Source organism: Saccostrea echinata, unplaced genomic scaffold (genome assembly GCF_033153115.1).
Source record: "Saccostrea echinata isolate AGI-Se365-2 ecotype Australia unplaced genomic scaffold, CSIRO_AGI_Sech_v1 ptg000002l, whole genome shotgun sequence".
In the NCBI taxonomy this organism is placed as follows: Eukaryota; Metazoa; Mollusca; class Bivalvia; order Ostreida; family Ostreidae; genus Saccostrea; species Saccostrea echinata.
This window is the reverse complement of record NW_026889751.1, coordinates 12448097-12520185: the sequence shown is the minus strand read 5'-3', so window position 1 is coordinate 12520185 and position 72089 is coordinate 12448097. Positions and strand designations below refer to the sequence as shown.

General features: G+C 33.4%; 2 protein-coding genes across 5 annotated transcripts; one reads left to right on the top strand and one right to left on the bottom strand.

Moving 5' to 3' along the window:
* Positions 1-36401: 36401 nt before the first annotated feature.
* LOC133173039 (myotubularin-related protein 10-A-like) lies at positions 36402-65006 on the bottom strand. 4 transcript variants are annotated; one of them, XM_061307948.1, is made up of 16 exons: positions 59546-59666; positions 56140-56181; positions 54918-54981; positions 52253-52392; positions 51183-51258; positions 50878-50960; positions 50666-50722; positions 50295-50382; positions 47854-47980; positions 45776-45866; positions 45589-45677; positions 42961-42999; positions 42022-42152; positions 41626-41769; positions 39532-39713; positions 36402-37650 (listed from the first exon to the last, which is right to left on the bottom strand). In XM_061307948.1, exons 1-16 carry the CDS (start codon positions 59606-59608, stop codon positions 36808-36810), a joined length of 2259 nt encoding a protein of 752 aa, XP_061163932.1. In that variant the 5' UTR covers positions 59609-59666; the 3' UTR covers positions 36402-36807. The 4 variants fall into 4 exon arrangements, with proteins under 4 accessions (XP_061163932.1, XP_061163941.1, XP_061163957.1 ...); XM_061307957.1 differs by lacking the exon at positions 59546-59666 and adding an exon at positions 64872-65006 and having other exon boundaries at positions 36564-37650; XM_061307965.1 differs by lacking the exon at positions 59546-59666 and adding an exon at positions 56332-56432 and having other exon boundaries at positions 36565-37650.
* A 3522-nt stretch (positions 65007-68528) lies between these two features.
* On the top strand, positions 68529-69308 carry LOC133200565 (histone H1-delta-like). The gene has a single exon (XM_061336348.1). It carries the CDS (start codon positions 68587-68589, stop codon positions 69160-69162), a length of 576 nt encoding a protein of 191 aa, XP_061192332.1. The 5' UTR covers positions 68529-68586; the 3' UTR covers positions 69163-69308.
* The last annotated feature ends 2781 nt before the right edge of the window (positions 69309-72089 follow it).

The window sequence follows — 72089 nt, the reverse complement described above, 5'->3', positions numbered from 1 at the left end:
AAAAACCAGTGCATACAATCGGAAAGGTCTTGAAACAGGTAATGTCATGTCAAAAGTAAATGCAATATCTTCTCCTAATCAAAAGTTATTAGCAATGTTAAATCTTTTAAAAATAAGGGAAAAATTCAAGGTGAAGGTCCTGTAACTAAAAATCCTAGTTCATTTGGAAAAGATTGTCACAGGTAATGCACGAGTCAAATATGAATGCCCTTTCTTCCTTCCTTCAAAAGTTAGCAACACTGATGAAATGTTTGAAAATTAGGTCAAACTTGAAGGTCAAGGTCACGGGGTCAAATAACATAGCACATTCGAAAAGTTTTTGACACAGATAATGCACTTGTAACATATGAACGCCCTATCATATGTCATTCAAAAGTAATCACCAAAGTTAATTTTTTTTTAAAATTAGGTCTAACATAAAGGTGAAGGTCAAGGGGGCAAAAATCATAGCATGCTCGAAAACATCTTGTCACAGGTAATGCAAAGGTCAAATATGAAAGCCCTATCTTATCTTAATCAAAAGTTATTACCAATTTAAAGTAATGCTAAGAATTTTGAAAAGTGGGTACAGCTTTAAGGGCAAGGGTCCAAAAATCATAGTATGATAGTATTTTTTTTTATTAATTTCCGGTTCTTGTCGTGTCTCCCAAATTGTACACACTTTTCAAAATTCGTATAAACCAACTTCAAATCAATGAACATACATTCCAATAATTTTATTGTTTGAATATGACGTCGTTTCAACCTTATTAAAACATATATTGAATTTATATTCGTACGAACATAGTGAGGGAGAATATAATGTGTACGAAACATGACCACAGCTGGACAGACTTTACAAAGTTACGCACATGCAGACAAAGGAAATTGTAACATTTAGTTTGAAATGTCAAATTGTAAATAAATATTTATGTCCGTTTATTTAATGGTTACGATAGCATAGTAACACTCCACATAAAAAATAAACATCAATAAAATAATAGGGTATAGTTAAATGTTATTACATTTATATTAAAGTTTCAGTAGGATGGAAGAATTGGAAAGCTGTTAAAAATGTCCAGTATGATTTTATGCATTAGAATTTTATCTTTTTTGCCTTGGTAGACCTCATAAGTTTGAAATGTTGCTAAGTACATATTGCAACTATATATTGCATCAAAGAAAATATATTTTGTTGTTTTAATTTTATAAAAACCATAGTCTTCTTCTCATTTGAAGCACAGGCCTTTAGATCGACCTTTAGATTTTGGTAGTAATGAAGTTTGTTTATTTGTTAAGAATTAGAATAGTTAAGAATAAAAAGTATAATTTTAAATGAATTGATTTATTAGCATTTTGTTGGCAAAATTCGGCACCCTATCTGAGGAGTTTATTTATTTTTTAACTCTTAGTTTTGCCAGTCCAATCAATGCGATCTAAATCCCTGTGATTCGAAGATGTCGCAGTAGGTGCTGGCACAAAAAGACCCCTTACTGCTCGAAGACAGTAAGCGCCTAGTACAAGTCTAAATTTGCAGCTCTCGACCGGCAAGTGGTGGCATCTCAATTTGAGTGGAAAATTCCCGAAGGGACGTTAAACAACAATCAAACAAAGCAGACTTAGATTGCAAAGTTCATTATGACTGTCCAAGCCATCAATTCCTGCGGACAAAATTATAGGTGGAGCAATCACAATATGTCAACCACTTTTATGGGGGTGACGTAACAACAGTTTTTAACAAACAACTCGACAAGACAAACGGGGTCAATAAGCATTTCTAAAAATGAGAAAAGGTAAAATTAAAATTAAAAGATCAACATGTAGTTCTCTATAAAATTCGTAGATGATCCCTTCATTACTCAGCATGACGTAAGATGGTGTTAGATTTCAAAATAAAATTTGCAAAAAAATCGGGGTTTTATTTTAATTTATCTTGTAAAGACGATGAATAGCGTTTATCGCTTTTTAATAATAAACGAGGTAAAGCACGCAAATTGTAAAAAAAGAGATTTAAAATGTCTAATTGAACATAAACACGCTGACATTTAAGCAATAATCCAAAATATCTCCTAAAATTCTGTACTTTTTGGCTCCTCCTTCTGATCTATGCTAATTACATAACGTATTTACTCAGTTTGTAACATTTTGCTTTTTACGTGGGAGGGTAAACTTTAATAATCCGAAAAATGTTGTTTTCCCTATTTTAGAGGTGATTTAAAGTAACATGGGATTTTCCTTTCAATTTTGATATCAACACATTAAATTTTTCTATTTACTTATAATTTAGTTAATTGATTGACATTTCATGACTCATTTTGTTTTTACCATACGTGTATAAGTGTTTGTCAATTTAAATGTTTCATTCTTAAGATAATTACCCCCTTTATTTTATGTAAAAGTACATTTTCAGAACTTCAATGGAACGACTGATTGATTGTATGTTGTTTATTGTCCCATTCGAGAATTTTTCATTCATATAGAGACGTGAAGGGCTTCAAATTTAGACCTTTACTCGGCACTCAGGGCCATTGAGCATTGAGGGTTCTTTATCGTGCCAGCGCCTACCGTGACACGGGACCTCGGTTTTTAAGGTCTCATCCGAAAGACCCCCGACTTGGCGAAGGAACAGTCCTATGTTTACATCTTAGGTTTGATGCGGCGCGGCGAACGAGAATCGAACCCGGGCCTCCCGATCACGAAGCGAGCGCCCTACCACTAGGCTACCGTGACCGGTTTCAATGGAACGAAGCGGTTCTAAATCTGTGGGATAGAAACAAATTACTTTACAATGATTAGCTTTCGTTTCTACACTGTAAATTTTTTTTATCATTTCAAAGGAATATAAAAGCAATGTCTCCTCTATTTACAATTTTAAAAATGCAAACATTATATGTCCTTTATCATGCGCGGATCGGGGGGGGGGGGGGGGTTCGGTGGGTCCCTCCCCCCTAGAAAATGCGGACTCCTTCGAAAACGCGGATCAGTGTAATGTTGGTATGAAAAGTCATAGATATGAAACTTCAGAAGTCAACGACTACCGACCCCCACCCCATCCCCCAAAATAGGTTTTTCACGTTTGGGGAAGGTGTCTAGGTTGTTTTTTTTGTTTGTTTGTTTTTGTTTTTGTTTTTGTTTTTTTTGCTTGTAAAGAATTTTCTAGGTTGGAATTTTTTTTTGGCTGGGTCGGACCCCCCCCCCCCCTGTAAAAATGGAAAAAAAAATCCTGGATCCGGGCCTGTTTATTACATGACTTGAATTTGAGATCATCAGAAACAATCAAGTTTAAGTGTGACAAATTACACGGACAAGGTTTTACTATGTCACTGCCAAATTTACTTGAAATTTTAAAAAATATAATATCGAGTCTAAAAATATGGACCATGACATACCCCTGGGTCATCAGCAACAGATTTGAATATATTCCGATCATGAGATTTAAAATTGTAGGCCAGTGGTTAAATTGAAATTGTGGGCAAATATCCCATACACCTTTCACATTTGATATTTATTCTACATATGACACTCCTACAGTAAATTTAATTAACAACAATACACTCAATTTATAATATTGAAATTAAGAGTTTAAGGTTACAACGTGGACACATTTCAACATTAATTCTCCCAGTGACAATTTCTAATGAGATCGATGTTACATTACATTACATACATGTAACTGTAATCAAGATCTTCCTTCTTTTAGTCGTATGCAGCACAATATTTAAGTCTGAACCAAATCCATTCCTGTATTACTCAAGTATGAATTCATTCCATTCCTGGATTACTAAGATGTAACTCAATTCTATTTCTGGTTTATTAAAGTATAAACACTGGTTTGTTAAAGTCCAAACACATTCCATTTCTGGATTACTAAAGTATTTACCCATTCCATTTTTGGATTACTAAAGTATGGACCCATTCCATTTTTGGATAACTAAAGTATAGACCATTCCAATTCTGGATTATTTAATATAAACCCATTCCATTTCTGTATTAATTAGGTAAGAACCTTTTCCATATCTGGATCACTTAAGTCTGAAACCATTCCATTTCAGGATTTCTTAAGTATGAACCCATTCCATCTGCGAATTAATGAAGTATGATCCCATTCCATCTCTGGATTACTAAAGTTTGAACCCATGCCATTTCTGGATTATTTAAGTTTGAACCCTTTCCATTTCTGGATTACTAAAATCAAATAAATTCGAATTATAGATTACAAAACATTGTGTAGTATAAATTCATTCATCTTCCATTTCTGGATTATTAGAACCAAAACACATTCCGTTCTTGGATTACTAAAGTATGAATACATCCCATTTCTGGATTAATTAAGTATAAACCAATTCCGATTCTGGATTACTAAACTATGAATCCATTTAATTTCTGGACTACTAAAGTATGAACACCTTCCAATCAGGATTCATAAGTTATGGTCTGGACACGATTTAATTATTAAAAAAATAGCTTGCCAGATGGACAGACAGACAGGCAGACAGACAGACAGACAGATCGACAGGTAAACAGATATAAGGACGCAAGCAATGGACAAACAGAAAGAGAGTAATCGAGCAAGAACCAGTATGCATCAACTTATTAAATTTAAGGAAAAAATCAGTTGTCATATTGTGGTTTTGACAATTGTAACAACTGCCATTTTCGTCATTTTAAAGATGATTTAAATCACAGAAAATCTTAATTTTAAAGATTCAAAATATTCGACAAATTACAATACATATTTATCCTAAAATATTATACAATTATAGCCTTTTGTTGAGGTCAATCCCTAGATATATAGACCTTAGAGAAAGCATATCGGCCGAGCACGTAGTGCGAGGTCGATATGCTTTTTCTAAGGTCTATATATCTAGGGATTGTACCGAATCAAAAGGCTACAATTGTTTTTATTATTTTATCAGTTAATAAGAAATGTCTTAAATTTTATGTTTCTAATGCTCAATACTATCCCATATAAGGTATTCCATATGAGTGAAAAATTCTCGAGAGGGACGTTAAACAACAAACAAACAAACAAAACATATAAGGCATTATTATGTCATTCACATTATGACGTCACAATTAAGAGCAACTACAGTATCTGTTTTTAGAAACATCCCGTCTATAAAGACTATTGTAATGTTAGCGCCATTGTTGCTTCGCAGAAAAACGTTTCCAATTTTAGAAACAGCAGGTTTATAATTTTTTTAGAAGCTTAAAATAGAAACACCTAGATTATAAGATTTTTTTTTATACTTGACCACGTGATCTAGTTTGAGCCAATCAGATAGCTGGCAACAATAGAGTAAAATAATAATACGTTATATGTATCAGTTTGCAAAATAATTATTCATAATTATTAATTAACGCTTCATTAGAATAATAAGCAAATGACTATACGAAATGCATGTTCCATCAATTGATGAAATTTATGATTTATTTTGTTCTAAGAACAATAAAAATGTTAGCCTACTTGTATTTTGGCATAATGAAAAATAATTTTAAAACATATTACCAAAGTGTCACGTAAATGTTGAATACGTTTAATGTATGGATAGATACTTGGCCAGTTAGCGTAGAACAAGTACATGTTTGTATGCATAAAGGAGTTGAAAAATTCACTATATAAGGATAACCACTTCCGCCCAACCTTCGTGTTTAATTCTAGACGCATCTGCGCAACCTGTCTTACTCGGGTAATCTGAATGAAAAAATAAGAATGAAAATATATTTCTTTCTTCAATCATCGTGTTACAATTTTTTGATTCATGTATCTTAAAATTTAAAATTAGTGTTTTAATTACTACACAAAAACAAACACCCATGAGCCGCATTATCTTCCAGATATACATGATATCTAGTCAAAGTGTATTCTAAATTTGTTTGATATTTGAAAATTGTCCTCTTTCTTTTTTCTAAGAAAATTTGTTAACAATGAGAAAACAGCTTACTTTAAAGTATCTTATCTTATCCTAAAAAACATTTTTTTTTTCATTTATCTGTTTTTCTATATAAAACGTTGCATCAGCTGTATTGAAAATTTCATAAATATCATGTAAAATTTTAAATTAGTTTGGAACAATTCAAACAACAGCTTCACAAACAGAGGCTAAAATCCGGTTACCTAATATAACTCAATATACATGCATTACATTACATTTTGTCGTTATTTTTAGAAATCTATGCACAGATTTCATCCATTTTAAACAACTTCTCAACAAATAAATAAAGGATATGGAATTGAGATACAATTATTTGGACATTAGTTTTATTAGAGTATCAAATTAATTAATTAATTAAAGGAAACGTTGATAAAAGCACCGATAAAACATTGTCTAATTAAACTTAATCAAAAAATTTGATTTTAGGGGGGAAGTATAGGTATCCAGGTATTTCTTGATTTTTATGCATTTGTGGTATTAATGTTCTTCTATTTACTTTATTTCAAATACATAGTGAAAAAAAGCATGTGATTTTATTGGAAGATCCAATTTCATTCAATGCTTATAAACATTTGCAGCTAAGACAAGATGAAAGAAAATTCGATTCTCTTAAAATAATTTTTGGGCACTTTTATGGGGTGCAAATAATTACCTTTTACAAGATCGTTTCTAAGACTTCAAAGAACTTTGAATCAGGTTAAGATGCATGAAATGAAAATTGCTGGGCAAGAAAATTCCGTTTATTCTTCGATTAAATAATGATTTTAAGAGTTATGTTTTTCCTGGTTCCTTAAACATAGTTTAAATATTGACAGATTTATAATAATCGTATTATGTTCCCTTAGAAATGTACTACAGATTTTAATATAATTTTGAATGCTTTTAAAAAAATTTCTTCAAAAAATATATACTAGTATTGGTTATTAATTTGTTTCTTTTTGAATATACGAATTTTGCGGTATCCTTCTGTCAAAGAATCTAATCAGACATTAACCTTTGCATTTGTTGTGTGTTGTATTATGTAAACTTTTGACTTCTTTCACCTCAGACAGCCTTCCGTCACATCTTGTAAAACACCGGTTATCGATTTGGAAAATGTCGTTTTCTCTGTTTCAGAAATGTAATTGATACATATATTATTTGATCGTAAATTACCTTCTTTGATATCTAGAGGGTTCATCAATAATAAGATCTTGGTGAGTCAGTCCATGAATAAATACCAGTACCTCTCCCACAGGAATATTAATCAAAATGGACACGTTACAAAAACGGTAGATAAAAAAATCAATTCTAGTAGCGTTTAGAAAGAGAAAGGGGGTGGGAGTGGGGGTGAAAATATACAAGTGTTAATAAAAGATTTGTAAGGCCATTTTGTTTGGTTGCCCTCTCCCGACCGACTGGCTAAAAATGGCCCAACTCAGGAGACATTTTTTTTAAATCATTCCGGAAATAAGATTTTGAAAATTCTGCTTTGATGTTGAAAGGGGAAGTTTCGATAAGGCCGCTCAGCGGCCCACTTTTTTCCATAAAAATAAATTTCAAATTATTTTTTCAAAATTAGTTTAGAATTCAAGATAAATATGTTAACTTTTGTTATTTATATTTCAAAAGTTAATATGAGATGAATTCACACCGTAGCTGATACATGTACATACTTAGATGTACCCTCAGATCCGTTAACATTAGGCTTATGGGAAAATATAAGAGGGTGGCATTTATAAATCGATGTTTAGAATATGAAGTGCATGAGGAACACTCACCTAAATTTGTTCAGTAATTAGATATACTCTGCACACTAATTTCTTGAAATATGATGAGTGTCGCGTGTGCACTTCATATCCAAAAGTTGAAAATTGCATAAAATTTGCATATCTAAAATAAGAAGCTCCTGGTTTCTTGATCTGACTCTGTGTTAAAATACTAAGCCAAAAGTAGCATTTTTTTAAAATCGAAGAAGATTCTCGGTTATATGAACAGTAGAAAACATTATCATATCCTATTTTCATTTATATATTTTTTTTTTGTCGTCAACGTATAACGTTAACGTCACATTTTTAGCTCACCTCCTCGAAGTTGGGGGAGCTTTTGTAATATCGTCGGCATCGGTGTTCCAGGTAAAAGTTTTGAAGCAGATCTTTTTTTTCAAGTATATCTATGCCCTATAGTAATCAGAGTCACCTGATCTAGCGTGTTTCCTTGTCACCAGTCAGGTTTCAGATGCTGGATTTTTAGCCAAAGAATGTCCAGGTAAATGTTTTAAAAGCAGGTTTAAGTTTTTGGAGCAGAGCAGCTGTAAGCACTTGTTGACCAGGCTTGCTTCATGATGCATCTACGGATGCACACTACTAGATTGCTTCAGATGCTGGATATGACCTACATTTCCTTAATGAGTGAGCAGGTTAAAGATTTTGAACCCGGTCTCATTCTTATGTAACTATAAGCCCTATCGTGACCAAACTTGCACTGATGATGCATCTAGGATTGTACTACATGTACCAGACATGGTTCAGATGCTGGATCTTTCTTACATTTTCCGACTGACTGAACAAAAAATAAGTTTTAGAGCAAGTCCATTTCTTAACGTTATTTATCATGCATAGTTATATTGTATTTCCGTGTGGTTGATATGGGGAACGTGAATGGTGGATGTCTAGGCGCATATATCTGCCTGATTAAGGATTAAATATATATCTTTGGCGTTTACACATGTAGTTCGAACTGCGCTCTGGTCTAGCAAATCATATATAATGAATTCTAAAACTCTCTAAATGAGAAGAAAATAGAGTTGGAGAAGCAACCAACTGGAGAGTTGGGAAGCGAGAGGAAATTAGTCCTGGCTGATTCTCACAGTTATGCTGAAAAACATAATGCAGATCTATGTGGGCAAATACTTGTAAGTTTCATAATGAAAAGGAAACACTCAATGTATTATAGATTTTTCTATCATTAGGCTATTCACATATTACGTATCACGATAAAATATTTTGACTGTAATTAATATTATTCATATTATCAAATACATTGCAATATACTGAAGCCGGTAGGTGCTAGGTAAAAAAAATATATCATCTGGCGGTCGCCAGATAAGTTTCTTGCGATCTGGCGGCCGCCAGATAAAATTGTAGTGTTTTTGCCAGTCAAGTTGTACATGTAGCACCCAATGATGTACCTTAATGCACTTGATTGACAGAGGTACACAGACCAGGCATTTTTGAAGGCGGTGCTTAAAATCTTTGCCTTTAACGACATCTACAACTTTTGTTTGTAGTCAAATCTGGAAGTTTCATGCCTTATTAGCAAAGATCAAATCTACACTTTATACAAAAATTCACTTCATAAGGTCTTCACCTCATAACTTTAAATTTATGTTTTATTAGATTACATGTCTTCACCGCAAAAAAACTTATTTGTCGGCTTCTAGTTATTTATGTGGCGGCCGCAAGATAAGTTTCTGGTCGCCGCCAGTTTCTTATGTGGTGGCCGCAGGAAAACTATTTGGCAGCCGCCAGATATTTTTTTCTAGCGGCCGCCGAATAATTAATTGGCGGCCGCCAAATAAAATATTTTTCTTACTTTGCACCTACAGTGTACCGGCTTACGTAGCAATATGATGCTTTTAAATAAACTTTTTATTTATGTATGTACATAAAGTTGCATTTATTTTTTTTTTTTAAATCTTTTTATTTCAAAACATTTTATTTAATTTCAATTTTATGATATTAAGGTATATTTTTATAAAACATGTAGTTGTTAAACCTCATTGATGAAAAATTTTTGCATACACCTGTATTTGACGCTTTTACGTTTACCTATCTCATGTCTACATATCTATTCATTTGCATTTTTCGTATAGGAAAATGTTAAATATTGATTATAAAGTTTATGTATTATCTGCCGATTAATTATGATATTAAAACTTTCTATATATGTTTACGTTTTATAAGTTAAATTCATCCTCTTTTTAAAAAAATAACACTTAACACGTACACCAGAAAAATATCGCACCTAAAACATTCGCATAAGATAAATACCATTTTCCTTTTTAAAAAAAATATGTTGAAATTGGTTAATTTATGTCCCAATTCATATTTATCATATTTCATTTACGATTTTGACGGTTAAAAAAGTCTACTTTCCCTCTATAAAAATATACGAAAGGGGGTATACTTAAATTTTCAATTATCACGTGACCGGAAAATACGTAACATAAAATATTTTCATATTTTAAGGAAGATAAGGAGTTTTCCTATAAAATATCAAAATTTCATAAAATTTCGTGAGGGGCCGAAAAACGGCCTTATTGAAACTCCCCCTTTTCTGAGGAAGGGGGAATATTTCCCACCTACTCACCGACCCAATTGTTTCATCCTGAGTCGAGAGAAATCAAACAAACATTATTTTAAAGTTGACCTTACCTATCTTTACGTCCTGGATTGACGCGGCGCAGCGAACAAGAATCGAACCCGAACCTCCCAATCACGAAGCGAGCGTCCTACCACAAGCCAACCGTAACTAGTTGCAAATATAATTGAAATTAATTTTTGTAAAAAGTGGCCTGTCATAAATGTACCCGGAATGCTAAACAGAAGGTTTCTCTTGGGGAAAGGGGGAAATCACACTATATAGCTAGCTTTCCGTGGGGGAAGATCTTCTAAATTGTCATATTTTCGCGGGGGGGGGGGGGGGGAGAGAGTGACTATATAGTCAATTTTCCGGGGGAGATGGCTAGCTATAGGGGAAAGGCTACTATAAAAACGATCTGGACACGATTTGGTGACTTCAAGACAGCTAGCCTGATAACTAGACAGAGAGACCGATAGATAGACAGATAGACCGACAACAAGCAATGGACTGAAAGGCAGCAACCAGCATTCAAGCCAAAACCAGGATGTATTTGGAAGATATAAATATGAATATATTATACTATTTTATTAAATATACTTTGATATTGTCTTTTGGGTGTTTGTAAGTGGGGATCCGTTTTTGTCATCAAGTCTTTGTTGAGAACACTAGATATTTCTTAAAATTTAGGGAAAAAAATATTCATCATGTTTTCGTCATTTTCAAAATAATATTAAACATAACAAGTTCTTAATTTTAAAGAAGATGGGTGAAGAAGTTGCGCAGAATGCCTTCAGATATATAAAAAATTCATATTCAATTTGTGGATTTAGCATTTTAGAGTAGAGTTCTCGTTATTAAATTTTATGAAATTATAATTAACAAAACTTTTCTGAGGAAAAATTTCTCGGCAAAAATTATAATTCTGTTATTAAAAATTAATTTGGTATTCGTGGGGCTCGAACCCCTAGCAATAAAAATCCTGAGTACATGTATCATTTGCCTTTGAGACTAACACGCGTACCACTACGCTACACAACTTTTGCTGAATAGTGGCATTTAAATCATGTTTGTGATTTGAACATTAACTAAATGGACTTCAAGTATTTCTCGGAAAGATGCGAATGTTGAGTCATAAAAGTATGTTTTTAAGGTGTAATGGGTTATTGCTCCATGTTGTGTCAACCAAAAAATATATAATAATATTTTTACGCAAACTCATCCTCACAATGTCAAGGTTCTGTGATTTCAGAACTCCACACAAACCCTTGACATGAGTCGCTATTTAAAAGTGAGCTTGTGGTTACACATGACGTAATGGATAATTATAAACTAACCAATGAGAATATATTTTTTTCAAATTAGTTGTTTTCAAATTGCCCAACTCCAGAGCATATCTTTTGAGATCTTTTGTGAGTGTAAAGAGGACGATCTTCAAAAAAAAAAAATTAATCCCCGATGCTTCATTTAAAGTAACTAGTCACAAATATTACAATATTGACACTTTCCATTGTTTAAAGCCGAGTCCTATTTGTTTACAAAACCTACCTACAATAAAAGCTGTTTTCTTATCGGTTCCAATCCTAGTCCAGGAACAAATGAAATAATAGCTTTCTAGTCCAAATTTTTAAATAGCTACTTATGTCAAGGAGTTCCGAAATCACAAAACCCTGACATTGTGAGGATGACGCAAACTTTGAGGTTAAACTTTCTAAAGAAAGCTTTAACCTTGGCTATAACTTTTGAACTGTTGGTGCTAGGGCTTTCATACTTCACATGTGTATTCCTCGTGACAAGACCTTCCTTCGGATACCAACAATTACACCCCATTGACCTTCATCTTGGAGTTTCACCGACATTTTGAAAACTTTAACCTTGGCCTTTTCTTTTGAACATTGGTGCTAGGGCTTTCGTACTTCACATGTGTAATCATTGTGTTCAGTCCTTACTTTGGATACCAACAACTATTACCCTTCGACCTTGGAGTTTGACCTACTTTTGAAAAACTTTATCCTTGGTCATAACTTTTAAATGATTTGAATGGACTTTCATATTTCACATGTCTATTTCTTGTGAGAAGGACGTTCCTTGGGCACCATTACTTTTGACCATTTGACCTTGATGATTGACCTACTTTTGAAAAACTTTTACCTTATCCATATCTTTTCAATGATGGCTACTAGGGCTTTCATATTTTACAGGTATATTCCTCGAGACAAGACCTGCCTTTGGATACCTACATATTTGATTTGCTTTTGAGAAAGTTTAACCTTTGCTATAAATTGCCATGTCGGGGCATTAGTGTTTCACAAACACATCTTGTTCACCTTTATGTTTGTCGCACTATAGGGATTTCGCTCGCCCTGTTCGCCCATCTTCTTTCAACATATCTTGATATACATTCATCTTAAACTATTGCGCTATATGTGTCAGTTTGCAAAACATTTATATTTGTATAGCTTAAAGTATAATAAAGACTCCATTGGAATAACCATGCTTTCTAACATTTATTATCATGTGGAATGAAACCAAATTCCGCGTGATTATATCATTTATTTTATTTAAAGTACAATGACGTGTCAAATGTTAGTCTACTTATGGCATACTGAAATTTAAGTAAAAGAACATTACCAAATGTCACGTAAATGGTAAATGCATAATTATACTGTATGGATAAATACTTAGCCAGTAAATTTAGATCATGGACATGTACAAATATGCATATGTACAAAAGTAGAGACATTCAGGTATGCCAACTTTTGCCCAAACTTGGTGTTTAAATCTCAATGATAACCATATATCGATATTTAGTTTGCATCAAAACTAGTTCACATGTATGTGAAACGAAATAAATCAATAAATTGTTCGGATTTTTTACATGAAAGAAATTTCAAAATTCATGCACATACATTTAACATACATTTTATTATATCTTAAATAATCTTTTTTTTTTTAGTGGTGAGAAATAATATGTATGGTTTTCATTACCTTCAATTTTCATAAAATATTTCATGCACGTTTATATTGATACGTTAGCATACAGAATTGCATTTCACACTATGACGTTTTTAACAACATCGTCCCATAACGTCATTATTTTGACTTGTCCAGATCATGTTGATTAGATGTTTTGAATTCAATGTTAATAAGCCCTTGTCATTAAGATATTTCTACATTTCGTCGGTAAGTCGTTTACACTAACAGTTTCCTGAAGTATTGAATCCATACTATTCATTTCTTTCTTGGAGTTATTGATAGCATCATTATTTTGTTTTCTAGAACAAAATATTGTTAGTATCTTGTAGTTTGGAGAAACGGCACGTCAACCTATGTTGAAATAGGGTCAAGGATTCATATGCACTGATCATAAGATGCCTAAAAGTGCAACAAGAGGCTCAGGGGCCTTAATGGTCACCTTAATATAATACAATCCTGTAAAGGATCCATATTAGTAATATAAAATAAACTGCAAAAAAGGATGATCTGGGCTCAACAAGTCTGGTAAATAGCAACAACATAGAAATGTTTATGTATAAGTCAGTGCTATCTTTAGTTCATCACTATCTCTAAACGATACAAAAGTGCCATGGCATCGAACACAATGTTTACAGAGTTCCTATATCCAAAAAATAGCCTTTCTTGGTCGTTGAATAATATTTACCGTACATATATTTATTAAATCTTCAGTTATAAACTTGCGGATGGTTGTCAAATTCCTAAAGAAATCGAACTACTGCAAATCAATTTTTATTCCCGAGAATTTTATTTTTGCGTAATTACGCGAGACAATGTGCTCGCAAAAATATCATTCTCGTGTATATGAATATAAAAAGGATTATATAGACCAGTAACCACAATTCTTGAAAATTCTATCTCGCTAATAATGAGTAAGTGTCTATCTCGCTAAAATTTAGTGACCTACACTAATCTTGAGAAAATACTTCGTCGCAAAAAAAAAATAAATTGACTATTCCAATATCTCTACTAGTAATAAAAGAAAAACAATGCAAAAAGAGTAGCAAGGTATATTTAGTACATGTACAATCTGCCCAAAAGTTTTGAATTATCTCTTCGGGAAAAAGTTTGGAATTATCTCTTCACAGGACTTTACAGTTGAATTAGACAACTCCTTTGCAAACCAGCAATCAACCACCATTATTAATATTTTGATTATAGTGTTCGTTGCTTATATGATTTTGATTAACTGGCAAAGCAATGCTGAATTCATTTTAAACTTGAGAGATCAATTTATTTCTTTGCACTGCTTTGCAGTTGTCACTTTTGTCGAAAACTCGTTTGCAAAAGTTTGATGAAAAATCAAGACAACATTATCATTGTATATAAAGTGAATAACTGATTGCAAGAAATTTGAATTCTATTACAAATAGATAAGAACATTGAAATACATTGCATGGCAATACAAGACGGAAGATTTGCAATTTATTGCTTTCTGTTAAAGAAGTACAAGATATCTACTTGTACAGTTAAGGGATGAATCCTACAATTATCCTTTATACATATATTCCCCATCCCCAAACATTAAAAAGTTTGGTAAAATTGTGGTTTTGGGTGAAATTTCTCTATGATTGAAGAAAATTTTCCAGAAATTTGTATAAATTTTCTTATGCATCGGCTACTTTCCGACGCATGGATAATCACTTCTCTTTTCATACAGAACCCAACTGACAGCTGGTGGTTTTTTTTTTTTTTTTTTTTTTTGGACATAGAAAAATGAAAGCTCTAATAAATATTTAGTGAAAATACAAGTTATTAATATATGACAACTAGAAGTGGGTTCAATTTACTTCTACAAACTAGAAGATGATAACCCACGAGACAAAGGCGCAAGTTGCCATATAACTAGGCATTGCAAGGCCTTTCTAGGGTGATGTGATGCAACTAAAGCTCCACATCGATATAGTAAATCAAATTTAACCAGAAAGTAAACTGTTCAATAAAACATAAATAAAATATTTTCATGTCACTATTAGGTGTTTTAATGGTCACCGAGATAAAGGTACCTGTTCAAATACCCTTTGTCCGATACATGGTGAATAATGTCCGATCCATGATGAATTCTGACTTATTACAACGAATTCGTTTTTAGCTCACCTGAGCAGAAAAATCAAGTGAGCTTATCTGATCACATTTTGTCTGTAGTCCGTCTGTCTGTTTGTCTGTCTGTCAGTCTGTAAACTTTTCACATTTTCGACTTTTCTAGAACCTCCGGGCCAATTTCAACCAAACTTGCCACAAAGCATCCTTGGGTGAAGAGGATTCAAGTTTGTTCATATGAAGGTCCATGCCCTCATTCAAGGGGAGGTGATTTAGAAATAGAGAAAAATTGGTGACATGTTTTAAAAATCTTCTCAAGAACCACTAAGCCAAAAAAATCTTCTTTACATTATGTAAATTCAAGTTTGTTCAAATGATGACCCTCGGGGGAATGGTGGGGCCACAATGGGGGAACCAAAGTTTAACATAGGAATAGAAGCATTCTCAGGTAGTGTAGAATCAAGTTTGTTCAAATCATGACCCCTCCCCCCCCCCGGGGGGGATAGGGCTAGGCAACAATGGGGGATCAAAGTTTTACAAAGGAATATATAGGGAAAAAATCTTCTATAAAAGAACAGAAAAGCCATGATAAGTCATGTTTATATGGAAGCATCCTTAGGTAGTGTAGATAAAAGTTTATTCAAATGATGACCCCCGGGGGTAGGGTGGAGCCTCAATGGGGGATCAAAGTTTTACATAGAAATACTTAGGAAAAAATCTTCTGCCCAAGAACAGCAGAGTTATGTTTAGTCATATTGATATGGAAGCATCCTCGGGTAGTTTAAATTTCAAGTACCCCCACCCCAATGTAAACATTTCAATATTGAACTGATTTGTGATTTTTCCTAGCCAATGTGCTCAGGTGAGCGATGTGGCCGAAGGGCCCCTTGTTTCATTATATTTTCTTAATAAATAGCATAAAATTGTGTCAAAAGTATATATTTTAATCACATAAAACATTGATAATATTCGGTCCTTAGCGATATCGCTAAAACATTGCGATGTCTGGTGAACCCGTCCTACAGTGCTGGGCTATAAATAACCTCAGCAGTATTCAATCATCGACAGATCTATCTTTTTCATATATCTGCATTCCTTTTGGTATAAATAACGTACATATGCACGTACATATATACATGTAGATTAAATTCGATAAATAATAATTAAATTCAAACTTTAAACAAGCTCTGGAATTAATGAAAGGGACTTAAGCTTTAATTTTCATGTCTCCAATAATATGTTGTTGTTTTTCTGAAAAGATAATTTTAGTAGACGTTTTATTATTGGATTATATGTCATTGATTTCTTTTAGCGCAATATCATATTCTTATTAGTACAATATACAACCTGAGGCGAAATCATCATTCTATTTTCAGGTTGTTCTTTTTAAGGAAATAACAGAAATGGCATGTCTTATACTTAACCCAAACTAAAAGCAGTAATTACATGTCAAAGGAGAACTGATTAATCAATCACAATTCTGCAAAACTTTCATCTTGACTTCAGATCAGGTAGGAGCTGATACAAAGTCGGTAAAACCGGAGGGGACTTATGTTTCCTCCTCCTCGTCTGTTCGTCCGTCTGGCTGTTACGCTTGGGAGTATCCATCTCTTATCGGCAACTGCTCGTACACCACTGAATAAAATTTGATGAGACGTTCACCGAATCTTTATAATTAATTATATGGTAGCATTGTTCACATCTATTTCAGTGTTTTGATCGGACAGGCATAGCAAAATATGGACTTTGGTATTAATATAATCATATGGGAGCTGGGGTGTCATTTTTGTGTCGCCTGCAGAGCAGAGCGACACTTAGGATCACCTTACCCGGCGTCTGTCTGTTTCTCTGTCTGTCTATCCGTCTGTCACACCTTATATCTCGAGAACTGTAACAGGTATATTTGTAAATTACCATGGTTACCGACCTCGTGACCTTTTTTTTAATAAATACTTCACAGTGCCGATATACAAATCTAAAATTAAGACTAAAAAATCTGCTCCACCATCATACTTTGATTACGGTAACAGACGACTAAATGTTCTGCAAACCAGACTACGGCATAATTGCGTATTGAATAGCGACCTTTATAGATGCAATTTAATATCAAGTCCTTTATGCTCCTGTGGTAAAGTTGAGGATACATATCATTATTTTTTTGTATGTCCAAAGTATGAGAAAGCCAGAAAAGAATTCTTAAATAATTTTTTACAATTTGACAAGATCCACATTCTAGATACTCATGTCTTATTATGGGGGGTAGATTCATTGAATGCTGCAGAAAATGAACGTCTCTTTTCTTTTGTTCAATTATTTATTAAACATTCTGGTAGATTTCCTTGTTAGCATTAACTAATGTGTCAGTATATGCATTGGTACAAAATTAAGTGTATCTATATATCAGCAAAATGCATCGTTTTGTAAACTTTTGCAATTATTGTATACTTTAAAACTTCATGTTTAACTGTGACGATTTAAATGTGTAATTTACCTGTAGGGAGAGGGCGTAATAAGTTTTCAGAACTTGTGCCCAATCCCTTTGTATTTATTAATTACAATAAAATATGTTCAAACTATACAAAATATGTTTGATATCTAAGAGGTACGTTTATGCTATTTGACATATGCATTGTTTGAAATAAAACATTATGAAAAATACCAGCGTTGAAATCCACTTTACCTTGACCTTTGACCTACTTTGCAAAAAGTTACCCCGGACAGTTTTAATTAAACTTATGTCTTTTGAATTTTGGGAGGCAGGGTTTTGATAATTAGCATTTAAACGTGTTTATGAGCGCATGATTCCGTACTTTGAAACTATATGATATTCAGTTACCACACAAACTTATATTTAAATACTATAGAAATACAGGATCGGTATTTTACAATGGATCATGTAGACTGACAATTGCAGAAAAGACAGACTGAAAACTCTTTTGGAAGATTGCTGGAAACACGTATTAAAAATAATTATTTCTAATAATTTCAATTTAATTTTTTCATTTGAGGGTTTGGAATCATATTTTCTTTGCTTGTCAGATTCTATCTTATACTATCGGTGGATGTCTTTTTTCTTTGCAGGCAATGCATGAACTATCATGCTAATAGTAAATACATTGTAAATTGCTGATCACTCTAAGACTTATTTACATCTTTAATGAAGCTACAAAGCAGGCGACAAATGCGTTCCTTGGAACACTCTAGTTTGATCTCTGCTCGCTATTTCTCTAGTTTCATAATATTTTCGCTGAAATATTCAGGAAATGCTCTATTTGCTGTCTATTTCTTAAAGTATTGCTTCTTCGAGCTTACTTTATAAATTAAATATCAAGGACGCTGACATTTATTGAATGTCTTACTTTCATTTCTTATGAAAATTTCATGTCAAAACAACTGCAACGGAATGCACAGAAATATGATACCTAACAAGTATTCTCTGCTCCATGGCTTTCCCAAAGATCTCCAGTAGGAAAAGGGGGCAAAGTTTAAAACAAATCATATGCATAGCAATACTTTTTACCTATATCTTTTTGTATCGCCTGCAGAGCAGAGCGACACTTAGGGATACCTTTATCCGGCTTCTGTCTGTCTGTCTATCTGTCTGTCCATCTGTCCGTCTGTCACACCTTATATCTCGAGAACTGTAAGAGATATAGATTTGATATTTCAAGTTATACAGGCATTGCTTGGCACTATGACTTTTGTAAATTACCGACCTTTTGACCTTGACCTTTGACCTATTTTTCAAAATATTTCATAGTGCCGATAAACAGCGTATTCTTGACATTTGGACTGTTTAATTTAACTAATGTTTTTTTGATTTTAAGAGGTAGGGTTTTGAAAAATACCATTTAATCATGTCATGAGCTCATGATACTGTTCTTTGAAACTGTATGATATACAGTTTCCACACAAACTGAAATTTACATGCCATGAATATACATCGGGATCGGTATTTCAAAATAACTAGCCTGAGGCCTGTTCAACAGAGCGAACGTTCGTGAGCGCTCGCGAACATTTCTGTTGGAGGGATAAGGAATTTAGGCTCGCGAACGTTCGCTTTGTTGAACAGGCCTCTGGTTCACTGTCTCATCCTTGCCCAGGCTAGTGTCGCGAGTATACGAAGCATAACAGGGACAGGGAACCAGGCTTAATTTCAACACTCCATTCGGCAAACCTCGGATGATTCCTACGCTTTCGGTAAACCCGACGAGAGATCTGCTGGTCGGGTGTCTGATAAAAAAAAACAAAACAGAATTAAATTTATATGAATAAATTTCGAAGGGTAGGATCATAATATGGGGCCACAATTTTTCAAGGGGAATATACGTCTTTTTAAAATCTGCTGAAGAACAGCAGGGCTAAAGTAACTCTGGTGAGTTTTGTGGCCCATGGACCCCTTGTTCAACAGACTCTTATTGTTCTGAAAAAAAAAAACAGCCTACTTAAAACAGAATTAAATTGATATGAACATTAAGAACCTGAAATTTTCATTAAAACTTTTAAAAGAATCATTAGACGGTAATTATTGAGTTGAATTTAAGTCCATCAACATGTCGTTGTATGGGCGGTTGCAATGTTTGAACATACCGGTATAAATGTTTTGTGTTTTGTCCAAATAGGGGAAACCTTACTGTGAAATAAAGCCATCTATGTACAGATATATCTATGTTGCTGTATCTATATATAGAGATAAATCCTTATATATGTTAAATGTCCCTTTCAATGTCAGGAAAAGTCGCAAGTTTCTGCCACACCCTCTTTTAAGGGTTTTATAATACATGTAACTCTGCTGAATTTTTCCCTATACAAAATTAGATTTTTAAATGTGAATTGCTGCGAATGGACTAAACCCCGTTTTGCCATGCGTTAATCAAGTGAGCATAACTCTGCATTGAAAAGCTAATTTACGGTTATTCTTTAGATTTTACTTTTGTATCGCTATAATAAAACAGTTAAAAAGTACATGTATATCATTGAGGAAGTTAAAAAAAGATTCCTGAGGCCGGGCTCCGGGGCCATAAAACTTAGATGAGCTCACTTTTGATCTCGGTCTCACTTTTACCAAAGGAATTATTAGTGGAAGAGTGAGATCAAAAGTGAGCTCGTCTAAGTTTTATGGTCCCGGGACCTGGCTCCGGGGCCATAAAACCAAGACGAGTCACTTTTGATCTCAGTCTCACTTTTACACAAAAGGAATGTATAGTGGAAAAGTGAGATTGAGATCAAAAGTGAGCTCGTCTAAGTTTTATGGCCCAGGAGCCTGGACTATTTCCCGAGGTTCGAGCTTCAAATTTCCTCAAATACATGTTTGAGCTTTATTAAAATTAAAATTAAATGTTATTCAGAGACCGATAAATAAGTGTTCTCTGACTGGAAAGCATTGAGACGGTTTCAAAATATTATCAATGAAAAGTTTTGAATTCGGACTATTTGATTTGTGTTTCTATGAAAAAAAATGCAATGCAATTGCCGAGTACACGTCTAAATTTGCAGCCTTCCACCGGCAAACTGTGGCATCCAACAATTACTGAAATATTCTGAAGGGTTAAAAGCAAATAACCAACCAACAAACCTTTAGATATTAGTCATGGTACATGTATATTTTGGTTTAAATTTACATACTTAGATAAACTTTATTTTGTTAAACAAATATTTGGAACTGCGTGAATGAAGGTAGGCGAGAGGGAGAGAGCTGTTTATCATCTATAAACAAAGGACAAGATATGGTTTTATGACTATTACTTTTGAAAATGGCTCTACTGGAACAAAGGAACAGCATATATTCCACACTCTGCTTAGCTAAAATATATTTCATTTAATTATGAATAATGAGTATTGAAATCTCATTGTGGTCGCATTGCTTACCGGCATTTTTTGTCACAACAACACATTCTTTTCGAATATTACCCTTTTCCCTTCAACTCTATGGACTATTTCGTCATAGTCATAACACCAGATTTTACATTTCAAGAAAAGTGGAAGGCATTGGCTTAACTGAAATGTAAGTTATGATGTAGACTAAAGCAATTATGTTTAGCTTACTTGAAAAGCTGTGCTAATACATATGTCGATAGTTTTCGGCCCCCATTGTCTAAAAAATGTAACAACTTGCATCAAACCTGAATGAAATCTTGATTAATCGTTAGTAAGTGAAATATTACTTTACTGAAGATGAGATTGGAAAAAAATGCCATCCATAGGATATATTGAAAATTTGAATAATTTATCTATTAATTTCAAATTTGGAATAGACTAATTATCACATATGATGAACCCCATGGTAATTTGCTTTAAATTAATAGAAATTCTTTGAGTGACGTGCCTCCTAGTACGTGACTGTCCTTGGCTACACGGGTTGTCTATATGTGTACCTGTATTCTTGCAATTGGTTCTCTGGTAAGCGTTTGCGCAATACTTTTTTATTGCACTATAGTTCAAAGTAAGGTCATGGCTTTCTTATATTCTCCCTTACTTTATTTGTCCGAATATAAATTAATTCTATTCTAAGTAATAACAAGTAAAGACCAATGTAGGAATGCTACTCGGCAGTCGCAATAACCTTTAATCAATTAACATACGCAAATTAATACACAATTATTATGATACCATCTTCCCCAACATGTTTCCATTGGCATTGTGTAATTATTTCTGTAAACTAAATATACATAAACTGGTATTCAGACAAAGTCTTTTCATGTTATAATGTTACATTCTTCAGCGTTAATATACGTGTTTCGAAGTTACAGCGAGAGTCGATAAAGAATGTAAATGACTAAAAGTATTTATAGTTACTTGGTCACTTGTTCTATGAATAATGATAGCAAGTAAACAACGAATTGAATTTATGCTTGCAATGTACCTTTGTATGTCGATTGCAATCAGTACAGACGCACCGCGAAAAGAAGATTCTGCTTTTTCGGGACAAATCACACTGCTTTTTGACTTTCTTTTGATTTTTTTTAAACAACTATCTCTTCTGCTTATTAGGTCTTACCACAGCATCTTCTTTTGCATCAGTTGTAAGAAACATCGCCATTCTTTAAAACATTGACTTTTCTCTATAGTTTGTTGGGATATTTTTTTAGTTGCAACACCTGTATAATTTTAATGTGATGAGGTTTAATAATTCTGCAAATGTAGACATTCAAAAGTAAATGTTCTCACTTATTAATAATGACCCCAATAAATAAGAAACGATGTCTATTTTTTGGTCTTTATGAAGTTGATAACGAACATACGAGCACGTCATATAATTCTTGCATAAGCACCAGGACATTCATACAGTAATTATCACGCACTCCAATATTGCATGTAAAAAAAAAACAAAATGGTAATTTATGTCTCATATTTACAATTTTAAAAATTCTCAGTATCCATAAGCTCTAGACTACCTGTTTGATGCATACATAGGCACGTTTAACTCAGATCTAAGCAGCTTTACAAAGACGGGGTCAGATGACCCAATATACAGAGCTGAAGTATTTTAGGGACCAGGCAATATTTATCACCAGGGTGGAACCGGTAAAAAAAAAACTTTTAAAAAGTCTTGGTCCCATACCTCACATAATGAAAAAAAGGTATATGTCCCCTCCTTGTTTCGTGTGAAAAAGTCAAATAGATATTGAAACATACATGTATTACGACGTAATATTAATTAGCATTGGCCATCTAGAGGACAAGGAAATGTTGGTACATGTATTTTCCTTTCTAGAGCTAAATGTTTGGGAATTTTAAATTAAAACGCATGGCTTTTCTTCACTTTATAAAACCATTCTTCACGATAAATTAAAAACTAGACTTTTTGACATCATAGACAACTGCTTTTTCATTAAAAATGGAAGTCGGAAATTGTCTTATCTTGTAATTGAGCATCTACACAATTACTTTGTTAATAATCACTCTGATTCTAAACACAAGTACTCTGGTATTGATATTATAAGGAGCTGGAGGTCCTCATTGACAAAATCGATGTAATGTCTGCAGACCAGGTGTCCAAACAAACTGTTGGAATTGCGATGGGCACTAATTGTGCTCCTTTATTAGCGGACCTGGTTTTATATTTCTATGAAGAAGAATTTATTCAAAAAAGAAGAAAACACTTCTTGTGGCCTTCAACTCGCAATTCAAATATATCAGATTGATCAATAAACAATTGTTACTTCCATTCGTATGTCGATTCGATATATTTCAGTGAGACACCACAGAGTCTGTCGAATCTGTTCATATTTGGTTGTTTTGCTGACTATAGACGTAAGGGTAAACCAACAACTTAACTGTAAGACAAACGAGACGGCTTAAGCTTTTCCGTCGTAAACTTTCCTAATTTATGAAGTAATATTCCACTATATCACCTGCATAGGGTGTTTATGACTCCCAGCAGGGATAGGGTCGATTACTTTGAAAAGTAATCGATTAAATAACAATTACTTAAGATTTTAAAAGTAATTAATTACAAGCTGATTACAGCCATTTTTAAAGTAATTGATTATCCATTATTTTATCACGATTATATGTACTTGTGATTACTCTAGATTACGTTATGTTCTTTTCTTATAATTTTTTTTGATGTTCAGGTAAGAAACAGAGTTGTTATTGCTTATTAGATTTTAAAATCAATGCTCATTTTACACACTTTTTAATTGCATCTAATATCATTTACATTTGAACAAAGTTTGGTTACATGTCCATAGATGGTTTATCTGATCATCTGATTTATGTCTACAAGTAAATATTTCTGTTTCTGGAAAAAAAAACAAACAAACATACCACTCAATCACTAATCAAATTAGACATTATAATTATATTAGAGATATAAGGATTCAACAAAGAACTGTTATATATTTAATTTAAACTTCCAAACGAAAATTTAAAAAAATACGACTTTTCAACACTTTATACAAACATTCCCAAAGACAAAATAAAAACCAGACTTTTTGACATCATGGACAGCTGCTTTTTCAATAAAAATGGAACTTGTTTTACTTACATTGTCATTGGTCATTTGCAAAATTATTTTATTAAAAAACATTCTGATTGTACACACAAGTACTCTAAAGTTGATATTAAAAAGATGCTTGAGTTTCTGACTGACAATGTCTATGTAATATTTTGAGAACAGGTCTTCCAACGGTCTGTCGGAGTTCCCATGGGTACCAGTTGCGCCCCGTTACTACTGATTTTGTATTCATATGAAGAGAATTTATTCAAAAAACTTATACATGAGAAGAAGAAACCATTTGCTGTGGCATTCAACTCCCCATTTAGATATATCGACGAGGTATTATCAATAAACAATAAATACTTCCATTCATATGTTGAATCGATATATCCCAGTGAACGTGAAATAAAAGATGCCATACAGTCTGACACATCTGTTTCATATTTAGATATTTTACTAGAAAAAGACGTTAATGGTAATCGAACACCAAAACTTTATAATAAACGTGATGACCTCAATTTTTCTATCGTCAACTTCCCTTACTTGTGTAGCAATTATACCCTCTTATCACCTGCATATGGGGTATATGTCTCCCAGTTAATTCGATGCGTAAGAGCATGCTCTTTGTACGAACAATTTCTAAAACGAGGCAAGCTACTGACAAACAAGTTGATGAATTAAGGATATTAATAGTCTCATTTGGGGTCATCATTTTGCAAGTTCTGTAGTCGATACGATGACCTTGTCGGCGGGTGCGGTCTGTCGTTGGGTCGAATGCTGACTGACGTTTTTCATACCAATTGTTAGACCGTAACGGTTGTTTGAACACTTAATCATCTACGTTTTTTTTTTCGTTTGTCCGGTCGTGGCAGGGGGGGGGGGGCTTGCTCCTCCTGGGCACCTAGTCCCACCTCTGGTGTTTTTGAGGTCCGTGTTTGCTCTGCTCCCGATATTTTCCTTGTTTCTGATCAATGGACATTTGAGCTTGAATAACGTCCGTTATCTCCATATTTGATCCGAAATAACATGTGAATATTCACAATATTACAATACATGTTTAAAAGAGAAATCGTGTTTTAAGCTCTGGGGCATCTGTTGCAAAAAATCTTCAACAAGAGTCAAATACCCGGTAATGGTTATTTAACCTATTAATGGTTATCAATCATCCAACATTAAGCCTGTTAAATGTGCAGTTCTTTGTGTCATTTCAAGTTTCTGTACGAACTGAACATGTAGTGTACTCTATGTATACCCCACGCACTCAACAGTATTCTAGTTTTGGGCATACTAATGCTTGGATTCAATGTCAGCAGTAGGTGTTTTTTTTTTTGTTTTTTTTAGTTTTTTGGCCAAAGAACTACGAATGCTTACTCTCGATTCCCGCCTACATTTTACACCCATCTAATTCAATGTAAATTGCATATTGTCCATTAAGGAGGGATTCTTCTCATATTCCTCTCATATTTCTTGTATTTGAAAATTAATGAAATTTTCATAGATTCAAGTCATGGTATCAATTAGATTGAATTTGACCGTTTTATTTTCGAAACAAGGTCGGGTCAAGGTCATTATCCTTTATATCCTTGACATTTAGAATAAAACAATTACTGTTGCTAATCATGTGATGCCTACTTCTATTTTAAAAGATAAAATGTTTTTCTTTTTGCACAAAAAGATGTTACCATATCATTCTAACAAATTTATTGACATTTAACTTAAATAGATATTGGCTAATCCTCTGTTTTTTCTTAATTTTTTTAAGGATATATTAGTTATTTTAATGTATATATATATATATATATATATATATATATATATATATACTTCTTATTCTTAAATATTTCTTATTTTTACATATGGTAAAGTAGTCATATAAATATACAAAACGATACAAAAACAAAAAGCTTTGACCGTTTAGCAAGAGAGAAAAAACACTTTTTACTGATTTTTTGCTCAAATCTGTCAAATCATTCAAATATTAGATTGGAGGCTTTTAAAAGCTAACAAGATTGTACATGTAGTTTGTTTAGAAAATCATTATTATATGCTAGGTTTTAAAACTTTTGGGCATTATTATTAATTTTAGTTACATTTCAAATTTTTTTAAAGTCTTTGTTTAAAAAATTTAATTAATGTATTGTTCTGTAAGTGATTTTGATAGGCAGAAAAGGTGATATTTTCATACACCGCAGTTGCGTCAAAAATATAGTCCCTGCTGGATTTCAAACTCAGTTTACCATTTCTATCTAAAATTGTACAATTATGATGAGTAAAGAAAAATATGATCTTTTAAATACTTTACAGCTAAGTATATAAGACATACAAGCAAATATACTTGGGATATTTCGTCTAGTCGGAAACCAGACAAGAATCCCTCCTTAAAACTTATTTGAATGCAAAGAGTTCATTGGTAATTAGGTCTTTCCGCCTTTCTGTGGAAAGACCTCTTGAAATGCTTATGTTTATTATTATTATTATTATTATTATTATTCTTTTTCTTCCCGGACTTTTGAAACCGCAAGACTTATTGAAAAACTTTATAGATTATGATACTGGATATTAAAAGTTATTCTGAAAAACGACCCCCCGTGTTTGACCTATGACCTCTTACGAAGTTATTGCCCCTTTCCCAAGAATAGCTTGTTATCGCTACTCCTTTGAAACCATAAACCGTAGAGGTATGGAACCTTCACCAATGTCTTCGACTAATTGAGGGGACTCTTCAGTCTTTTCATTGCGAAAGTATTCGTCGACCCCTTTTATGAGTTATTGCCCCTGAAAGTTTTTGATGTTTACGAATAATTAAAAATTTTCAAAACGATAAGTCATAGAGACATGGGACCAACTGCATAAGATTCATTGACCTTTGACCTTAAAATATATACAAAGGTCAAAGGTCAAGGTCATTCAAAATATGAGAAATTAAGCTCTTTTTATATCTCTTTTGTCTTTCAACATATACTAAATATCTTTGCATCATTAATATGTCCTCTTAAAACCATTTCAAAGATTTCATACTTGTCCCCTAAGATTTACCCCTTTAAAAGTTATTGCCCCTTTTACTGAAAACCTTGTTATCGCTACTCCTCCGAAACCGTAAACCGTAGAGACACAAAACCTTCACTAATGTCTTCAGGGTCTTTAGACACAACTTCAATCTATTCAGTGCGAAAGTATCCGATGACCCCTTATATGAGTTATCGCCCTTTAATGTGTTTGTGCTTACTATTAAACCTTATAACTTTAAAACTAAAAGTGGTAGAAGCATGGGGTCAAGTGCAATGTGACCCTTGACCTTTGACCTTTAATATTTGTTCAAGGTCAAAGGTCAAGGTCATTTCAAAATTGTTAAAATTTTAATTTTTTCCATTTTTCAAGCAATTTCTGGTTTCTCTTGTAAAAAAATAAACAGTAGAGAGTTAAATATGAAGAATATATGAAATTTAAAGAAGGTGGAAAGACTTCTAATTGTTCGAGAACAATTAGTCTCCTAGTTGATTTATAATTTGAAAACCAGCGTCAAAATGTTAATTTTTTTTTTACAAAGCTTTTCATGAGGGGTGTAGAAAATGGATAAATGACCCTTAAATCTTTCTGTATGTTAAACTTACGTAAAATTCAAGGAATAAGATTGATAAAGTACACTTTTGTATTTGTTATCTCATCTGAAATCGGTAATAAAATGACCAGTTTTGCTGTTTTTCGTCTGTAAGCATATGCAGCCCCCTCCCACCCCCCACCCCCCGTGAAACACAAAAATCTTTGGTATGAATTGGTGAAATAACAATTCATAATACCTGTCAAAAGGAATTTTTGTTTCAAACGTAAAAAAAAGGGGGGGTGTTTTCAAAATATTTTCCGTTTATTCCTATTGAGAACACAAGTTTTAATAAATTATAGAGTTATCTCTCTTTGTTTTTCCAAATAAGTTATGTTTTATGAAAATTCGCATTAAAATCTACATATATATGAAAAATCATTCAAATATGTTAATACTTTTGAAAAATGACTTGGAGGTAGGCGGCAAGACAATACTATCTTTCGCAGTTCTTTAGGTACTGGTATTTGCATTTCAGATTTGACTGAGCATGGATTCTAATATGTGTCCATGCAGAGAATAGTCATATTTTTTTTTTATTAGAGATTGTAAGTTTGGTGTATTTTTCTGGGTGGAATGACGTCAGTCACTCTGACTCCTACAGAATAAAGACCTGCATTTAAATCTGACTGTAACAAAACAGAAATAGGATTGGTCTGAGTACAGTGCCCTCAAGTACACCAGAATTAACAGGCACTGAACTGAGGAAGAGTACAACTGTTTGTTTTCTGTCTATAAGGAATGACTGAATGAAATATGAAGATAACGAACAGTATTCACTCTCGAAAGTCCAATGAAACGACACGAATTTGGAGCAGAACAGACACAGACCTCAAAATTTAGAGGATGGAGGAGTGAGCATCCCCTTGTCGACCAGTCACACCCGCCGTGTGCTCCTTGTCATGATCGGGAAACAAATACCGGAAATATCCGTAGACAGTTCAGTGTATAAATAATGGCCTAACAATCAGTATGAAAAACGTAAGTCAGCATTTGACTCAATGAATCCAATAATGACTTCAATCCAATAAAGTGTAAAGAAATTTACGTCAATCACAACTTTCCAAGTTATAGGTCTGACTCTATTTGTGACAGACAAACAATCATATACCAATCTACCTCCTCCTGATGGGGATAACAAATATTTATATATATGTTAAATCTATACTTGAATGTTCATGAATTCATCAGTTGTTAAAGGTACTCTGATCCCAGATGTGTACGTTCTTCTTTTTCTAAGACTACTTCCTTTTGATTTAAATTTAATGACCCTTTTTCATTTAGAGTTTATCCCATCAGACAGCAATTAATTAAAGACTTAATCACTGAAATTCATATGTAAAATTCCTTGAGGTAGTTAACCTTCTGACCGATCCTTTAAAATACAGAATTATTTATTATTCAATTAGAAATAAAGTCCATTCAGACCTAAAAAAAAAAAAAAAAAAAAAAAGAAAGAAAGAAAGAAAAAGAGCAAAAAACAAACAAACTAACTAACTAACTAACAAACAAACAAAATGACGTGAAAATATCTTTTCCTGGTACATTAAAAATGTGTTTTAAGCAGTTACTACAGAGAAATGTACTAAGGAAGAAAGACCAAGGAATCTTTCTAGTTAAAAAGTTGCATGATAATATTCAACCTAGGCTGAATGCTAATGTAAATTTTGTTGACAGCTTATCATTTGTCTTTGGATTGAACCATGCCTTTTTTTTTATTTCAAAGAAGTTGAATCTAAATATCGTACGGATGATTTGTGGCAAGTTTCAGTAATATTGAGTAAGAATTCGAAAAAATATTAAAAGTTATTTGATGAGGCGCCATTTTTGTTTTTATTGCCATTTAGTGATATCACTCATTCAAAAAAGGCGATATCACCTATTCGAATAAGTGATATCACCAAAAGATTCTCTGGACTTGTTGAACTTAATTTGAGCCATACCCTTTACTGTTTCGACATTGATTGATTGAATAGGTATTACCATATATTCGAATAGGTGACATCACCTTTTCAAATCAAATAGGTGACATCACCAATTCGAATACTAAAGTGATATCTGAATGGGTGATATCACTAATTCAAATAGGTGAAATATATCACTTATACCAATACGGTCCTTTATAGTTAATAGATCAAGATGAACAAAAAACATAGAAAGAAGACAGAACATATAGACAAGCGAAATACAGACAATAAACATATAGAAAGAATACTTAGCAGAAACCAAAGATAAACAGACAGACAAATATACAGATGATTGAAACAGACAGACACTTTATCAATAGACGGATGACAGACATATAGACAGACACGGGTAAACTGACAACAGACATAAAGACAGAAAATTAGACAGAAGCCTGATAAATAGTTTACACAGATGACAGATAAGTTGATAAAACACAGACATCTGATAGACAGGCAGTTTTCTTTATCAACAGAAAAATGTTGAATCAAGCTTGATAAATTGGAGTCTGTAATTTTCTTGACAATAGATTATTATGTTCCCCAAACGAAGTTTGGGAACATATTGTTTTTACTCTGTTTCTTATTATTAGGTCTTCCGTTCACAACGGAAGACCTATAGTGATTGTATTGTTTCTTTTTATTATTATTATTATTATTCCTCCCAAATTTTGTGAGCGCGATTACTCAGAGATGTTTCAATAGATTTTAATAATTTTTCACTGGATAATAGGTTGATATGTGAAGTTTATATAAAATTCCGTTTTTTGAAAAATTCACTTCCGGTCCGAAGTTATGACCGAATTTCAAATTTTAAAATGCACTTTTGTCTGGCGATTTTCTCAAAAGGGGTTTGAGGAAAAGATGTGAAATTTACAGGAATATTAGATCATGACATTCTCTTTGTTTCTACGTGATTTTCGTTTGTGTCCGGAACTTCCTGTCTGAACCGGAAGTGAATTTGTGTTTCAGTCAATTTTAGACTTTTTTGTTTTTAAACATATTTTCAAGATATTTTTAGGCGTAATAGAGATAAGTCCATAAGTGCCAAATATATAATTTGTTTTGAAATCAGGTCACCCGTTTTATAGATTTTAGCTACTTTCGTTTTCCTTTTAAAAATCAAAGTACTAAAAGTACTGATAGCGCATTTCTTACTTTAACCTACATGAAGGTTATGCTTACATGTTTCTCTGCATACAAAAATCAATACATACAGTATCATATATAAGAATGAAGACTACATTTAATTGCAGTAAATATCAAAGTACCTGACGTACTGAGAGGACTGTTTTAGATACCCAGTTTTTTCTAACTACAGTGTAGTATAAACAGGCATATTTTTTCTATACATAAAAATCAATGAATACAATAAGTTACCTATGGAAGCTATTTTCATTAGCCAGTAAAAATCAAAGTACCACAAGGACTGAAAGGATATTTACTATTCTTTTTTTTACTTTGACTTATATATAGATGTTTCTCTAAATGCAAAATTCAATTCATACACTACATGTATTATAATTTGTCATGTTTATATATAAGGACCGTGGATACTTTCATTTTTGTAGTGAAAATCAAAGTACTGTAAGAACTGACAGGATGTTTTCTAGATACCCCCCCCCCCCCATTTAACATTTAAATTTGAAATAGTTTAAATATACTTCTACTAATGAAAAAAAAAACATGCATACAATATCTTATATAAGGACAACAGATACATTCATTTTTGCAGTAAAAATCAATGGACTGCAAGTACCGCAGGGACAAATTTTAGATTCTTTACAACTTAATTATTACATACTGTACACGTTTCTCTACATAAAAAAATCAATGCAAACGGTATCATATAGGAACGGAAGACCTTTTTGTTGCCATGGCAACAAGAGTCTAGTTATTATTATTATTATTTTTCTTCCTGGGTACTTTTTTGTCCGTGAGTGATCTCCGAAACTATACATCCGATTGAGTTGAAACCTTTTTAGGGTTAGTAGGAATGTTATGTAGATTTGCGGAACGAAGGTCATTTTGCGCGCACGTGCATGCACGTGCGTGCGCGTGCAATGAGTAAAATGACCATTATACTTGATATAGCCATAACTTTTATATCTTTTGATGAAATACTTTGATACTCAGAATATAAGGATATATTAATAGTGTTGACAAGATGACATGGTCAGAATGTACATGCATGCACGTGCGCGCATGCGCATTGATTGAAATAACCAATACAATTGATATAGACTTTACTTGTACATTTTTTGATGAATTGCTTTGAAACTCAGAATATAAATATATATTAGAAGTGTAGACAAGAAGACTTGATCAGCGCACACATGCATGCACGTGCGTGCGCGTGCAATGAGTAAAATGACAAATATACTTGATATAGCCATAACTTTCATATCTTTTGATGAAATGCTTTGATACTCAGGATATCAGGATATATTAATAGTGTAGACAAGATGACATGGTCAGAATGCACATGCATGCACGTGTGCGCATGCGTATTGATTGAAATAACCAATACAATTGATATAGACTTTACTTGTACATTTTTTGATGAATTGCTTTGAAACTCAGAATATAAATATATATTAGAAGTATAGACAAGATGACATGATCAGTGCGCACATGCATGCATTTGCATGCACGTGCGTGCGCGTGCAATGAGTAAAATGACCAATATACTTGATATAGCCAGATCTTTTACATTTTTTGATGTAATGCTTTGATACTCGGAATATATAGACATATTATAAATGAAGACAAGACGACATTGTCAACATGCATATGCATGCACGTGCGCGCGCATGCAATGCTAAAATGACCAATATACTTGATATAGCTGTAACTTTTATACTTTTTGATGAAATGATTTGATACCCAAAATATGTAGATATATTAATAGTGTTGACAAGATGACATGATCATCATGGACATGCATGCACGTGCGCGCACGTGCAATGCGTAAAATGATAGATATACTTAATATAGCCGATTTTTTTTTATCTTTCAATGAAATTTGAATTTAAAGATGTATTAAAAGTGTAGACAAGTTGACATGGTCATTTTGTACATGCATGCCCGTGCGCGCGAGTGTAATGCGTAAAAAACCCCCAATATACTTGATTGCCTTATTTAATGAAGCTTACAGGGAATAAGACACCAAAAGGAAGTTGGGGAGCGTTTGGGGAACATCTGTAACGGTCCCCGTTACAATTAATACTAGTTACAATAGAATTTACTTTTTGTGTCAAAGATGTCACGGTAAATTGTATGGAACACAAGCTGTTATTTATCAAACAATCTTTTCGGGGTCATGGAACCTTTTCATTCTTTTATGTCATATAAGAACCACTGGAACCCACATGTGACCTTGACCTTAGTGTGAAATTACTAATTTCTTTAAGAAGCCAATCGCCACCAATACGGCCTTTTATTCTCTTAACATGTATATAGACTTATGATATTTGGCATGTTGTTGTACCATTAAAAGACAATGTTCTGAGCAGATATATACATACTTGAATGTTTTCTTTTCATTTATTTATTTTTGTTCCACACCGAGAAACAATCATGATTTGGACTCATGAGTTTTACATTATACAAAACAAACTTCCTTGTAAAGTATGTTTTGAAACGTACATCAAAGAGTTTTATGTAAACGTCAGATTTACTGGTTTATTGTTTCTTACCACTATTTCTTAATAAATGGCATGCTCTTCATTTCACAATTTGGATTTCCTACCCCCAGATGGTGTATTACAGAGAACACTAAAATCCTGCTACATGACACATACAGATGATGGGTGTTGTTCCATCAGGAAAACTCAAGTCTTTAACTCGGGATATGTTAGGAACATCTAAACAGTTGTAAAACTTTGAACCTTTTATGTAGCATACCTTCATAAAAATGTTTCTTTATGCCTTTAGAAACCATGGTAAAACAAAACATAACACCTGAATGATTTAATATGTCTTTCATCAAGATACACATAATATACTGATATTAAATTTCTGTTGTTATAAATAAATAACAATGAATAATAACAATAAAAACAAACAAATAAATCTGGTCAAACAAGGCATACACAGACATTAACAACAAGAGGCCCAGGGGCCTTAACGGTCACCTGAGTACAATACAACAATTTAGAGGATCCATAAACTGATAAATGAAGCTTTGTTGCCCAACAGCAAGAAAAATAGTATGATTAGCATCAACAAAATAATTGGTCTAGTATCTATCTGCCCCACCCCCTCCCCCCATTTATCACTATTCCCATGCAGACTATTAGCAAAATGTCTATTATTTAACCCCATATTATTCCTTATCACAATGGCCTCTCTTGGCTGTTGAAGAACATTTAAAAAGATAAATTATTTTTGTCTCATTTTTATTCATCTATTATTTCCAAGTCATTAAAACTATGATTTATTTTATTATACAATAAATTTTCTTGCATAATTCTCTAATTCTCTTATTCTATTAAGCTTTCAAATACATTATGTAATTTGATTAATTATCAAAGGTGAATGGCAAAGGGGAATAACTTTGCTCAGTAGAATACAAGTTAATATAGCCCTGGCCAGGACCAGAAAACTTGACTAAATGGTCCAGGTGTTCAAAATTCTGGTAAAAATACCCTTGCATATTTAAACTTTTACTCTGTTTGCCTTGAACATCCAGAGAAGCATAGACGATTTTCAAAGAAATGCATTTTCACCATATTATTAAATAAATAAAGCCCCATCCTTACACCAGAACATCTGACCCATTGGCCACAAACTCACAATTCTGGAAGAAGCACCCTTTATCATCGTAACTATACACTTGTTTCTTTAGTTTATAACCAGTAGTAGATAAAAAAAATTGAAAGAAATTATGCATTTTCACTATATACATGTAATCAATAGAGCTCCCCCCCCCCCGAACCCCTGACCCAGGGGCCATGAATGTCATAATTTTGGAAGAGGCATTCTTCCTTATCATAACCATGCACTTCCTTTGAAAAATACCCAGGAGCAGAGAAGAAGATTTTGAAAGAATTCATGCCTTTTCCCTAAATAATCAATAGAGCCCCCCCCCCCCCAACACCAGAACCCCTGACCCTGGGGCCATGAAATTCACAATTTTGGAAGAGGCAGTCTTGCTCATCATAACTATGTACTTAGTTACTTTATTTAATACCCAGGAGCAGAAAAGATTTTCAAAGAATTAATGCATTTTCACTATATAATCAATAGAGCCCCCCCCCCAACACCAGAACCCCTGACCCTGGGGCAATGAATTTCATAATTTTGGAAGAGGCACTCTTGCTCTTCATAACTATGTACTAAGTTAGTTTATTAAATACCCAGGAGCAGAGAAAAGGATTTTCAAAACATTACTGCAATTCTACTATATAATCAATAGAGCCCTGCCCTAACACCAGAACCCCTGACCCAGGGGCCATGAATTTCATAATTTTGGAAGAGGCATTCTTCCTTATCATAACCATGCACTTCCTTTGTTTGAAAAATACCCAGGAGCAGAGAAGAAGATTTTGAAAGAATTCATGCCTTTTCCCTAAATAATCAATAGAGCTCCCCCCCCCCCTCCCAACACCAGAACCCCTGACCCTGGGGCCATGAAATTCACAATTTTGGAAGAGGCACTCTTGCTCATCATAACTATGTACTTAGTTACTTTATTTAATACCCAGGAGCAGAAAAGATTTTCAAAGAATTAATGCATTTTCACTATATAATCAATAGAGCCCCCCCCCCCCCCCAACACCAGAACCCCTGACCCTGGGGCCATGAATTTCATAATTTTAGAAGAGGCACTCTTGCTCTTCATAACTATGTACTAAGTACTAAGTTAGTTTATTTAATACCCAGGAGCAGAGAAAAGGATTTTCAAAGAATTAATGCATTTTCACTACATAATCAATAGAGCCCCGCCCTAACACCAGAACCCCTGACCCTGGGGCCATGAAATTCACAATTTTGAAAGAGGCACTCTTGCTCTTCATAACTATGTACTAAGTTACTTTAATACCCAGGAGCAGAGAAGAAGATTTTCAAAGAATTAATGCCTTTTCCCTATATAATCAATAGAGCCCCACCCTAACACCAGAACCCCTGACCCAGGGGCCATGAAACTCACAATTTTGGAAGAGGCACTCTTGCTCTTCATAACTATGTACTTAGTTCCTTTATTTAATACCCAGGAGCAGAGAAGAAGATTTTCAAAGAATTAATGCATTTTCACTACATAATCAATAGAGCCCCGCCCTAACACCAGAACCCCTGACCCTGGGGCCATGAAATTCACAATTTTGAAAGAGGCACTCTTGCTCTTCATAACTATGTACTTAGTTACTTTATTTCATACCCAGGAGCAGAGAAGAAGATTTTCAAAGAAATAATGCACTTTCACTATATGATCTATATAGCCCCACCCTAGCACCAGAACCCCTGACCCTGGGGCCATGAATTTCACAATTTTGGTAAAGGGCTCAAGGCTTATTACTATGATGCCAACAGTTTGACTGCTTGATGTCCAGGAGTAAAGAAGAAGATTTTTAAAGATTGCATTATTTTCAGTGGTTTTAGCCCCACCCCTTAGGCCCCAGGGGGGGCAGGGACCATGAAATTCACAATTTTTGTTCCCCTTCACCCATAGATGCTATATGCCAAATTTGGTTGAAATTGGTTAAGCGGTTTCAGAGAAGAAGCTAAAAATGTTCAAATGTTAACACATGACGCACGACGCACACGACGACGACGGATGAGAACAGATAGCAATAGGTCACCTGAGTGACTCAGGTGACCTAAAAATGGAATGTTGAGGCCAATGAAAGCATGGGTCTATGAATTAGTTATCAGGATTTGAGTAATTTTGTTCAATATTGCTCTCTAGTGACTAGTACTAGTATATGTCTGTGAATTACACTGTTGTTGTTGTTGTGGTTTGAGCAATTGTGCTCACATTGCAATCTAATTTTAGTCATCATCATTTGAGTAGTCATAGTCAATGTTGCTGTGTTCCAAAAACAGACTGATAGGTGTAAACACTGATTTCTCCTCTCTGGACAAACGCTGTGCAGAAGAAAATGGAAAAGATGAAGTCAGATAACTGTTGGCCAACAGTTCAGTTGTCCTTGGGGTGTCCAATGCCATACTGAACACTAAATCACTCCTAGTCCGAGTCAGACTGTTCACAGACTTAGCACTGTTTTTATTTAAGACCTCTAGCTTGTGAAGAAGACACAAGATTTCTTCCACCATCACACACTGTTGTAAATACTGTGAAGGATTGCCGCCCCCAATGATCTGAGCTGGCGTCTGCCACCGTAAGTAACATTGACTCCATAGCTTCATACAGGCAGCCCCTACTAGTGGAGTCAGTCTTGTACTTCTATCTGATTTCACTGCATTGGAACACAAGTTAGATTCTTCAAAGTTCTGCAGTTCATAGGAGTACAACTTCTTGATGGAGATTTTATGTCGGAGAGAGGACTCAAGATTCTTAGATTTGGTCAATGCTTCGCAGACATCAGGATTGGTTTTCATTATGTACAAGGGATTGTTGAAGAAGGACTGGTCATCATTACTAAATTGTATCTGCCAGTCCCACACAGAAGGTAAACAGAACCTCTGCTGCCACCGCCCATCAATGTGGTAACGTGTCCGCTGATGGTAACTGTCAAATAGGAATGTTTCGAAAATACCCATGTGAACACTGTCCCAGAGTGTGACCAGATATGTCTCTGAGAAGGCAAAGGCTGAGGGGTATTGTCCCATCAACTGCCATACACAGTCCAAAAAAAGAAGGAAAAGTGGAATCTACAAAATAATTGATGAATGATCCAATCTTGAAATGCCTACACACAAAGATCAGTAAAACATTTAGAACACTCCATTCTTGTTAAAGAATATCTGAAATGTACTCAGAAATAATACATCCAAATTCCTCCTCATAAAAGTTATTAAAGATAGGTAATCAGAGATTACAGAACTCACCTCAACAAATGTTGTCTCTAAGTAAGGCAAAGTCCTACATTCAACTAATAGTAGTGTACATCCCAAGATGCAACCTTTATGCAATTTTGACCGGACAGGGCTTGCAGTTATTCAAACTAATCACTCATCCAGAACATATAAATCAAATCCAGCATCTGAAGCAAGTTTGAGAGTGTTCATCCCTTGATGCATCATCCATGCCAATTTGGTTCAGATAGGCCTTATAGTTTTTTAGTAATAGACCTGCATCCAAAACTTTAACCTGATCAATTATCTGGAATATGTATGTCAGAACCAGCATCTGAAGTAAGTCAATTAGTGTGCATCCTTAGATGTATCATCCATGCAAGTTTGGTCAACATAGGGCTTATAGTTATTTGGAAATGAGACCTGTACCGAAAATTTTAACCTGCTCACTCATCTGGAAAATGTAGGTCAGATCCAGCATCCAAAGCAAGTCTGGTAGTGTGCATCCTTAGATGTATCATCCATGAAAGTTTGGTCAACATAAGGCTTTTAGTTACTTGAAAATAAGACCTGCACCAAAAACTTTAACCTGCTCTAAAAACATTTTAAGCTGAACACGACTCGTAATATGCATACGCCATTTTTGATATTACTATCTACGATATCAGCACCAGGGTATACTCTTCGCATTCGTTGCACCTGACTGCTTTATTGTCACGGGTATTGGCGTGGAATGACGACCCTTGTTCGTGCTGGTTATCTTGCATTACCTTTCTTTACATTTTATTCGGTTACAATGAAGCGCATTGAAGAGGTAAAAATTTTTCATTTGGATGGAACATTTTGGTCTTTCTAATCAGATGTCAACACCCCACTCTGCGACAAGAAACTAGAGTTTTGCTGATATGGAGATTTTATGAACTTCAAGCTCTAGATAGGAAGTTTAAGAGACTCTCCTCCCCCTTCTGTAAAACTTGCATATTGCAACGAATATGTACATACATGTACTTATGAATTAATCAGGTTCATTGAAATTGTCACAACACATGTATCGATCGAACACGTGTTTACTCTGTGTTTATGTAGACTGTCAATTTGATTGGCTGTTGTACTTATAGAATACCTGTGCTACAGGTATTCGAATCTTTTCTGAAAAAAATGGGCGTGTCATTAAGTGACAATAAATGTCCAAAAGAGAGCTCAAAACGTTTCATTCAAACGGAAAATTTCACCACTTCAATGCACTTCATTGTACGAGTATTTGTGTTTGTTTGTAAACTGCACTGACCTACATGTGCAACTGTTGTAAGTTTCTTTGGTATCTTACTCTCCTGCATTAGAAGTACACAGTTATTTTTTGCTGTATAGCATACGTGCGTCTACACCAGTGACGACTGATTACACTGAACAGTGACCAAGTCAGCTGCTTTATATAGGAGTCCTCAGATATAGCGACAGACCAATCGAATATGGCGGAAAAATCCTTTTACGAATCGTGTCTTTAACCTGGTCATTCCTTAGCTGAAGTTGCAGCATCTGAAACCTTGACTGGTACAATGAAACACACTAGAAGCATCTTCCATGCATCTCTGATTAATGTAGGGCATAGAGGTACTCAAAAAGAAAACTGCACCAAAAACTTTAACCTGGAAGCTGACGCCGAGGGTATCACATAAGCTTCCCACAACTTTGTTGAGGTGAGCTAAAAATAATAATTATAATTGATCAACAACTTACGTATTCATTATTTGGTCGGTTTAAATCCTGCACCAGACAACCCTCTCTTTGAAAAGGGTAACCCATGGCAACCCACTCCCTCTGAATGAGGGACTGAAATCCTATCCTAGTTCTGAAATACCTGTCCAGCAAAATCTGCACAAGACTAGATATAAGGCAGCAGTAATGGCGACTGTCTGGCTCTGTCAAATATAAAGACATTACATATAGTAAGCACTTATATCAAAACCTGATCTATTAAAATTGGATTGGAAACAGAAGTGAAGCGAATAAGAAAGTTAATACCAATGTCATAGTTCCATTATTTTTTTTTTAATATTTTGTACTTTTGTCATATATTAACACTTTCCACAGACAGTCGACATTTTATTTTTAACTGCAAAGCTTTAATGAAAAATATTAAATGAGTCACTTGAGAGAAAAAAAAAGATTCTTTTTCTTTTTGTGAAAAAGGGAGGGGGGGAGCTACAAAAATGTTCGCTTTCTGTCAACAATGACAAAAGATGTCACATTCTGGAAAATGTCAAACATATATATATTTATTTAAATCCTAGCACAGGCTATCTCTCCTTTATTTCCATGAAATCGAAAGATCACGGGGGTATATTGTTTTTGTCCTGTCTGTCTGTTTGTCTGTCTATCTGTTGTCAACTTTAACCTAGCCCATAACTATTGCGCTGTCAAGGGTAAGGCTTTAATATTTGACATGAGTGTTCATTATGACAAGACCTTTCCATCGGTACAGAAATTTTTGATCATGTGACCTCAACTATGACCTTTGACCTACATTTGAAAACCTTTAACATTGGCCATAACTATTGCACTGTAGTCTACATCCCACTCCAGAATTGTGTTACTATCAGGGGCATAGTGTTTCACAAACACATCTTGTTTTTTTCCTTTTTTTATTTTTGGCTTGTCTTTTGTTTTATCTGGCACCTTTTCCTTTCAAAAACTCTGCTAGTGCTTGAAGCAAAAGATTGCTCCTTTTAATTTATTCTTTGATTGTTTATTACTGTGATTAAGCATTCAGTGATTTATTTTTGCATTCATAATACCGTAAATCAAACATGCGTCCATACCAGTTAAGCACTTCAGCACATTACAAGAAATTGTTTTCAAATCTGTACACTTTTAAGGAAAGTGAAGTAAAGACATAAGGCCCATGTACCACAATAGTCACCTGACTTACATATAGTTTAATTTAAATAATATTTTATATCATTTCACAGATATGAATACATAAATTAAATTCATCTCTTTATTCTGCTTTTTTCTCCCTGATAAATGAATATATACCTGTAGATTATTGTGACCAAAATCTTTATAAGTTCAGTTGAACTTCAGTGTCTCGACCACTGATACCTTGAGTACCATGGATATGTCAACCTGATTTTGAGGTCCCAACCCCTTATTCCCTAAGTTTTTTCCCTTTTCCCTATATATGAGGAATCTTTGGATATGTTGAAGTTTTTTTCTCCGTCCCATTGAGTTTGAGATGATGAGATTTGACTGTACATGGTTTCAATATACATGTGTAATTTATATTCATAGAATACTGACCAAGTCTTAATATCAAGTTAGTAACTTCAAGTTTTGTTGTTTTTTTTTTTTTTTAAAAATCTTCATATTGCTGTATGAAATTTTACAACTACTATGGTCCCACCCTAGCTGTTACAACTACTGTGGCCCAACCCTGACTCCAGGTGTCAAGACTTACAAATAATACAGAAAAATTCTTGCAAATAAAAAAGTGAAATTGAAACTTAGATGTTTCTTGCAACATTTTAACAATTACTTTTCCTATACGTTTTGGTTCTTTTTGAGGCCCCACTCTAGCCAGAGACCAAAAATTGAACAAATGTACGTATTTCAAAATTGATTTTTTGGGGGGAGGGGTCTTTTCTGGTCAGGTGGATTTGGTATTTTTAAATGATGGTTATTATATCCCTCATAATTCATTTTGGCAACTCTTGACATCTCTAGAATCAAACCAATGCCTGAACATCAGCAAAGAACTGTAAACAGAAAGAGTTTTATTTTAGCATCCATAGAATTAAAAACAATGATAAAAACCAGAAATTAAGGTTTCACCTTTGATAATAACTGTATGTCTTTTCATGTGTTCAGCAGCATCACAAGCTGTCTTCAAACACTGGGAAACACAAGTCAGCCATTTTGTTCCCTCCAGAGAGGATAACCAAGATATGTCCTGTACAGCAAAGTCCTTTCCAGAATCTGGGGGTGCAAATAATTTCATATTATGGACTTTAGACAAAAAAAAATTACACAGCTATAAAAATTCTTCTTTTTTTTTAGGATCACTGGTGCAAATTATTGCTGAAAATTCTTTTCTATTTTACTTCACATTACATTTTTCATCTATAAGTTTCCTTTTCACAACTCTCCTCTTTGCTTCTACAGGGACCACACAATTACTTCACTGATTTTGAGCCAAGGAAAGAAAGATAACTCATTTTATGTTCTTACCTATGAATATCAGGTCTTTGAGTTTTTCGTATGCTCCTTGGATATCTTTTAATGATGGGCAGAGTTTTGTCAGATCCATTTCTACAGGGTATCCTTTATTCACATCTGCAAGCTGTATTGCAGTTCTTAACCTATCAAAATTCAAAGATGTAGTTAATGTCAAAATGTCTAAATATATATATCCTCTAAAATACATACTTAGTTCAATTATTTTTTTTTTTCTTTTACAAAATCTAAACCCTTGTGGTGAGGTATACATATTATCTATTATTACACAAAACACTGTCAAAAAAATATTTTTTTTTAAAACATCAGTGTATTAGCAGAATATAATTATAATCAAGCTTAAGTTAGACATGTGCAATATTAATGACATACACATATTATTTAGTGATCATTGGCATTAAGATATTTATTTGACTTTTGGTGTTTTTTAAAGCACTAATTTGCATCCCTGCATTTATTAGTGATTTCTTGGTACAGCATATGACTGTGGATACATACATGCAAAATTTCATATAAATCTGAAGATATATTAAAACAATGTCACAGAAAAGTCACCGTGTAAAGAAAATGATATGAGCTAGTGTAAATGTGGATACAATACAGATTCTGTGGGGCTGTTCCTATTGTTAGATATCACATAAACATGCAATAATCTTAACATTATATCACAGGTAAGACTATCCATCTTAGTTGTGGTGGATTTATTTGTTTTAAGCTGGTAGAGTTTAAATGAAATGCATGTTTTTAAAAGAGGCTTAGAGAAAAAATATCATGAATACCAAGATGGGTTTGAAAATTCTGTCAATTTATTAACACTGACTGCTTTTTATTATAAAAAAGATGAGTCAAATTTCAAACTTATGTGAAGACAGAATGATGCTATAGCAATAATATGTTAATGATATGGGGTGTGTTTATATACATGAGGCTTACCGATTACAATATGTCCTAATATACATCTCAGATGAAAGACTGTAATATTAATCAATTTTCATCAAGAATTACAGATCAAAAATGCAGCACATGTAAAATCCTGATTCAAAGAAACCCAACGAATGCTACATGAACAATGTGTCACCTGTTGAGATTTTTAATCTTCACTTGACCTTGAATTGCAGATGGTGTTAATATCATTTTTGATGTACATCATTATGAACTTCCAAGTTTAACATTTAATGAATTACAAAACAATTTTCACCACATGCTTAAGAAAGAAAAACCATCTTGCTCTCTTAAATAAAAATTTCCTGCAACAAATTTCCAAAAGACAAACTTAATATGATATTAAGGAAATTTGCAATGTAATTATGTAATGTGGAGCAAACTTGATGAAAATTTTACAATGGAGACAGTTTATTAGAGTTGTCTCTCTTTGTATAGTCTGCATGTCCCTCTATTGACCCCTGACAGAAAGATCCCCATGTGTTTACTATGCTGCTTTCCTCTTGATCTTTTTTTTTTTTTTTACTTTTAATGATAATACCTGGTAAGCAACACATCAATATTAATATAAACACATATTATAACCGGGATATTTACAAGGCAAATTTTTGCAATTATATTTACAGAATCCTTTGTCCACCTAAACTGCAAGCTGAATTATAAATTATTAGCTATTCGTATAATATTGTTATTATCTATTCATATAATATTGGTTACAAAATTACATGCATATATTCAAATTGTGCTCTAAAAATTAGCTGGCACTGTTATCTTTCTAAGGTATAGGTACATGTATAAAGAAGCATATATGCAAGTGGTTTTAAGTTATTTATTATTATTATTTATTATTTTAAATTATTTACTTAAAAATTTTCTTGTTAAAAAAATTCATCACAAAAGCTTTTCTGCTACTGTGGAATCATTAATAATTTAATGGAGGGGGGGGGGGGGGGCTTGTGAGGATAAGGGGTACTGTAGAATCATCATTTTAATGGGAAAGTAATGTTTGTGGACTTTGTGAACATCCTTTCCCATGAAATTATATCCCCATGAACAAGATAACTTTGTCAATGTATCGGTTCATTGAACCTTCTGCATGTACAAGTTACCCACAAAGTTACATCCCCACAAACCAGTAAAAGGACAAGTGCACTTAAGCAATGCTGAATGGGCCCTTTTTCAGTGTCGTTTTACTTTAGAATATATTACCAAATTGTTCTTTTTTGGTAATAGTTAAACACAAATGGATATTTCTAATTAAAATCATAAAATGTTTGATGCTTTTATGTATGATGACATTTTAACGACACTAAACTCTCCTAACCCTCCCGTGTTTTTTAAAACCAAATACATGCAAACTTCCCTATGCGGCACGACTTCGATATAATGATACAAAACTGACTATCTTTTACAGCTGTTTTACAGTGAGCACCTTTGAGGAATGTTTACCTGGGTAGAACTCACGTGACTACCGGTATTTTAAATAATTTATTCCACTTGTGGGTTCAACAAAGGTCATACAGGTAAATAGCTCTCATATGCTATAGGAAAAACATTGAACTTTTCATACGTTTTTAATATTTTAAGTACAAGCCTAATCTTGTGCAAATTTCCTACTTTCACGCAAGTTTTATAAATGTATAATGCGTTTTTTGTCATTCGCACAAGTTTGTACAACGTTAGGCTGACAGTAAACAAAAGCTTTGAAATGAATGACCGTCCTCAATTTACTATAGAAAATCATGAATGTCGGCTGACCCCTACCACATTGTTTGGCTTTGCTCTTTGTATATTCATGAATTTCACCGATAAAATTTGTTGAATCTTATGGTTTAGATATCAATTAATGATCTGAGATGAAAAATTATGCTTAATTTGATTCTTCATTTTTTCATATTTTACCGGGGCCCATAAGTGCACTTGTTCTTTTGCCTGCCCACGAATGTTGTCCCTCACGAATTAAAATGATTCCACAGTATGCTCCAAATCCATAAAAAAAAACCCTGTGAAATACAACTCCAATTTCTTATGTAATACAAAACTTACAAAATTATAATTTTCAAATTAACAATTTTTCTGGCCAAGCAAATTCCCTAAACATTCTACCACTCCATTATTATCCTATGATAACCAGCTGTGAGTGAACATTGAATAACCACAGACTGAAAGCTTAATAAATCTTGGTGAACAAAATAAACACAGAATTCAGGGTACAGAGTAAAGACCTCTAATCAAAAGAGGATGCTGGATGAACAGTGAACAAACACTGAACAAAAAATAAGTGGATGATGGAAAAATCACTGGCATTGTGGTGGTAGAACAATTCAGGGAGTGGACATGTGGTGGTAGAACAATTCAGGGAGTGGACATGTGGTGGTAGAACAATTCAGGGAGTGGGCATGTGGTGGTAGAACAATTCAGGGAGTGGACATGTGGTGGTAGAACAATTCAGGTAGTGGGCATGTGGTGGTAGAACAATTCAGGGAGTGGACATGTGGTGGTAGAACAATTCAGGTAGTGGGCATGTGGTGGTAGAACAATTCAGGGAGTGGACATGTGGTGGTAGAACAATTCAGGGAGTGGACATGTGGCATAGGTATGCTGACTGTATATACTTACTTTCCCACATAACCTGCTAAATCTGAGTCTGCATACATCTCTGCCATTCTGACCAGACTGGCTCCACTTGTGTGTGTATAACACCAGGCCTAACAAAAATCATTTCATTCAATTTTAATTAATGAATTTCTTTGAAAAGAAATAAATGATATACAATAACTTAAACATTACTCTATACATCACTCACTGGTAACCTGTTTTCATTGAACTGGGAAGCTGCCTTCATCAATTCATCATAGCTCATTAAGTTCATGGGTAAAACAAATCTCTCTGGCATGCTGAAAAAAACAAGTTTTAAACACATGTTAAGTGCATTCCATTCAGGAGAAGATTATTTACCAGTTACATGTATTTCATGAGGCTCTTTTGGTAAAGTGCCAAAAAAATAGTTGTTGACTGGATGAGAAAATTCTGGAATGAATGTTTTGAGTCTGCAACCCCCCGGTCATGAATTAAAAAAAAATACACTACCTGTGGATGCTTCCATATAAATATGACTGCTCATGGCTTTGCTGTTCTTGAAAAAAAGATAATTCAAGAATTTTCCTACGTTTTCCTATGTAAAACTTTAATCACCAATTGTGGCCACACCCTTCCCCCAGGGGTCATGATTTGAACAAACTTGAATATACACTACCTTTGGATGCTTACATATAAATATGACTGTTTGTGGCTTTTTTAATGCCGAGGAGAAGATTTTCCTATATACTTTGATTGCCCATCGTGGCCCCACCCTACTCCCAGAAGTCATGATTTGAAAAACCTTGAATCTACACTACTGTACAGGGGGAAAATAACTCGCGGTGTAAATATTCGCTATAATCACGGTGTTGATAAATCCGTGAATTCAAGAAACAGTGAATAAGTTTCAATAAACTTTGGAAATATGAGTATAGACTACGATAGGTATATTTACGCACAGTAGTCATTCAGTAATTACGAGTGGTACTTGTCATTCAATTATTTTAATTATCACACTTTACCAGGGACCTATATACTAATAAATATATAGGTGTCTGGCTTTACTTAACTTAAATCAGCAGATAATGACCTGTATTTATTGTTGGAAAGCTGTTTTAATAGCCAACGCTTCATGTTTGATCAATCAAAGCACCTGGTTCATGGGTATTGATAACTGATTACTGTAAACCAACTTTTATTCGCGACGACTTTATTTCGCGATTTACCGGGGGTAAACTAGTTCGCGACGATTAATTTTCACGATAAAGCCTTTTTTGAATCTGTTAATAATAGAAAGAGAAACTTTAAGGACCGGTTTGCAGCGAGAAATATTCGCGATGAGGTGGCTCTCGCGAACCTCGCAAAAATTTCTCGCACGCGAATAAAAGTTGGTTTACAGTACCCAAAACATTATCACTCATATTAGTTTTTCCCGACAATTTGTTTTTAAAAAATATTTATTCAAATAACTCTCGGACTTACTGTAGATATGGAAGGATATGATTTCGTCGACATACATTAACACAATTATAATCATCGAGTGGTTTTCGTTGCGATATGTCATTCCTTCAGGAAGAAAATCTTCCGGTGTACATGCACTCATCGTAATAGCATACAGGAAAGTCATTCGACGTGAAAGTCAAAGACATTTAACGGCACTTGTTTTGTTTTATTGTAAATTAATTACCAAATCTAACCACTTACTTAAACCTCCCCGAGTATTGTTTATGAAGTGAATACATAACGATAATGAATGTCGTTCTGGCAATACTCGATACTGCCAAGGGAGGTAACTTTCATTTTACACTAAGTCTGCAAATTCATCAAACCGCGATTATATCAGAGGAGAGAAAAACGTGAAAATTACAACCCGTGAAATTAATCCCCTATACAGTATTTCAAAAAGCTTTCACATAAGTTTCATCTTTTTTTGGCCCAGTGGTTCTTGAGAAGATTTTTAAATGACCCCATCCAATTTGTACTTTTTCTTAATACCCTTGGAGGAGGATCTGGCCCTTCACTTAAAAAAACTTGAATCCCCTTCACCCAAGGATACTCTGTGCCAAGTTTGGTTGAAACTGGCCCAATGGTTCTGGAGAATAGGATGAAATTGTAAAAAGTACATCAGCAATGACAGACAACGGACAAATTTTGATAAGAAAAGCTCACTTGAGCCTATAGCTCAGGTGAGCTAATAAGATTCCCAAAAGTAAAGATTTATAATAATACTTTCAAAGAGCAATCTAGCAGTTTAGATTATGACTACCTACTATCTAGCTTTCAGCAAGACTCCAGTGGACCTACCTCTGTGACACACAGTAACCCTGATTGACTTCACACACCGTCCACTTGGTACACCCGCACCGATTCAGTTCTCTCTCCCAATCAGCTGCACAATCGTACCTCGGAGTATTACTAACAGTCCCGTTCTCTGTTCAAAACAGGAAAAAAATTGTCTGTTTAGACATGAAATCATTCATTACAGACCCCTAGTGAAAATGTTCATACAAAACATATAATTTCTTTTTATCACTACACGGAAAATTATTATTACTTTCTGTTAAAATCTTTGAATTTTAAGTTGAAACCAGAGTATCTACCAAGAACTATCTTCATTTTTCCAATACTGTAGATTCTTAAACATATGCGAAGAAGCATCACTTGTGATAAAAAAATTCTCACTTTTAACTTGAAATTATATTGCTGAAACATATGTAAAAACTCCTGATAAATAGTCCACTTAGGAATTCATGTTCTTGCAATTTGATGTCTACAAGTTACTATGCAATATTAAGTACTTGAGTTAAATAAACAATCTGCAGTAATCTGTAAAAAATGATTCTATACAGAATCATCTGGATGTAATAGAGTTTGTAATGTTGATGTTAATCCAAGACTGATACATAGATGGGTGACCAGTATATGGATGTAATAGAGTTTGTAATGTTGATGTTAATCCGATATTGATAAATAGAAGGGTGACCAGTACCATATTTGGCCGAATATAATACGCATTGGTGTAAAATATGCACCCCCCTTTTTGAGCCTGAAACTGGGGGAAAAAACGCAGTTCGGTTGTATTATGCGCAGCAGAAAATTTTACCAAGCGGTGTTCTGAACTTTTGAAAATCGCGGTAATTTGCTATGAAAATCAGCGCGGAGATAAAGTGCCGAGAATTTACAGAAAACGATATTTTATTCAAATGCGTTTTTATTTCTTAATCTTGACTTTCCATATAGCGGCAATCTGGAGGAAATTATTTATTTTAACAAAGCACGAGATAATGTTGCATTAAAGTATTAACAGAGTTTATTATTAATTTTTTTAGCATACGGTAATATTGAAATTATACGTCGCCGTAAACTAACTATTCTTTGTGGAAATAATTTTATTTCAACAAAGCACGTGTTGCAAGATTAACAGTTGTCATATTTTTTTTTAGTTTAAGGTAATCATGTTGAAAATTATGTATGTTTAACAGGGAAAGCGATATTGCAACATCAAAGTATTCATAGACTACGATTTTCCTCTTTTGAACTTGAAATTAATTAATTAAATAAATAGCTGATGTTATAAAAATAAAATCAAAAATTAACAAGCGTGTAAAGTGTAGTTATCAACACACTGCCAAAGCTGTGAAAAACGATGTACAAAGGTGGGTTATGTCTTCATACATCGAGGTAATCTTCGTGGATATCTTATTTTCTACAGAGCACGAGTAAATGATAACACTTAAGTTTCAACATACTTCATATTTCCTTTTTTAACTCTCAATCATTTTAACACGAGGTCGATAAAAGATAAAGTAAAATTAAATTTAACAAGCGTTTAACTGTTTAATCTGTCGTAATCAACTCATGCTTTTACATACGAAAGATCATAAACCAATCCCCGATTTTTAACAAAGAAAATAATCAAAGCCATTAATAAGGGCATTAAATAATCAGTGCTCTAACTGTAAAATCAATGCTTTGGAGTCAATAAACAATTTAATTGCCTGGAGGGGTGTTGAGGGGTAATTATCAAGTGTCAAGCGCATGTGTTCACAACATTGGCTTCCATTCACTGGGACGTATAGAGGGGTGTTTATGTTGAAATGAATTTTCACTGAGTTATTTAAAACCTAAAATAAATTTTATTTTATTGTATTTCATTAAACAAAATGACATTACTTTTTTGACCGAGTGTCTGACTGATTAGGTACATGTGTACTATGATTACGGAAGCACGTGGCAAAGGATTGTGTGAACATCTATAAATAACATCATTAATGGCGGCCTACACGGAGACGATGAACATGCAGCTCAAATTAATTTTAACTTGCTTTTAAATTTAATTTAACTATCAAAAGGTTATAAATATAACATTTTTAACAAGCATACAATAACTTTCCGAAGTTTTAAATACGGCGATAAACAGCAAGAAATTGCCTAAGTCTCTAGGTAATGCTACGGTATGAGCGTATGATAGCCGTTTTTCACATGAGAGAAAAACCTATCAAAATCCCATTGTGGTGTAAAATACGCACCCCTTTCTCACAAAAAATTATTTTGGGAAAAAAGTGTGTATTATATTCAGCCATATACGGTATATGGATGTAATAGAGTTTGTAATGTCTAAGACTGATAAATACATGTAGAAGGGTGACCAGTATATGGATGAATACACTTTGTGATTTTGGTGGTAAATAGATGGATGACCAGTATATGGTATTACACAATTGTTGAGGATCAACTGGACTAACCTGGTGTTTGGAGAGCTTTGGCATACTCAAATGCATACAGGAGATAGGATTTGTTGGGATATGCATAGTGAATCACAGCATTGGTTATCTAAAGTACACGGATAACAAAAACATGAAAAGCAGCTTATATATAAAAATGTCAAATACTCCTGTAACATAGTAAAAAACGGTATATTTTTTATGCCAATAAAAATCAGCATAATAAATCAATCATGCCGATTTTTAATTGAGGTAAGCTGGTTGTAACAGTTTATTCCGGCTGAATTTATTCTTTAATAAATGGAAATAAATTAACTGATAAAATGCTTCTGTTCATCTCTTTTATCAAAAATCTATTTATAAATTAGTTCTTATTTAAACATTAACCATACCTTTTTGATCTGGTCTTTGGGGGAAAACTTAAAACCAAAAACATGAGTCCTGAAATCCTATGTATATAGAAATACAGCTGTAAAAGCAATGTTTGGTGTGCTACATGTTCTTATATTTTAAGAGAATACCTTAATAAAAGAATATTTAATATCTTTACTTTGCAGACAAGGGGAGTAACTCTATAATACACTGTTTCTTCAATGACTCTTACCTTGCAATGGATTTCCAGGTATTTAGTCAGTGTTGATACAGTAGTATTAGGCAGTAACTTCCTTCTCTTCCCTCCTGACACAACTGAAACGTCAATTAACACAGTCAACTTTCCTTTCATGATCAATATGATACATCAACTTGTTTAAAATTGTTATAACTGTTACAACTATTTGTAAGGTGAAAGTTGTTATGAAAAAAACTAATCATTTTCTCCCTTAACTTACTTGGATCTGTATGAGAAGATAATCTTAAAAGTAGACAGAGATTTCTCTGTAAACACAGATAATTCCTGCTCATTTTTACCTTGATAAATGCTTTCAATGTTAGTGAGTGGAATGTCTCCATCATCAATTATCTTGTTCCTCTGTCGCTGAGCCTCCTGGGATTAAGACAAACATGAAAAATACAGTCGTTTGACCAGTTCCGAATTTTGATCAGTTCCGAATAATTAATAATTTAAGAGCTGATGATTAATAAATTCAAAAGTATAAACATAAATTCATACATATGGTATGAAGGCTTATCTATGAGTGTTTTAATTGTGTGAAGTTTTGATTTTTTGGCGTCAGTTTGTGTTCGCTATCGTACTTGAAACAGGCAACAAATCTGAATCACTGCGACGTGTTTGTCTGCAGAAAAACGTCTGTGAAGATGTCAATTTTTCACATAAAACAACATTTCAACTATCAAAAGTAAGTTTCATATGTATTTTAACAAATACCAAAAGCTTGCCGAAAATAAATAATTAGACCACCGGAAGATATTAGAATATTTTCGTGTTGTCATTTTACTAGTTCCGAATACCCATTATAAACACTGTACAATACGTTAGATTTATGTTATTTATTCATTGTAAATGTGACTGTTATTTCTCTTTATCCTTTGTAAATACCACTTACTTACTGGTAAGCATTTATTTTAACTTTTCCAGGCATGTCAATTGATAATGTGTGGGACGGATATTTTTAATTTAGGGTCAAATTGCATGGGAACCGCTAAGGTATTCGGAACTCGCCAGCTTATTCTTAACTAGTAAAATGAGTACCCATGTTAACTTGCTAAAATAAAAAGTTTTTTTTGAAAGGCTGAACTTTTGAAACAACATTTAATTCCGCAAGTCATTGAACAACTTTGACAAACAAAATAGATTTTGAAATAATGCCGTCATGTATTTATAGCACTGCCTAATCGGTTTCCTATTCGCAACTGGTCAAATGACTGTACACTCTATATATTTAAATATTGGTGCATTTTACATTTAAAATCTGTTTTTAATACTTTTTCTACATTTCTTCCAGACTGTATTATTTCCATAAATCAAAGTATAAACAATTGGTCAGATTTCCCACTCTCATTGATTCCTACTTGCATACCTTCTCATAAGATGATCTGTCCCCAGTTAAGAATGTGAGTTTGAAGTTTGTAATGAAGAGCTTCCCTGAGGTTCCCTGCTTTTTTTCAGTAAATGGAACAAAACACAACACACTGTCTGCCTCCGTTACCACTCTCTCTCCTACATAATAGAAATAAAAGACATATAACTATACTAAAGAACATCTCTGTCCATAAGAAAATCTCTACACAGGTTAAACAATCTTTGACAATATGCTACCGTAAATGTGGATATTTGTGTTGTAAATTTCAAAAATTAATAATAAAATCATACATGTGGGGTTATTTTTGGCATTATCAGTGTAGCTTTGATTTCATGCATGGTTATTTTTAGTTTATGAATAAAACCCTCCTTGAATAGCCGTTTTGAAGAAACAGTTTTCTTTTTCATCTTATCTTTTGGTTATACTTCTCAAAACAGGATTACCAGACTATTTTCCAGTATAGCTTGAATTAGATTTTTACAGAGATTTTATATTCATTTTTTTTGGGGGGGGGGGGGGGGGTTAATGTGAAACATTTCATTTGACCCTGTTTCTGCTCATGACTTTAATATGTCATGCAGTCTATACATTAACCTTAACTTTGACCAAATATGTAGATTGAAAATACAGTGTATAAGTCCATTCTTTAAAAATCCATGCCAAATTTTAGGTTGTGGTCAGACTGGCTTATTGATAGACAGAACAAAGTCAATATATAGAGGATATTCAATGTTTTTTTTAGCTGGATATGGAATTTATTTCATGAGAGGGGCAGGATTTTTTTTAAAATTCTATCTCATGACTGAAATAAATTCAATATCCAACCACAAAACATTGAATTTCTGCTAAGTGATTGTACAGGATGATGTGACATGACTGCTATCTGGGGCCCCTTTTTCTACGACGAATTATATTTAAACTACAACAATTTTGATAATTTTCATACACGAGTGAATAAATACGACGCCTTTTGAATAGTTTTAAAGAGGCTGGGGGGTTGTGGCCATTTTTAGACTATACTGATCTCCTTTAGAAGAAGAGCTCCATATGAAGATATAGAAAATGATCAAATTTTTAAAACTAAAATTTTTGAAATTTTTCTTTGCCAAATGATAGTTGACAGCTTAAGATATCATATCTAAAAAATTAAGTTAAATCTGGTGGTTAATATGTTGACCCCCCAGCCTCCTTAATAGTTCCGACAAATTTTAATTATAAGGATTACTGCATTATCTATGATTTTTTTGACCCTATGACAGCAAAATTCGGCCTGGTTTGTGACAATACGTTCTTTTATGAAAAGAGAATAGGCGGGTCTTAGTACAACAGAGGGATATGCATGTTTGAGGAATCTACCTTATATGGCTATTGTTATTACTTCGCACATAGAGAACAATTGTCCAATCCGATGACAGAACGACAAAACATGCTGGTTTACTACATGTTTACTTTTTATCACGGACATGTGGTTTAGATCAATTTACACAATATCTCTACTACATTTCAAACTTTTAATGGTCAGCCAAGGCTATTTATACATAACAATACACATGGAACTGCAGTGTTTACCATTTAGGGTCAAGAATGAAACTTTTATTCACTGATTCTCGGGAATACGATGTAGACTTAGCGAATTGCCCACCGAACGCTTTACAAAACTTTTAACTATGGATATTTATAAATCAATTGTTTGTAAATGTGAACTGGGAAATTGTAGATCCGTGTCTAATCTGTAACTCAAATGCATAAAAAATGTTTATCGGAAAGCAGGTTAAAAAACTCAATCTTTTTTCCAAGCATAAAATGTCCTTAGTATTTTTGTGGTACTCACTAGTTATGCAACTCTTTTAGCTGATTGGTCAGTTAGAAAGTATCGCCAGTGCCTCGATTAGCATATGAATTTATTCTTACGTCAGAAAAAAATAGTTTCGTCGATCTGTTCATAATGGGAAAGGTCAGCTAGATTTTACAATTTTTTAAAAACAACATGTGAGCGCAGTCAGGTACATTTTTCTCCTTTCACATATCGGTAAATTTCAATAAAAGGCAGTGACCAGCCAAAGGAGAAAAATGTACCTACTTGCGCTCGTATATTTTAAGGGCTTCAAAGAGTGGGGCGGGGCCAAAATTCAATAGGAATTGGATGTAAACATGGTACCCCTACTCAAAATAAAGACATATATCTTCCAAATCATGTTTCTACTTTCGGTAAAAGTAGTATTTTATGAGAGTATACTAATCAGTGATTAAATGCATGCAAAAATTAGAGTAAAATTTAGATATTTAATTTTTTGTCAATTTACCGGGGGCCGTATGTCACATCATCCTTTACAGATTTTAACAACAATTTGGAGAAGTTTTGTCAGTTTTAGTCTATGTCTGGATGGTTTATCTACTAACTCTTGCTATGTTTTACCAGGGTTTATATTTTTAATAACACTTTCATGAAAGGAAGGAAAATTTCGAGTTTTGAAGCACCTCTGGTATTTTTCTTTTACAATGAAAAATATCACTATGATATATTTCACTGTGAAAAATATCACTTTCAAAAATATCCATTTTATTCAATGGACAGTATTTCACTGTTGCAAATGTAATAAAACATTTTTCTTTATCATGATAAAACTAAATCATTCTAATCCGAGAACAATAATTTGATTACCTGGCAGGAGTCGTGGTATCAAGTCATTCTGAAAAAATGAGGATGCTCGTTTTTTTATCTCATCCTGAAAAAAAAAAAAAAATCCTGAAACAGAATGTCCATATTCTCATTTGAAGTATGATTTCAACCTTTAATTGAATCTTCATTTTCAGTGTAGACTGGAAATAATTAAGGCTTCAACTGTGTAAGAGTTAGTCATTCAAAGAAACCAGAAGTCTCTGATGTGACTGTTCCACCAGTTCGTTATTCTAATTGTGGAAGAAGAAAGTTGCACCCCGACTTGAAACACTAAAATATGCTGAAGGCTTTCATAGAGTGTGTGAATCTGTTTTTAGATTCATTTTTTTTTTGATGAACAAAATAATTTTTATAGTCAATCCAATATTTAAATTGGACAAAAAGTGTAGGAGCATTACCATTTTGATAAATTATTAACATATAAACTGACAGATGGACAGACAGATAAATGCTTTACTATTGAATAAGCTCTTTTGGCCTTTGACAACAGTTCAGCTAAAACAAACAAAACTATCATATTTTTAAGATTATGTGCTGCGCAATTGTACATCGTGTGAAGAATTTTCTGAAAAGGATATGAATTTAAGCTACAAGGAAACATGTCCTTTCATCATTTGTACATGGAGGCATTCAAGAATGTAGTGGCTAAGTAACTTCTAAGTAGAGGTACGATCTTGGAAGATATGCTCGCCTAGCTGCAACGTTGAGAAAACTAGCATAAATATTTTATGCTAGGTAACAAATCCAAGTTGGCCTTATAGTTACCATTTTGCATCACACAAGATACTAGTAAGTGGGTTTGTTTTCTCCATCCGAGAGAATCACATTGTTATTTATGCATACATTTTTACTTGAATTCAGCTCACTTTTACCGAGATATTTATATCCAAAACACCTAGCAGTGAGCTGTCCGTTCAATAGGGCTACATATCTAACACTTAGCTGCTAGGTTTTACCACTGCTATCTTGAATGCAGCCCTGTAGTTCATAAAGTTCAATAATATAGATTATATAAATACATAACAGAATATATAAAATTCAATTTTTTATGGCTCACACTTGGAGGCATACGTTTGAAATATTGACATAGAGTGTCAGAACAAAGAAAGTTAAAATATAGTAGATCCTTACAACACAGAATTATATAAAATGGTAATTGACATGTAAAGATTTAAAAGATGTTTAACAATATCAAAATACTTACATCAGTTTCATCTTCATCTTGATCAACATAGGATTTAAATGTCTGAAATACAGAAAAGCACATCCTTTTAAAATGCTTAGTTATTTAAAGACCTATTAAGCAGTTGTTTGGCCCAGATAAGGAAGTCGTACATTGTAAAACCACATATATCCTGTCTATCCCTTACAATTCAAGCATTCATACAATACATACCAGCATATCTTTTGTCTTCCTTCTATCATTGAAGCCAAAAAAATTCATTTCAAGATATTTACTATGTTTTCATAAATTTCCTCTATTTCAGTTTTTGTTTAAATTCTCTAATAGGGAAGTGGAATAGTCATTAATGTGTGACAAGAAAAAAAAACAAAGGAAATGGCCAATTGAGGGATAAATGGTGAAACAAATCAACTGAGGTTTTTTTTAATTTACATACAAGTGGTCCCTGAGTGCTCCATCATTATAACTTTGCTGATTATATACTGGATTTTTACAACAAATTACACATACATCTGTACAAGGTAAATTAAGTAGAAGATAATGTTGTGTCTTCCAATGGAAATACATGTATATGCTTGCTCTTTTTTTCCCTTTTATTTTGTTTCTTATTTATTAATTTCTTTTTTATTTTCTCTCTCGCACTCTCTTTTTTTATTTGGGGAGGGGGGGGGGGTGCATTTGTCTGTTTGCACGTATGTTATGCTTTTTTTATTTTTTGGCAACAGTAACATATTTATCTTAAATTGTATGACATTGTATGAATCTGTAAGTTTCATGCAGCCTTTAATGGGAATAAGTTAATTCTTATGTACATCACTAAAATGAGGTCACAGTGTGATGGCAAAAGGGAAATGATTGGGATAGACTGTCTATGAAGGTCATTGTTATAGTAAGCCTGACTGTCTAGGGAGGTCACTGTTATAGTAAGCCTGACTGTCTAGGGAGGTCACTGTTATAGTAAGTCTGACTGTCTAGGGAGGTCATTGTTATAGTAAGCCTGACTGTCTAGGGAGGTCACTGTTATAGTAATGTTATAGTAAGCCTGATTGTCTAGGGAGGTCACTGTTATAGTACTGTTATAGTAAGCCTGACTGTATAGGGAGGTCACTGTTATAGTAATGTTATAGTAAGCCTGATTGTCTAGGGAGGTCACTGTTATAGTACTGTTATAGTAAGCCTGACTGTATAGGGAGGACACTGTTATAGTAAGCCTGGCTGTCTTAAGTTAAGGAAGGTCACTGTTATAGTACTGTTATAGTAAGCATGACTGTCTAGGGAGGTCACTTCATAGTAAGCCTGACTGTCTAGGGAGGTCACTGTTATAGTACTGTTATAGTAAACCTGACTGTCTAGGGAGGTGACTGCAAGAGTACTGTTATAGTTCGCCTGACTGTCTAGGGAGGTCACTGTTATAGTAATGTTATAGTAAGCCTGATTGTCTAGGGAGGTCACTGTTATAGTACTGTTATTATAAGCCTGGCTGTCTAGGGAGGTCACTGTTATAGTAAGCCAGACTGTCTAGGGAGGTCACTGTTATCAGTAATGTTATAGTAAGCCTGACTGTCTAGGAAGGTCATTGTTATAGCATGCCTGACTGTCTAGGGAGGTCACTGTCATAGTAATGTTATAGTAAGCCTGATTATCTAGGGAGGTCACTGTTATAGTAAGCCTGGCTGTCTAAGGAGTTCACTGTTGTAGTTAACCTGACTGTCTGTGGAGGTCACTGTTATAGTAAGCCTGACTTTCTAGGGAGATTAGTTTGTCAGTCAGAAGAGGTTACTATGTCTTAGGAGATCACTCTTATGATTAGCTATTGTATCACGGGAGGTCACTGTTATGGTCAGTCTGTCTGTCTGTAGAGGTCACTGTTCCGTCAGCATTGATAACTTTATTTCCCAAAGTTCTCAAAACCACTTCACGACTTATTCAAATCAGGCTCAAAAATACATGGAAACAATTTTCACCCAGAGAATTCTATTAAGGAAGCAGTTCAAAATGATTTATTTAAGAAATAAGGTATCATTTTTAAACATCTATCGGGATATAAATACGGGTTGGTCACGAGATCAAATTCCATAAAGCCCGAAGGGCTTTATGGTAAATTTGATCTCGTACCAACCCGTATTTATATCCGATAGATGTTTAAAAATGATACATTATTACTTATATTTACATTTATGACTTATTCATATTTTATATTTTCCTGATTATAATCTCTAACGCGTGAAATGTTTTACTTTTCAAACTCAACGGCACGTATTTGTTCCATTGTTTGAGCGTCGACCCTTTATGACGTCACTTTGAAATTACGTCGAACGTTTATGACGCGAGGAACCTGTGTTTATACGGATATAGATACGCGTTGCTTTCAATAGTGTTATATAAGGGAAAACATTTGCAAATGTAAATATTCCAATATAACATTCATTGAAAATTAATTACAAAATACTTATTATCTTGGAGATGCATAGACCCCCAATTTTTTTTATAAAATTTAATAAGTTGTCAAATGAGTATGTATGCATAGTCTGATTTCTGCATTAAAAAAAGTGACCCCATACTGCACATTTATTCAGATATTATAATCCAAGATTGTATGAATACACATTCAAATCTATGCTGTCATTATTAGGCCAAATAAAAAAATATGTGTGGTTCCGGTTACCCGACCGTCCCTATTTTATACCCTCGACCCTAAACCTTTTTTTGATAATTTTCAAATCCAGAATTTTCCCTGATTTCCCTCATTGGCTCCGGTATTAGTTTTAGTTTCAGCAATGGTGGCCTTCTTTGAAAACATCATTTCAACACGCAGTACAAGTGTTTTGTCAGTTATAAATGTCACCACTTGAAAGAAAGCAATAGTATTATCTCACCAATATCACCAATAGTTAATTCAAGAACATTCAATGATATTTTTGACTTTTATTATATTTTAAAAAAAAAAACAAAAAAACAAAAAAAACCCTACCAACCTACCCTAATTTGTTTGGAGGTGTAACCGGAACCACACATATTTTTTATTTGGCCTTAAAATTAATAAACATTTAGAGTACATCCAACTTGAGAACAAATCTTGCCAAGTCAGGGATTTATTTCATACATGTATAGTCATTACATGTTGCCCTACTGTCAATTCTCTAGTAAATCAATATGATCCTATCTTTAACATATAGTCACTTAATAAGATTTATGCAAGTTATGTGACAAAATATGTGACAAGCATTTTTATCATCAGAACCATTTTAACTCTCCAATTTAACATTTTTTCCAAATAATGTTGTAGATATATACACATGCATTGGACATTAAATATTACTGCCTGTCCTATGATTGCTTGAACAAACTGCTATACCCCCTCCCCCCTCCCTCTCCCAAAGTCTTTTGCATAGCACAGACCCTCCTCAAATGTGTGGCTGTACCCTACCTTTAACTTAACGACATCATAACTGTTATTCCTTCTCATAAAAGCTCTTCCGATTGAAGCCATGTCAACATAGCCTGTTTCACTTTGTTTATATATAAGCGAGTGCTAGCTACGCCCCCTTATTGCTTATCAGTAAAGGGTCACATGGATTAAAAACCTCACTCAAAAGAAGATTGGATTTACATCTGTTGTTTGAGGTTAAGAAGGTAAAATGATAAGATTGTGAATACATACAAATACTTTGCATAATTCTATTTATATTTCAGTATCTGGGTCAATATATTTCAGTATGCACTATATGCATAAATACTGAGATACAATTACAACATCTCAATACAAAATGCATTTTTCTCATAGCAACTATCTATTATATAACAATTCAAGGTGCATGCAGGTGCACTTAAATTTCCTTGTTTAAGAAACTGACTTTATCTAAATAAAATTAAAATGTTCAAAAGGATTTAATAATAATTGGCACTAGATTAGTCCAATCTACTTTAAGGATACACTGTATACATGTACATCATATTGACCAGAATTCTATAATTATTAGTTAATGAGTCACCACACCACAGAGATTAAAGTTTATGACTACATCACTACATGTCCAATAATATTCATTGTGTATTGCATCATAATATCAGTATGAAAAATTATTTCCTTAAAATACTTGATACACAACCTATCTATTTATATATTAAAAAAAAAACACTCTAGAGTATTTTACAAAATTGAGTTTGTATTAAAAATTCTATATTTCATTTCCCAATGAAGAAATTGGAATGCAATAATATATATCTATGTGTAAAATACCTGTGCATATATGTACGTCAAAATGCAATTTTTTTCATGTATTCATGTGTAAATGGTTGACTTCAAATCAATTTTATATACCAGGGTGTACAAGTACAGTAGATTTCTTAATCAAGCTATCCCCTAAGATATTTTGAAGACAGAAATGCAACAGATTTGAGAGCACTGTGAAATATATCTATGCTTTATAGGAAGAGTAAATTCCAATTTTAGGAAAACTCTGGTATACTTGTAGTATTAATTGTTCTCTCAAATTGAAAATGTAGTAAAGAGTTCAAAGAGTGAGTATACACTTCATATTGTATACTGCATAACAGTTATTTCATTTTTGTTCAAATGTACTACTTATGCCATATGTCTGTTACATGTATTATCAATATATGTACAAGTTCTACATGCATATTATGACAATTTTTTTTCAAATTGACTAAATCCTCAAACCTTTTCTTCACGAAATTACCTTTTTAATATAAAGTATATAAAGTAGATCTACTTGGAGAAATTTCTAAATTCACCTTCTTAAATTATATGGGGAATTTTACATACATTTGCTTTGTGCATAGTAAATAAAATCGCCCCTCTTTGATTGCTATGAAAAGAAATGTCCAATTTCCTTCTTCCTGGAAATTTCTGTCTGTACATTTGCTACATTTCATATATTGTGGATCACATGTCCCTATTGTGAGAAAGGTACATGAACAGTTTTAATGACAGGTATTCAACTATCTATAGAAAGCATATAGCTATACAATACAATGAGCCACAATAAGACCATGTGACACATCCATTCTTCATTTTGTCAGCAATGAATTTTTTCATTGGATTTTTTCTTTTTATTATTTATTTATCATACTTTTTAAAATCATATTAATTTTTATCGATATACTTTTTGTCCATATGGTTGGCTATACATTGACAACTTGAAAACATCATGATTTTGGACCCTTGATCTGAAAAGCATATAGGCACCCAGCTCATAGAATATGTCACCAATTAAGCAAGCTGGGTGTCTATGTTGAAAGGTTGTGGTTTTTGATGCAATATTGTCTTTACTTTTCCTGTTGCATTTTTATATAACAATACAATTGTTCATATGACTGGCCATATATCTTGTAAATGTTTTGATATATTCTGTGTCCACCTACAATTTATGCCAGGGAAATGTACAAGCAATAAGGTTTTGGAATGTTGATTTTAGCACTAGGGGGTCCAAATAGTCCTACACTAGCTAGTATATACATACAATAAAACTCCATTATAAGGATTTCACTGGGACCTCAAATTGTATGTGTTTCTTTATAACCAAGATTCTTAATATTCAAATAAGTCGAAATGTAGCAAAAAGTCCTCTTCAGGACTCGTAAAAGTTCCTAAAAACTGAGATTTCTTTATAAGTTCTTCATAACTGAGTATTAGTGTATATAGTGTTTAGAGGTTTTACTCTTAATATATAACCACACTAGTGTATAGGCATAGTGGTTTTATAAAACCACAAATTTGAAGAGAGGAATATTCATATTCCTTTTCGAGAGTAGCTTCATTTCCATGTGTAATTTAAACCATTTCGATGTAAAAATATTAATGCACATTCTCTCAATTTGCACTTGTTTAAAAAGTGATATGATCTTCAATTTTGCTAATGTATGACTGACTATACATTGAATTTATAAAAGCATTTCATAACAAAAAATAATGGAACGAAATTTCTTGCTAATTCTGACACATTTTTTGAGAAATCAAGACAAATAAGCTAATGAAAAGGGATTTCGTGACTATTATCAAAAGATCTCAAATGACCATATGTAGTATTCAAAAGATAAAAAAAAAATATCAAAATTAATTGCTTATGCCAACCATAGTTTTGTAAATGGAACTGTTCTAAATTTCTATTTGTAACCAAATTTAACATAAACAGTGCATGCTATTGCTTTGTTCCACATGTAGCTATAGAGTTGTCAATGTTGCCAATATGCATTCTAATTTAAAATAACCATGTTACAACAATTTCCCTTGAGTCTTAGGTTTCAAACTCTCTAATTATCAGGTTGACTATAACTTTGGCTAGGAAGAAAAATAAATTACAAATGTGTTCCAAATATTTTTATGCATGCAGTTATAAAAGTCCATTTCACTAACTATGTGTATAAAATTACCTGTTAAAAATTTAAATTCAATATAGAATGGATAAACTCAATATCTTAATTAATACAGTAAACATAATAAATACTGTCTGTTACAGATAAATGGATTGGTGTTTGTTGTATACTTGATTATAGCTTCTGTACTCTTCTACATAATTATGTGGTTCACAATGCATGACTACCCTGTCAGATAGTTGTAATGATATACATGACATTTCAAATGTCTTACGCGTCTTAAATTTGCTTTGTCTGTGTAAAACATGTACAGTGTGTATCTTTCAGTAGGGCTGGGTATCGGCTGGGAATTTGTGTTATACTGTGATATATTGCGATATTTGGAACTGTATTGCGATATGTATTGCAATATTTTTTATAATGGATAAATGCTCTTTTCCTTTCTTTTAACCTCCATTTATAAGCAGAGTGTATAAAACTTTAATAAATTCATTGTTACAGAAAAGTTTTAGTTGATTTCACTACAGTTTGGCAATGAAATGCAACCATCCAACAGAAACCTTTACCGTTTGGTACTGTTTGGCACGTTTGAACACATTTCTGACATCTTAAATTTCACATTTTAATTTATAAATCTAAAGCCCAAGTATTTTGCCGGAATATCGGTACTGAAAAAACGTATCACAATACAATATTTTTTGTTAACGAATCGCAATATACCGGAATATCAATATTATTGCACAGCCCTATCTTTCAGAGTACAAGGGATTTGATTTCCTTTCCAGTTCTTTAATAAAACATTTAAAACCATATGAAGTACTTCTGTGTTTTTCCTCAGTTTATTTGAATAAAAGTTGCATTCTATTATGACCTCAATTGAGATGATTCAGATTAGCTTCCAATGTTGTACACTTCCCTAAGTAATACATGTAATTGTATACCCCTTGTATGTACAAGAAAACATGCCAATATGAATTTGAAATTATACTTTAATTCATGCATAAGCTCATTGGGTACTGAATCTGTCCATTCCAGTACCTGAAAAGGAATGACACTGTCATTGCCCTGTGTAAACTGCATATACACTCAAACCTTGTTATCTCAAACTCGATGGGACCAAGAAAAAAATTCAAGATATCTGAGATTTTGAGATATTGAGGGTAAAATACATGCACTTTAAAGAAAAAAAGCTTGGGACTTCCAAATCACTTTGACATATCCATGGTATTTGAGATAATTTTACACACTAACTTGACCTGTGCATTCTGAACAGAATGACATGAAGTACCTAATAGGTCAGTCACACCAGAGGTCATATTTGTTGACTCAATGATGTTACAGACATGTATCCTTGTGAGTAATCATGCATACTGAATAATAAAAGATAGACCTAACAGATCAGCCCTGTTATTGGTGAAATATTTCATAGATTTTTTTCCTTATCTAATTTAGCGATATACAGTTTGTTTGCCATATAATTATAACTTTGCTGAAATTGCCTCAATTGAATACATCTATGGTGGCCATATTTCAATACTGGCTTTGAGGAGGATACTTGAAGTTCATTTAAAAAATAAGCAATTTTTTTCTCTTTTCAGAAACAAGGGACATGCATATATACTAGCTAACAAGATAGGCAGCGCCATATTTAATTTGCCCAAAATGTCACACATAACAAGTTTTTCAAACTACATTTAACCCAGTAGAAAGTATGTTTTCTGGTAAATGTAACTGGTTCTTCTTGTTTACTGGAATGATTTTTTAATGAATTTTAAAGCATATTGTAAAATAATTTAAATATATATCAAACAACCATCAAATTTGGCAAATTCTTGGAAATATGGAAACAGTGCTAAAAACAAATCATGAATAATTTTTTGATCAATAAATAAAGGTTTTGTTCTGGAATATCTGACAGCATAAGAGAACTATTTAAAATTGACTTACGAAATCTCCCAACTTTCGAGATATCTCAAGACTTGCCAGAGTTGCCTATTCCCTTATTATATACGTCCCTGCATAAAGCAATCTCTCTGCAGACTATTTTTTTTTAATTCAGCAAATTTTTTTTTTAAGAGAAGGGGATATTCCTTTGACAGAAATGTTTATAATTATCATCTAAATTATCAGTGCAGTACAAAGAATCAATGAAATCTGAGTGTGCAGACACTGTGTGTCTGAATGCATTAAATCTGTGTAAGCAATATTGTTTAAAGACACGACTTATTTGTAATACATTATTAGTATGTATTTTAATCAACAAGGTTATTTCGAACGTTCATATGATCAATATTGTTTCCGTATGAGGTGTTTCCGAGCAAATTCGGACAGGAACAAATAAGAAAGATATGCCTTCATTTTCCAGCAAAATCCAATAAATCAATAATAAATTAGTGCTAATATTGTAATTCTCAAACCTCTTTTCCGCTTTCCTTTTCATTCCTCGAAATATAAGATATAAAACTGGACATCTCAGTTTTTTCAAAGACTCATGGTTCGGATTTCTGTTTATAAACCGACTTCCTGCTGCTGATAGGAAAACTAGTTTCCGTATCCTGCTGGCGAACCAGTTCATCTCGCCAAAAAATGTACGCCTAGGGGACATATTGTAGCCACATAAATCTTGACGTTTTAAAAGTATCTCTTCATTGATAAAAAAATTTTTCTTATTTCTATATACACTGTACTGTAATTAATCAAAAGTTATTATTGCTTGACCCATATGGGTGCATTATGCAATAAAGAAATATATATTCTCTATTGAGAAGTTGATGGCTCGTTTGAATTTACTATAATACTCAGATACAAGGGACCTATATACTAAGTATTAGTATATATACTAATACTTAGTACATAGGTCCCTGGTATTATATAGGTCCCTGATAATACTAGTATTAAAACGAGCCATCAACCTTTCAATAGAGAATATAAAGAAATAGTGTAGAAATTTTTTTACCCTGTTGTTTAACCTTCAACTGCACCTAAGTTTTCCGAGGACAGACACCAACTACACATTACATACCCGTAGCACGGGGGGGGGGGGAGGGGGGGTCCGGGGCTAGCCCCCCCCCCCACTTTTTCTGAGATTTTTTTTTTTGGATGTAGTCTTCAAGTAAATTTTCATTTGGAAGCAGCTTGCCCCCTCCCACTTTTTGTTGATGTACTGTCGAACACTGACAAAATCCAGCATTTGAAATGTTAGAAAAAGGTCCAACTCACTCCCACTTCCCAATGAAATAGGATTTTCGAGTTTTGGCAGTATACGGGTTGGGTTTTTTTTTAGCCCCCCGGGTTTTTTTCGGGGAGGGGGGCTGAAAAAAACGTTACGTTAATTACTGCACACAAAGTTGACAATCCTCCAGATAGGGTCCTGGGAAATATATATATATATATATATATATATATATATATATATATATATATATATATATATATATATATATATATATATATATATATATATATATATGGAAGATGAATAAGAATTTAAGAAGAATTTTATAAAAATAAAAAAAGAGATAAACATTAATAGAAGGGTTATTCGTTGAAGTTACGAGTTATACCGAATATGTTGTATTAGCTACAATGAAATGTTCTTTACGGAAACTTACGTTAAATCTTTGTACGAAATAATCAGGGACCGCTCGGCGTGGGGGGGGGGGGGTAATAAGCAAAAAAGGAGAACGTAAAGTACCCAAATTTAAATTTTATTTCGTTGAAGGGGGTCCACTATTTTTCGATCGACAAAATGTTGGGGCAAACTAAACTTTCAATGAAAATTTTCATACTCAAATTTGCAAACAAAGGAATAGATACCGTGAACATTAGTAAAATTCTTAAACATAAAAAAAATTCAGTGTTTACATTACACCATATTTCAAGTTGAAGTCTACACCATGCATTTCCAAACTTTTCAATTATAAACAAACATCAAAAGTTTCTCCATTATGTACAGCTGTGAGTAGTAAAGACAGGGGCTTGGTAGAGCACTTGCTCCATTGACTTTCATGTCCTCCCCAATCACTGTGATCAATCTAAAAAAAAAAAAAATAAAAAAAAATACAAATCTGTAAACAGGGCATAAAACACGGACCCCTGGAAATTCCACAGGTGGGATCAGGTGCCTCAGAGGAATAAGCATCCCCTGTCCTGCATGAACACTTTGTCAGAATGGATTAAGTGTTTTAGAAAGAATCGTGTTAGAAAGTTAAAAACCAATATACGAACCATCTATCATTCTCTTTTCACTAAATCGGAGGTAATAAAAGAATTAGAAAGACTACATAAACAATATGTTATGGTTCCAGCAGACAAAGCTTGTAACAATATCATCTTTGTTTGTAAGGCTCATTATTACAACTGTATTTTAGAAGAATTTGGTTTTAATTCTACATCTGGAATTAAAGCCTACTTATACTCTTAGTTCACTTTCTAAGGAGGAAATTCTTCAAAATCACATCTGGGTCTTCAATACTTTTAAGTAGGTGAGTTCGATCTTCCTCAACTTCATAAAAATCCCCAGAAACAAAGATAGATTGCCAGATCTATCCGACTATGGCACAACTCTCAACATTTTTTAACAGACCGTTTTGAAAATAAATGAGCCATCATAAAATTCTGAAGGGCCGTTTTAAGAAATAACAAAATGACAAAGAAATATATGTACTTCATCATACCTGTATTCGAGAAAGTTATGAGAGAGAGAGAGAGAGAGAGAGAGAGAGAGAGAGAGAGGGAGAGAGAAATCGAGTTTTGCTAAAAAAAAATATTATTTTTATCTTTTTGACAGAAAGGCACTATATAAGCATTGAACGATGACATCAGAACATTCAAAAAAAAAGTTTATGACGTCACTAAGAGAATACGTCATAATAAGAACAAGTGCTCTACGTACAACTTACAACTGTCATTTTTCGACTGTATTGCATAAATAAATAACGCAATAAATAAATAAGTAAATAAGGATTCACTGTATAAGCTCTCAATAAAGTATTTCCTAATACAACTGTAGAAGGTCAAATTGGGTGGTTAGGTTTTTGTTTTTGTTTTGTTTTTGTTTTTGTTTTTTGTTTTTTTTTTTTTTTTTTGTAAAATCTAGTGCTAACCTCAACAGTATTATAATCAGTTTTAAAACAAGGAGAGAAATTGTTATAGTAATTTAATTGGTATTTTAGATCCATCTCAATTCATCACTGCACAGTATTCATACATTATAAATAGTTTAAATATTGTTAAGTACATTACATCAATTTCTACTCTGTTGGACCGTCTTAATTAATTGACGTTTACATTTTCAGTTATTCGTTTTTTCTTTAAATAATCATGACAAATATATCAATATATTCATATTTTATTTACAGCATCAGAAGCATTTGAAGGATGTGAACAAAATATGTCGTAATGATTTTGCACTTAACGCGCCATTTATTACATTTACAGTTTCAGTTCCTGTATCATGTTTACAATCATGTAATTATCGAAAATTAAAATGTACACAATAAATTATTTTTCGTAAGGTTATATAAAATTCACAATGACATAGTTTCAACTTCACGAAAATGTGCAGAGATTGCAAAAAATTGTGCATACCGAGTGCAACGGGTAACACAATGGTAAAATTCTGTGCTTCAGTGGTGGTCTTCAAGACCGAATATTTCTGTGTTTATCCCATATTAACAATTGTTTTTGAATTCCATGGTTTCTTGAAAGATTAATGTACACCATTTTACTCAGAGTCAGCTACAACACTACAATATAATGAAGAAATATGTAAAATTTTCATATCAAGCCTCTATTTTTCCCATACCGCGCCTGTGTTTTGACCTAAATTACAAGTTGATTATGCAGTTCTATGCGTTTTAAATGTCTCTTATCTGTACTTAGTATATCTGAGTAGCGAATCAGGTTAAAAAATAATATCAAATATTTATATAAAGTATTTAAAATCTAAAAAAGAGTTTGGTTGAAAAGCACAACACCATTAATTTTGTAAACAAATCTACGTGCCGACGATTTCTGCTATGGGAGCTTTCTCAGACGTCCGCGCTCTCAGTATAAATAACCACAGTCGATAATGCGCAGAAATTTCATTCAAATCAAGATTGCGTGAGTGTACACATATAGGATTAAAAGATGTCAGAAACGGCTGCCGCAGAACCAGAAACCGTGGACCCTAAGCCTGAGACTGAAAAGGTCGGAAAGGCCACCAAAGCTGCAAAAAGTCCGAAAAAGAAGTCTGTTAAATCCAAAAACAAGACGCCACTGAATCATCCTCACTACCGGGAGATGATCAAAGATGCATTGACCAATTTGAAAGAGAGGGGAGGAAGTTCTCGACAGGCAATTCTAAAGTATATTATGAAGAATTTTAAAGTGGACGATGAGAAATCGGCAAACAATCATCTGAAAATGGCTCTGCGCGCCGGTGTAAAGAATGGGTCTCTGAAACAGTCTAAAGGAACCGGTGCCTCTGGGTCATTTAGATTAGGAGAGGGAGCAAAATCTCACAGCAAACCAAAACCAAAGAAAGAGAAAACGACCAAGCCAAAAACGGAGAAGAAAGTGAAAAAGAAGCCAAAAGTGAAAGCCAAGGCAGAGAAGAAACCGAAAGAAAAAACAGAGAAGAAAACTAAATCACCGAAAAAAGCAGCCAAGAAAGCAGCTAAACCAAAGAAAAAATCTCCCAAAAAGGCCGCTGCAAAGAAGTAAATTTAGAACTTAAAGATGCCGGTGTAGAGAGACGCTGAAAACATTTCGTGCTCTTTCAGTGCAATATTTGTCCTGTTTTATGTTGTCTCATTCGGGAAATACGTGCCATGGACATCAATGAAGGACCAAATAAGTGTAAAATAGTGCTAGTTCATTGTAAGGTATTTTGCATTTCAAAGAATTCATATGTATATACTCATTATAATTACTTTTAAAAAGTATGTCATTTTATATCTTGTTCATCAACCTAAGAACAGTATTCAAAACTTTTCATCACATAAAGATTGTATTAAGTTTTGAACTGGGTTTTTTAAATTATTCCTTTGTTTGTCTTAATGTTTTTCATATCTTCTACGAATGAAATTAAAAAATTTAAAAAATATATATCAAAGGTGTTGGAGTTATCCTTCCTTCGACATCGAACGTCTATGTTTGGACGGAAAGCATAAGGCATGGAAATCATGAGAAAATATCAATGAATATACATGTGTTAACAAGTGGAAAATAGTCAATGTGACATAGAACCAGGTGTTCTCTATTTGAAAAATAATGGTAAATTTCGCATTTGCAAGAGGTTATTTCCATTTGTCGGCAAAATACCCATGCATTTTTCTCGCTATATCTTTTGTAACTAACCTGTAATTTTTTTTTTTTAAATATTTAAAGGTCTTCTGACGACTTTATAAAAACCTTTATTGTCAATGAATAGGGCAACAAAGAACATTTAATTAACATACACATATAAGTTAAAAACAAAATCAATGTGCCCTAATAGTAAATTTTGCATAGAAATAACTAAGTTCAACAATTGGCATTTTCCCCATAAATGATCAAGATCCAAGTACCATAGCATGCACATTTCTACATCTTTGATAGATGTAGATCTGCAAAACAAAAATTTCTTATTTTGAAACTTTAGAGTTATCCGGACAAATGATATATCTTATTTGCGCAATATTTTGCAAAAAAAAAAAAAAAAAAACTACTTGTAAGTTCAACAGCTGGTATTTTTTCGTATATTTATCAAAATCCAAGTAACATGGAAATCTCTATTCTAATCGTATGTACTACTTATCTGCAAAATAAAAAAGTTCCTAACTTGAAAACAGTAGGAGTTATTCGGACAGATCGTGTACCCTATATGCAATATTTTTCTCATAGATATTAAAAATAAAAATTCAAGTACATGTAATATGCACATCTCATACATATGTACAATTGATCTGCAAAATGTAAAAATTCCTACCTTGAAAATTGTAGGAGGAGTTATTTTGGCAGCCGCCCTTCCGCCATTTTCACCATTTCAATAACCAGATTTTTTTCTATGGAAAACCCGATTAAAAACTAAACTTATATGTTACAAAGGGAGAATATTATATATATATATATATATATATATATATATATATATATATATATATACATATATATATATATATATATATATTAGTGTTATAAAATCGGACGATTTTTAGTAACCGGTTACTCGCTTACTTTTTGCTTACTTTGTGAAGTACCCGGTTACTCGGATGGTTTTTCTTTGGGCCTCTAAACACCCTTGCTAGTGGTATATATTCAATAGTAACCATAATATATATAACGTCTTTACAGTTTCCACATTTATCATTCATAAAGCAGAAATGTGCGTATTTACACTTTGTCTATCTATTTTCATAATTACAACACCTTGTAAATAAATTCATTTTCGAATATCCCCTAATGGACTTTGCGAGAAGCACTGACTTTTACAGCCGACGACTTACTTTGACATTTAAACCTACCTTATGTACGGAGGTACGGAACTGATAAAAGATAAGAAAACTTTAATAGTGGTTAATATAGATATTTTGTTTGGAGCGCTTGCATGATTAACTGGTATGTAATCAACACAAGAGATGATGGGAGGCAGAATTACAAAGCTTAAATTATTTATTCGTGAGGATTATTATCTCCTTTCAATCTCATTTTCTGAAGGAATCAAATAAGGAAGAAAAATCATTCCGGAAGGAAAACTCAGCAAGAGTTGGTCAATGAGGGAAGGGAGGGGTTGAGGTAGGGTGGTTGCCGTTCCCTTCCTAGACAACGTAATATGTTCTTTGAAATGGCCCATTATTATCGTTTAATTAACAATAAAGCTTAGTTTTTATATCGAAAAAGAGCTTCCATATACTGTCCTAGTGTAAAAGCAAGCTGTCGACTGTAAAAGTCGGCGCTTCTCGCAAAAGTCCATTAATAGGGTGTCCTATATATATCTCTGGTTTCATTTAATACGGTATACTTATAATTAACTCAGGTCTTCAAAATTTGTATACCCCTTGGCAATCAAAGCATTAATTAGATGAACTGTGAAAACTAAGTGTAATCAAAACAATCGATCAAATTTGTGAAATCCTAGATTAAATCCAACTTTATGTTACGGTAACATGTGTAAATACTATTTCATTTAGGAATAAAATAATGTTTTTTCACTTTTGTCTAATATATCCGAGTAACCGAGTAGCAGTTTTACTAACCGATAATCGCAACGTTCGAACCGGTTACTCCTTGACAACACTGACTAATATATATATATATATATATATATATATATATATATATATATATATATATATATATATATATATATATATATATATATATATATAATTGATTTATTGATTTTGTTGCCTTATGCCCTGTTGGCTGGGCTTTTGGCCCTAAGGCTGATGTAATAGTAATGAACATTTGATGACTAGAAACAAGTAATTCACAGTTGGGCCTTTTTTTTAATCCTACCAATGCTTACAGGACGTATCCCCCTCCAAGCTTATAGTACCCCTTCCTTTGTGGTTTGTTCGAACAAGGGGGAGGAGGATCATAGTATTGTCCTGTAACACATGAAATGGTTGAAATGAACCCTTCCTGGCTATACTCCAGAGGAGCTTAAA

Excerpts from the sequence above, each read along its gene's own strand:
- LOC133200565 (XM_061336348.1), top strand. The coding sequence starts at position 68,587 with ATGTCAGAAACGGCTGCCGCAGAACCAGAAACCGTGGACCCTAAGCCT.
- LOC133173039 (XM_061307948.1), bottom strand. The coding sequence starts at position 59,608 with ATGGCTTCAATCGGAAGAGCTTTTATGAGAAGGAATAACAGTTATGAT. Across the intron at positions 52,393-54,917 it reads GATACCACGACTCCTGCCAG|GAGAGAGAGTGGTAACGGAG; the intron begins GTAATCAAATTA and ends TCTATTATGTAG. Across the intron at positions 50,383-50,665 it reads CCAAAGACCAGATCAAAAAG|ATAACCAATGCTGTGATTCA; the intron begins GTATGGTTAATG and ends CGTGTACTTTAG.